This window comes from Miniopterus schreibersii, assembly GCF_964146895.1.
Source record: "Miniopterus schreibersii genome assembly, chromosome: 9".
NCBI classification, from domain to species: Eukaryota; Metazoa; Chordata; class Mammalia; order Chiroptera; family Miniopteridae; genus Miniopterus; species Miniopterus schreibersii.
The window spans coordinates 43103900-43175988 of NC_138118.1; the positions used below are offsets into that span (position 1 = coordinate 43103900).

The window sequence follows — 72089 nt, forward strand, 5'->3', positions numbered from 1 at the left end:
TATTTCATTTAGCTCTTCTTCTGCAGAATTATCTTGTTCCTTAATTTGGGGGCTTTTTCTTTTCTTTTTTTAATTTTTAATTTTTGTTTTTTGTTTTTTGTCCTCCCCTGAGGATATTTTTTACATTGCTTTTCAAAGAGAGTGAAAGGGATAGAGAAAAACATTGATGTGAGACACAGCAATTAGTTACCTCCTGCACACTCCCCGACCAGGGCCGGAGATTGAGTCTGCAAACCAGGCCTGTGCCCTTGGCCGGAATTGAATTTGGGACCCTTCAGTCCACAGGGTAACACTCTAACCACTGAACCAAACTGGCTAGGGCTCAGGCCTTTTTCTTTGTCTCCTCAATTTGGCTTCTTGTTTGTGTTTGTTTCTATTAATTAGGTAAATCTGCTATGACTCCCAGTCTTGGTATGGTGGCCTTATTTAGTAAGTGACCTGTGGGACCCAGTGACACTGTCTTCCTGATCACTTGAGCTGGGTGCTCTAAGCATGTCCTTTGTGCATATTGTGTGGGCCCCTCCTATTGTAATTGAGTCTTGATTGCTATTGGCCCATTTGTGCATGGGCTCAACCCTGAAGCTGAATGACAGTGAGGCTCAACCCCTAACACAGCATGTAGGATGCTGTTCAGGTGCTGATCACACAAAGTACAATTTGCTTCAGCAGCATTTGGAAACTGCCAAGATCTCCCTGTGGATATGCTGCTTGTGAAGCTTATTGCATCCTGCTCTGTCTGCTCTGTTGTTGCTCTGTTGGCTACTAAGTATATTGGTTCTGGACCTCTTCAGAGGGACTCTGGTGCAGCCAATGTCAGATGCTGTCTATGACTGGTCCGGAGCAACCCGCTTGAAGTTATAAGTAATCCACAATTTGCGGCTCCCTTTTCTGGGCCTTGGTACATGTGGAAAGGACCAAGCTGTGCACCAAAGTTTGCTTTTACCAGCCCTAGGCCCAAGAGCAGGTCTGGCAAAGACGCGAAATACCCAGAGATCTCTCTGCCTATAGACTGTCTGTTATGCTCAGTCACTTAATGAGTCTCCAGATGTAGTCTTCAGCAGGGTGTTAAGCCTTGTAAGCTGGGGCAAGAGGGATTCCAATAGGTGTGGTTATTGCTTCTCCCCAAGCTAATGCTTCATGGGTGGGAAAGTTCTGCCTGAGAAAGATGGCTTCTGCAGTACAGGGGAATTATTCAGCACAGGGATCCTGTCATTGTCCTATCAGCTCTCCCCTCAAAGCCACAAGCCCCAGACTCTCCTCATGCAGCTCTAGTCCACTCTGCCTTCTCTCTGCCAGAGCCCAAGATGACTGACTGCAAATGAAATTTTGTGTGTTGGCCTTGTAAGAGGGTGCCTGCGTTTCTAGCTATCTCTCCCTGGCAGACAGAAACCCCATTGCTTTTCACAGCCAGGAGTTATATGAGCACCTTTCCTGGTCTGGTGCTCTGGGCTGGGGAGCCCAGATTAGGGTTCAGACCCCTGACTTCTTGGGGAACTCCCTGTAGGTGAGATATCCCTCCAGAACTTCAGCTGCTGCCTGTGGGAGCCCAGTCAGCCCCCTCACATCTCTGCACTTCCTACCAGTCTCAATGTGGCCTCCTCTGTAAACCCTTGGTTGTAAGGCTTCTCTCCAGCTAGTCTTTAGTTGGTTATTCAGGATGCTTTTCCTATATTTTAGTTGTAATTCCAGTTTACAACTAAACTGGAAGAAGGTCAGTGTAGCTTCCACCTAATCCTCTGCCATCTTGGAATCCTACAATGGGGGTTTTTAGTCTTTAATGTTGAGAGCTACTGATGACTGAATATGAAGTAGAGGGATGAGGGATGGAGGGATGTTATTGTTTGAAAGGGCAGTCCCCTTTCATAAAAATGTCAGGTAGCTGTCCTGGGCTTCTTTCTCTCTTTGATTCACTAGAACTTGCTTCAGGCTCACTGGGCCTCTTTCTCACTAAAAACCTCTCCTTAAATGGAATTTAAAGTATTGTCTTACTCTCTTTCTCTTGATGGCAGAGTACTAGTAGATACTTAAAAAGAGGTGATGGAAGACAGTTTAATGAAAGGATTTTTACATAAATGTGGGCAGTGTTAAGAGAAACAAGTAAGGAGTGATGATTTCTCTCCTCCCAGGGAAGGAGAATTTCCAGGGAAAGTGGTGGCTGAAGGGAAAAGCTGTCCTTCAGGAACAGTGACTTTTATTGAAAAGAAGAGTCATGGCCAAGTGTGCTTTTCTTCTGTATTGTACCAACATCATAACTCCTGAGCCACTCAAAAAAGTATGTTCTGGAGTTAAGATTTTAAGGATTCTCCTTTCTTCCTTTCCATCCATTATTGAAAAGCATTATACATTTTAGATTGTAAATTTGGATCTGGCCTTCTTGTATAGTTTTCGTTTTTTTAGCATTTCTGATTGCTTTGAATTTGCCTTATAGAGAAAAAATACCTCCTTTTTTATCCATGTTATAAATAAATTCCAGCTTCTTACTCATGCTAGCTATTACATAGAAGTCACTCCATTTTTCTTTTTCCTGAAGAACATTGACTCTCCCTTTTAATTTGGATTATTGCTCTCTGAGCTTGCTGAACATTTTGACATTTCTTTTTTTTAATGATTTTAAAAAGTGTAAGTACTTGTGTGACTAGCTTAGTTGTATCTTTTCTTTTATCCCACACTGTCTTTCGCTTAGCTTTTCACCCTTGTTTAGCTGAATAATATTGCTAAGTAATACACCAAAAAAAGGATACAAGAGTGCCATTTTTTTTTTAAGTGCTAAATTTTTCTGTTTAATTCTAGAATGGCTTACTTATCTGATTAATGTGGCCTGGGATATAAACCTTCAGATACAGATTAGCTCATCTTTAGATGTAATATATTTTGAAAACTATGTATTTAATCACCTTGAGGTAAAATAAACTCTTGACTGTCATGTGTATTACTGCTCATATGCTGTTGATTTTTACCATTTGGATCTATGCAGAAAATGCTTCCTGCAGGATAACAGAGAGATATGAGTACTGGTGGTGCCAGATGAGTCAGCAGCAATGATGAGAAGTAAGAACTGCCTGTACCTCATCTTCTCCATTTATCTGTGATCTGAACCAGACTTTAGGCAAAACATTGAATCCCACAAAGGGAGCTAGGGGAGATATAAAACATCAGCAAAGAGTCCTTGATATGAAGGACCTCATGCCCTAAAAAGCACATGCCACAAAATTATTTTAAAAGGAAAAAGGCTGTGTGCATAATGTTAGAATAATGATGTCAAGAGCAAATGACCTAAATGGCTCTGCTCCATTTCATTATCATTCACTGAGCCAAAAACAATAAACAAAAAACAGTCATCAACATACATCCACCTGAATAGTACTCTGCAAACATAACTGTCCCAAGCACTGAGAGGACATGAGACTGTGAGAGGGCAGTGACTCTCCAAGTCTTCCAAGGCTCTCTGAATTCCACACCTGTTTTAGAGGCTTAAGGTTTTTTATTACTTCTTTTCTCTTCAGGTTCTTTAACTTACTGGTCTCTTCTGAATCCTTCTATCCCATTTAACCACACACACTTTTCTTTTATAAAAAGTAAATGAAAGCAAGAAAAGAAAGAAAAAGTAAAGGAAATAAAAGAAAAAAGAAAAAGAAAAATATTTTATAGTCACTTCCATTTGTGGAGACTCTACTACCAAAGAGTTGGTACCATTAGTTACATTTCCAACACAGTTTCCTTATCTGCCACCAATTTCTCAACATATTCCTATGTGGCTTTTTCCCTTACCAAACTATGAAACTTTCATAAAGATTACTAGTAATTTTTTTGCCAAAAGATTCAATAAATATTTTGATCCTCTTCTTGAATCAGCAGCCACAATGATGGCCGAGCCCTTCCTTAAACATGCTTATTCTTTAGCTTCCATGATACTGTGCACTTCTGTGTTCCTCTTTTGTTTGTGGCTGCTATTCATTGTTCTCTTTGTTGGCTCATCCTCTTTCATGCTGCCTTTAAGTTCCTAAAGGCTAAGTTGCAGGCTCTCTAGACAACCTCCTCAGACAATCTCAAACACACACACAGATTAAATACCACATTTCTTAAATGTGCATCTATTCTGGACCTTTCTTTTGAGCTCTGGACCAAAAGAGCTATGTGAAATGTTCATCTGCAAGTATCAGAGGCACTTCCCACTCAAAAATCCCAAGTTGAAACATGATATATCCCCCCAACTTAGTTCATCTGTGGTGGTTTTTTATTTTTTCAGTAACTATTTCAGCACCAAAATCTATTCAAATGAGTAAGCCCAAAGCTTGGGGGTTGTTCTTATCACACGTCACTTGTTCATCCTCCATACCTAAATCATTACCAAGACTTGTTCATGTTACCTTCTGAATATCTCTTTAATCAATCAATTTCTTTTATTTTCTCTCCTACTACCATAGTCGAATCTACCACCAACTCTTACCTGAATTACTGTAATAGCCTTTTAACTGGCCATTTCATATCGTCCATCCAATTTTCTACTCTTTGGCAAATTGATTTTTGTTTAACTTAAATGTGACCATGTCATTTCCCAGCTTAAAAGCTTGTCAATAGATTCCAATTTCACTAAAGATTAAGACCAAAATACACAACATATATATAATGTAAACCCTGTCCCCCTTTTCCAGCCTCATTTTTCAAAACTTTCCCTCATAGGGGAATGTGCCATGTTCAGTACTGCCTCAAGCATTTGCATAAAGTGTTCTTTCTCCTCCAAATAATCTTTTCTTCTCCCCAACTTTACTTAGTTAAATCTTACTTCTACTGCAAATTTTAACTCAAACATTACTTTCTCAGGGAAGCATTCTCAGAACTACCATTCCAGGTCAAGACCACCTTTTAAAAGCTTCATATCTTTCTTTCACACCACTTCCCATGGTTCATAACCCAATATTTGATCAATCTCCATCTCCTTAGATAGACTGTATATTCCATGAGACCAGAAGGAGCATCAGTTTTCCCATCGCCATTGTAGCCCCAGAACCTAGAACAGCAATTGGCACAAGGTAGATGCTGAATAAATAAACATGTCAGTAATAGTGCTTTACTGTGCAAGGCAGGCAATAAGAGGTAAAGAAAGATATTAATTCTATGCCACATGTAATAAATATAAAAAGGCTCAGAGAAGGAAAAAAATCAATATGAATAAAATTTCCAGTGACATATTTATGAACCTTTTAGGAACTGAACCAAAAGGTGGTTGGGAGAGGATATATAATTCTACACCATGTCATTTGCAGTGCTGTCAGATTTAATCTGAAAAAAAAACAAAACAAAATAAAAAAACCATCCCAATAATTCCATAGGAAAACTGAAAAAAGGACCAAAAGAAGGATAGTTTATATTAAAATGCTATATTTTAGAGTGAATTGTCATTAGATTTCTCTATAAAATTAGATCTACCTCTCCTCCTACCCAAAATACCTAGAAAAAAAATTTTTAAAAATAATGAATCACAAAATAAAAAGGTATTATAAAATTGACAGAGATAGCAGAAAGCAGAAAACCATGGTTTATATTATGCACAAGAGAAGACTGCTCCAGAAATACAAACAATTTCAGAAAAATTCTAAGCCAGGGAAATAATTTCTGTTATAAGCCACATAGTAAATGTTTCAGACAGAGTGTAAAGTAGAGTGAGGCTAGTGAGCAAAATTTAAGAAGACACTCATGCCCAGGGTCATGCAAGTACATGGTCAGCCTTAAAAAGGAACACTTCCCTGGTATTGCATCCTAGGTGCCTCTTGTTCCTCACTTTAGTCCTAGTCCTGATTTTAGGCTTTGTGAGTTATGTACTCTGTAGTAATTACTCAACTCTGTCATTTCAGAATAAAAGCAATCATAGATATGTAAATGAATGAACATAGCCATGCTCCAATAAAACTTTATTTACAAAAGCAGGTGGCAGGATGGGTTTTGCCTGAGGGCCATAGTTTTGCTGACCCCTGTGCCAATCTCAGAATCCAAAAATGGAGCATGGTTGGGCAAGAATACAAAAGACAACAATAAAGAGTTAGACCAGAGGAGATCCTCCCATTTTAGCATGGTTTTCCCCACCCAATACTGAGCAGTGGGCAGCAGTGGAATTTCCCAAGTCCTACAGAATCATGACATGTTCAAAACTGTCTTTTTAAAACCCTCTTACATTTTAATGCAGTCACATTTGACTGACTGTAGAATTCTAATATAAACATAACTTCCTCTCAAAACAAGAGATTCTTCTATTGTCTTCCAGTATCCGCTATTGATGATGCAAAGTTCATTGACATTCTGCTCTTTATTCTTTTGTAAATAATCTTTCTTTTTACTCAAGGAAATTTAAGGATTTTCTCTTGATGTTCCGAGAGAAGAGAAAAATCAGCAAGAAAGTATAGTGTATATGAAACATAAAGGAAAATGTCAGGATATGATCTGATCATATGAATGGATTAAATTCCTCCATCAATATATAGGGGGGAAAAACTCTATTTTTTAAAAAATTCAATTATATATGTCAGATGAACTAAAAAATGTCTGGAGGCTATGCCAGAAATAAATGATAAACATTTATTCAAGGGTCTTAGAGTTTGCAGATTGGGAACATAGCTAAGCAGAAACCAAGAAGTGTCCCAAAGAAGAAAGCAAAGTTAAGAGTTTGGTGGTAATATTATTATGCAGCAATAAATAAATGATACATGGACAAAAGACTAATAATCACTCCCATAAGAGAGAGGATGCTGGAAGTGATGGTGTGTGACTTCAAAGGCAAGGATATAAAAGGCAATGTAGCTTTTTACCTTGCTCACTAAAATATTTGCTTTAGAAGCCTTCACTATGTAGGCAGTCTGGCTACCTTAAGTTTCACATGTTGTGAGTAGTCGGCTAACCACATGAAAAGGTCCAGGTACTACAAGAAAAGAGAGAAAAAAGCTGCACCAGGACCCTACTGATACAGCTCCAGCATCTATCTGACTACAACAGAGACACTGAGACAAAAGTACACACAGCTAAGTCTGTGCTGCAGTCCTGACCCACAGAAACTGAGAGAAGTAACTTTTTTTTTACGTTCAGAGTGAGTCTTAAAGTTGACATGGCAGAGTAGGTAAATGTCCTGCTCACATTCTTCAACAACCACATCAAACTTACAGCTGAATTATAGAATAACCCTAGAGAACCACCTGAAGACTAGCTAAACAGAGCTCCTATAACTAAGGATGTAAAAAAGAAGCCACATAGAGACTGGTAGGAGGGGCAGAGACATGAAACAGGCTGGTCCCACATCCATGTCTTGCCATTAAGAATCAGGAGTGAGCCTGGCTGGGTGGCTCAGTTGGTTTAAGTATCATCCCATGCACCAAAAAAGCTTGTGGGTTTGATTCCCAGTCAGGGCACATACCTAAGTTGCAGGGCACATATGGGAGGAAACCCACTGATATTTCTCTAACATCAATGTTCCTCTCTCTTTCTCCCTTCCTTCCTCTATATATCAATAAATGTATCCTCAGGTGAGGATTAAAAAAAAAATCAAAAGTGATATCTTGGCTGCAGAGGTCCTCCTCAGGAGCAAGAGGTCCCGGCTCCACACCAGGGTTCCAGGCTGGACCACCAGTGCTGAAAAGAGGAGTCCTCACATCTGGCTGTGAAAATCAGCAAGGATTCTGTCCAGGTGAGACAGAGTTCTGCTGGAGACCCAGGCATTCTCTTCAAGGGCCCAAGCACAGACTTACTCTCTCACAAACACTCACCCAGGACTCCAGAGAAGGGATAGTAGCTCAAAAAGTGCCAGGAACATATGGGAAGGAACTGAATTGTCTGTCTTGAGGATGAGAGCTGGAGGGGCAGCTCTCTCTGGGATTAAGGTGCTGGCAAGTGCCATTGTTCCTTTGTTGAGTCTTCCCCCCTCCCAGGCTGCAGGCACAGGAGGGCATCAAATCTGAGTCTCCATTAATCTGGCTGAGAACCCACACCCCATCCTGGTGATTTCCTGAGACCCCTATCCCACCCAACACATATGCTTGACCAAACCTCTTTCAGTGGCTGTCCCACATAAGTGGCCACCTTCTGCCCATGCTGCAGATTTTCCTAAAATTTCTCAAAGTTCAACAAACCCCAAATAAGCAGTGGCTAGCCTCAGCATGCCCTATACCTTTTGCTATGTGGTCCCAAGTGTGGCACTAGTGGTAGCCAGCCTCGGTTCACACCATGGTCTCTCCCACATGCCTCCAAACCCAGCACAGGCAGCTACCAACCACAGATCATTTTGTAGCTTCTACCAAGTGGCCCCTGGCTGGACCTGGGCCTGCATGGAGCCCCTCCTAAGATGCCCCAGAACCAACACACCTGGTGGCCAGCTTCAGACAAAACCAGAGCACCACCCAATTAGCTCCACAAACACACCCAAAGGGTGGACTTGTCAGGCACAGAGCACTGCTGAAAAGAATCCCACTCTGTGGGGTCAGCCCCTGCACAATAGCTCATTCACTATAGTCATGATCAGTCCACACAGTCAATCAGACTAAGATTTAATCCCACCCACTGACATGCTAATAGCAATCAAGGTTCAACTACAACAGGAAGGTACACTCAACCCATGCAAAGGCCACACTTGTAGCACCCACCTGAGGTGACCAGAGAGACTATGCCAATAGGCACCTACCACAGAAGGCCACCCTGCCAGTAGCAGCAGACATAGCAGATATGCCAAATTCATAAAAACAAATACAGGCAGACAACCAAAATGATAAAACAAGGAAACAGGTTCCAAATCAAAGAACAAAATCAATAGACTTAGGGGATAAATAGATGAACTCAGTGAGAACTTACATAACAAGGCAGAAATTATAAAAAAGAACCAGTCAAAAATGAAGGCTACAATAACTGAAATGAAGATTACATTAGCTGGAATCAAAATCAGATTAGATGAAGCAGAGAACTGAATCAGTGATTTGGAAGATAAGGTAGCAGAAAACACCCAATCAGAACAGCAAACAAACAAAAAGAATAAAAAATGAGGATAATTTAAGAGATTTCTGGGACAACATCAAGAGTACCTACATTCTATCATAGTGGTACCAGAAAAGAGAGCACAAGGAAATGAAAATCTATTTGAGAAATAATGACTGAAAATTCCTTAACCTGAAAAAGGAAATAGACATACAAGTTCAGAAAATGCAGAGAGTTCCAAACAAGATGAAACCAAAGAGGCCCACACCAAGACACATCAAAATTAAAATGCCAAAGGTTAAAGATACACTTAAAAGCAGCAAGGGAAAGACAGGTAGTTACCTACAACGGCACTCCCATCACAATATCAGCTGATTTCTCAACAGAAACTCTGCAGGCCCGAATGGATTGGCATGAAATCTTCAAAGTAATGAAAAGCAAGGACCTAGAACCAAGACTACTCTACCCAGCAAGGCTATTAATTAGAATAGAAGGAGAGATAAAGAGCTTCCTAAACAAGAAAAAGCTAAAGGAGTCCATCACCCCCAAACCAGTACTATAAGAAATGTTAAAAGGACTACTTGAAGAGGAAGGAGAAGAAAAAGAAGGAGAAAGAGAAGGAGAAGATTAAGAATATGAATAAGAACAGGAGGTCAAAAATATGAATAGGAAAATATCACAAAGAAAATATTTCACTGAAAAAGGCAAACGTATAATAAAAGCAGTGGATCAACCAACTATAAAGCTAATACAAAGGGTTAAAAGGCAAAAATATGAAGATCATGTGTAATTACAACAGTAAGTTAAGGGATACACACAAACACATACACAAAAGAAGTTTATTTATTTATTTATTTATTTATTTATTTATTTATTTATTTATTTTTAAATATATCTTTATTGATTTCAGAGAGAGGAAGGGAGAGGGAGAGGGAGAGATAGAAACATCAATGATGAGAGAGTCATTGATTGGCTGCAGCCCGCAACCCGGGCATGTGCCCTGACCGGGAATCGAAACCCGATCGCCTGGATCCCAGGTCGACGCTCAACCGCTGAGCCACGCCCGGCCGGGCCACAAAAGAAATTTTAAAAAATGACAAAAACATAAAGATGTAGGGGTGAGTAAAAATAGTAGTGATTATAGAATGTGTTCAAACTTAAGCAGCCATCAACTTAACATGAACAGCTATAAACATAGCTCAGTATATATAAAGCATATGGTAACCATAAACGCAAAATCTACAATAGATATACAAGAAATAAAGAGAAAAGAATCTAAATACAACACTACAGAAAGTCATCAACATACAAGAGAATAAAAAAGTAATGGAGAACTACAAAAACAATCAGAAAACAATTAATAAAATGGCAGTAACTAAATACCTATCAATAATTACTTTCAATGTAAATGAAATGCTTCAATAAAAAGGCATAGGGTGGCTGAGTGAATAAGAAAACAAGACTCATGCACATGCTGCCTAAAAGAGACGCACTTCAGATTGAAAGACACACACAGACTGAAAGTAAAGCTATTTCATGCAAATGGTATTGTTTAAAAAGCTGGGGTAGCAATACTTATATCAGACAAAATAGACTTTAAATCAAAGACTATAACAAGAGACAAAAAAGGATATTTCATAGTGATAAACGGATCAATCCAACAAGAGTATTTAACCCTTGTAAACATTTATGCATCCAACAAAGGAGCACCATAAATATATAAAGCAAATATTGACAGACATAAAAGGAGAGATCTACAGTAATACAGTCATAGTAGGAAATTTAGCATTCTATTGACATCAATGGATAGATCATCCAGACAGAAAATTAACAAGGAAACAGTGGCCTTAAATGACACATTAGACCAAATGAAATTAATTTACATTTTTAGAACACGTCACTAAAAAGCAGTAGAATATATATTCTTTTCAAGTACACATGGAACATTTTTCAGGATAGACCACATGTTAGGACACAAAATAAGTCTCATTAAGGTTTAGAAGATTAAAATCATATCAAATATCTTCTCCAATCACAATGATATAAAACTAGAAAACAATTACAAGAAGAAAATTGAAAAACACAAACACATGGGAGCTAAATAACTGTTACTAAACAATGAATGGGTTAACAATGAGATCAAGAAAGAAACCAAAAGATAACTTGAGGAAGGTTAAAATGAAAACACAATAAACCCAAATCTATGGGACACAGCCAAAGTAGTTTTAAGAGAGAAATTCATACCTATACAGGTCTATCTCAAGAACAAGAAAAATCTCAAATAAACAATTTAACTTTCTACCTAAGGGAATAGAAAAAGAAGAAACAAAGCCTAAAGTGAGTAGGAGAAAAGAAACAATAAAGATCAGAGTGGAAATAATGAAATAGAAGCTATAAAAAAAGCAATAAAAAGGTCAGTAAAAAAGAATTCTTTGAAAAAATAAATGAAATTGATAAACCTTTCATCAGACTCATCAAGAAAGCACAAAGGACCCAAATAAATAAAATCAGAATGAAAGCGGAGAAGTGACAATTGATACCACAGAAATACAAAGTTTATAAGCAAATACTATGAACAACTATATGCCAACAAATTGGACAGTCTGGAAGTAATAGATAAATTCCTAGAAACATACAATCTTCCAAGACTAACTCAAGAAGAAAGAGAAAATCTGAACAGAGCAATAACTACTAACAAAATCAAATCAGTAATAACACCCCCATCCCCGCCAAAAAACACAAAAAAATAAAAGATGGCTTCACAGGTGAACTTAACCAAATATTCAACAAATTTACCACTATTCTTCTGAAACTATTCCAAAAAACTGAAGAGGAGTGAAGGCTTCCAGCCTCATATTATGAGGCTGACATTACTGATACCAAAACCAGACAAAGACCTTACAAGAAAAGATTATAGGCCAATATCTTTGATGGATATAGATGCAAAATTTCTCAACAAAACATTAGGAAACTAAATTCAGCAATACATTATAAGATCACACACCATGATCAAGTGGGATTTATTTATTCCTGGGATGCAAGGTTTTGTTCAATATCCACAAATCAATTAATGTGTTATACCACATAAACAAAATTAAAATAATATAATCATATCAATAAATGCAGAAAAAGCATTTCACAAAATCCAGAACCCATTTATGATAAAAACTTTCAGCAAAGTGGTAATAGAGGGATACCTCAACATAACAAAGTCATATATGAAAAACCCACAGCTAGCATCATACTTAATAGGGAAAAGCTAAAAGCCTTTTCCTTAATATCAGGAGCAAAACAAGGATGTCCACTTTCACTTTTGTTCAACACAGTATCAGAAATCTTAGGCAGAGTCATCAGACAAAAAAATAAATAAAAGGCATCCAAATTGGAAAAGAAGAAATAAAACTATCATTATTTGCAGATGATGTGCTATTGTATATAAAGAACCGTAAAAATCCCACCAAAAAACTATTAGAACTGATAAATGAGTTCCGTATACAAAATTAATATTCAGAAATTGGTTGCATTTTATACACCAATAACAAACCATTAGAATGAGAAATTAAGAAAACAATCCCATTTACAATTGCACCTAAAAAATAAAATAACTAAGAATAAATTTAACCAAGGAGGTAAAAAACCTGTACTCAGGAAACTATAAGATATTGAAGAAAGCAATTGAAAAAGGTACAAATAAATGAAATACACCACGCTCATAGATAAGAATAAACATCATTAAAATGTCCATACTACTCAAAGCATTGTGCAGATTCAATCTTTATCAAAATACTAATAGCATTTTTCACGGAATTGGAACAAATAATCTTAATATATATATGGAACCACAAAAGATCCCGAATAGTCAAAGCAATCTTGAGAAAGAAGAACATAGTGAGATGTATCACACTACCTGATATCAAACTATACTACAAAGCTATAGTAATCAAAAGAGCATGGTACCGGCATAAAAACAGACAAGTAGATCAATGGAACAGAACAGAGACCCCAGAAATAAACCCATGCCTATATGGTCAAATTAGTCTATGGCAAAGGAGGCAAAAATACACAATAGGATAAAGACAGTTTCTTCAATAAATGATGTTGAGAAAACTGGAAAGACACATGCCAAAAAATAAAACTAGATCACTTCCTTACACCATATACAAGAACAAACTCAAAATGAATTCAAGACTGAAACCATAAAACTCCTAGAAAAAAAACACGTAGGTAGTAAATTATTTTACATTATTCTTAGTAATATTTTCTTCAGTATGTCTCCTCAGGCAAGGGAAACAAAATAAATAAATAAACAAATGGAACTAAAAAGTTTTTTCACAACAAAGGAAATCATCAACAAAGTGAAAAGAAAATTTACCCATTGAGAAAAGATATTTTCCAATGATATACCTGATTAGAGGTTAATATCCAAAATGTATGAAGAACTCATACAATATAACACCAAAAAAAAGAACAATTCAATTAAAAAATTGGCAGAGGACCTGAATAAGTATTGCTCCAAAGAGGACATACAAGTGGCCAATAGACATATGAAAAGACGCTCAATGCCACTAATCATTAGAGAAATGCAAATTAAAACCACAATGAGATATCAACTCACATATGTCTGAATGGCTATTATCAATAAATCAACAAACAAGCATTGAAGCGGATGTGGAGAAAAGGGATCCCTTGTGCACTGTTGGTGGGATTGCAAATGGGTACAGCTACTTTGGAAAATAACATGGAGTTTCCTCAAAAAATTAAAAAGAACTACATATGACCCAGAAATCCCACTTCTGAGTATTTATCCAAAGAAATCCAAAACGCTAATTAAAAAATATTTGCATCCCTATGTTCATTGCAGCATTATTTATAATAGCCAGGATATGGAAACAACCTAAGTGTACATTGATAGATGAATGGATAAAGTTGTGATATATAAGGCAATATCACTCAGCCACTGAGAAGAATGAAGTTTTACCATTTGTAACAACATGGATGGACCTAGAGTGTATTATGCTAAGTGAAATAAGTCAGAGAAAGACAAATACCATATGATTTGACTTACTTGTGGAATCTAAAAACCTAATTAACAAACAAATAAAACTGATTCATAGATACAGAGAACAACCTGATGGTTGCTAAATGAGAGGGGGGTTGGGGGGCTGGGCAAAAAAAGTTAAGGGATTAAGAAGTACAAATTGGCAGTTACAAAATAGGGGTGTCAAGTACAACATAAGAAATATAGTCAATAATATTGTGATAACTATGTATGGTGCCAGGTGAGTTCTAGGCTTATCAGGAAATCACCTTGCAAATTATATAAATGTTCAACCACTTTGTTGTATACCTAAAACTAATACTAATATACTATTAAATGTCAACTGCAATTAAATTTTTTTTTAATTTTTAAATAAAAATAAAGTTTATGGTGATTTTTTACGCAGCAATGGATAATCAGAACAGGAAATAATAAAACTTACTAAATTGGAGTATATTAGAAAGTTAAGTAATTATTTTGAAAAGTAGCACATAAAAAGAAAGAATTGAGAATTTTTTCTGCTTTCCTTGTGTGATTTTGAAATTGGTGTCTAGATACCCAAATAATTCATGATGGGAAGTTTCTCCTTATAGACATATTTCTGCTAATAGATGAAAATAGTGATAGAGTGTTACCATTGTATAACATCAAATGAATTAATAGATCTAAACATTAAGCATCAATGACTGCCAGCACCACAGGAGTGACAAGTAAACATGTGCCTCCTGCTGCTTTTTCACATACCACCTATGAGGTAATCTTGAAAAAATAAAAAATAAATCATCTAAGGATCAAGTCTCTAAATTTATAGGAACTATTCATCTACAGGAAATAGTCTGGAGAAAGATGTAAAACTATACCACAGGATTGCATTCAGCAGAATCCAGACCTACAGTATCCATTACTGTAACCACTAGCCATATGTGGTAATTGGGCACCTGAAATGTGGCTAGTCAAAATTAAGAAGTATATATGTGTAAAATAAATACACATTGGATTCATATCCAAAAAAGAAATGTAAAATATCTCATTAATAATTTTTATATTGATTACTTGTTAAAGTGATAATATTTTGAATATATTAGGTTAAATAAAATATATTATTTAAGTAAATTGTACCTGTTTCTTCTTTTTATATATATATATCTTTATTGATTTCAGAGAGAGGAAAGGGGAGGGAGAGAGAGAGACAGAAACATCAATGATGAGAGAGTCATTGATTGAGCCCGCAGCCCGGGCATGTGCCCTGACCGGGAATCAAACCCCGATCGCCTGGATCCCAGGTTGACGCTGAACCTCTGAGCCATGCCCGGCCGGGCTACCTGTTTCTTCTTACATTTTTTATTGTGGCTACTAGAAAATTTAAAGTTATACATGTAGCTCTCAGTTAATTTCTGTTGTATAACATGGATTCAGACCATAGGAAACTACAAAAAAAACTAATTTTTCCAACAAGTAAACTGCAAATAAAGAAAATATATAAAAGAAAAACCCATATATTAAAACATATTTTAAAATATATCAGCCAATTACAATATGTGGACCTTATTTGTGCTTCAAACAAACTGTAAAAGATGATTTATGAAGCAATTAAAAATGTGAGCACAGATTTAAGGAATTATTGATATATTTTTGTTTGATAATGATATTGTGGATATGTTTTTTTAAAAAGAGTAATTATCTCTTAGAGATCCATGTTGAAATATTTACAGTTGAAGTGGTATAGTATGTAGGATTTGCTTCAAAATAATATTAAAATAACAGACTTAACAAGATTGACCTTGAGTTGACAATTATTGAAGCTCTGTGATGGGTGCATCAAGTTTCATTATGTTATACTTCTTTTGTATATGTTTGAAATTCTCAATAATAAAAAAGTTACATAAAAGAAAAAAACAAATAAAAGAAGGCACCAAGGCAAGTTCTTTTACATAAGAATTCTAACAAGGAACTGTTATGTTGTATAAACTTTCCCAAAAGATAAGAAAAGATGCTAAACTTCTCAACTCATTCTTTAAGAATAGTATAACACTAATATTAAAACCAGACAAAGATATAGCTTAAGATAAAGAAAAGAAAACTGTAGGCTAACGTCACTCCTGAACATATCTGTGAAAGTTCTAAGTATAATATTAACAAATTGAATATAGCAATATATTAAAGAACTTATATGTGTATATGCATAGCCCATGGACAAACAATAGTTTGGGGAAGGCCTGGGGAAGAGGCCAGAGTGGGTCGAGGGGGCTAGCGGGGAAAACGAGGACATCTCTCATACTTTCAACAATAAAGACGTTTAAAAAAGAATAATACAACATCAAGAAGTGGAGTTTACTTCAGGTAAACAAAGTCCATTCAATATTGGGAAATCATTCAATATAATTTTTTTGCACTGAAAGATTAAAGGATAAAAGCCATGTGATTATTTCAATAGATAACCAAAATAGTATTTTAATATCTTTTTAATATTTTATTTTTTTAAATATATCTTTATTGATTTCAGAGAGAGGAAAGGAGATGGAGAGAGAGAGATAAAAACATCAATGATGAGAGTCATTGATTGGCTGCAGCCCGAAACCCAGGCATGTGCCCTGACCGGGAATCAAACCCCGATCGCTTGGATCCTAGGTCAATGCTCAACCGCTGAGCCACACCCAGTCAGGCCAAAATAGTATTTTAAAAAGTCAACACCCATTCCTGTTTAAAAAACAGAAATTCAAAGCAAGCCAGAAAGTACAAATCAACTTATACTTTTAACCCTATATATATATATATTTCTGAATTCTGTAAGTATTCAAGATAACTTATGTGTTCATGCGTGTTTAATTAAAAAAATAGCAAGTCATGCACAAATTGCCAACAAGTTATATAATCAAATTTATTGCATAATTTTCCAGCTCTTCACTTTTATATCTCTTTCAGCACAGACTTTGTCACAAGATCAAAAATAATACAAACTTCTAAATGTGTAAAAATAATTAGAATGAATAAGCATGATCTGTATAAGCTTATTATTTCCATTATATCCATTACTAATTAGAATTCAGGGCCCATGGAGCAATTATGCCCTCCCAAATTATGTAAGTCATCACATTTCACTATATTCACACACATGAATAATTAGTTTGAATAATTTCATTGTGAAGAAACTTGTGAATTCTTAGTAAATGTGACGGTTCTGGCACACAGCTTTAAAGTCATTCTTAAAACTTGAATATTGTTGGCACATGAAGGGCTACTCTATCCCCAGAATGTGGGGATAGAATAAGGAAAAGGTCATCTGAAAGTGAAAACAGAAAGCAATGTAATTACAACACCAAAAGCTGAAGATACAGCTTACAAATGTGCTGTTGGAAGACTTGGAAGACAACCAATGGCATGTCAAGAACATGACTCAAATGTCACTAATGTAAATTGAAATTGCACTGTAACTTGCCTGACACACTGAAATGGTACTTGTGGAATCCACTGTTTTCTGATACTATCCAAGAAGAGGGTGCATTGATTCTAGAAGGCCAACAGCCCAAACCTTGACAAAAATATCCCCAGAATAAAAAAGCAAATTGTCAAGACTTAGATGGCTTAATGGAGATATTTTTTGAGAGAATCTAACAATGTCTTATTCTGTATCTGCCAAACAAATTCTTGATATATAAACTGTTTTTCAGAAGGAAACTACTGTACAGATAACAGGATCCCATTGTCAAGTCAGGTTTATTTTACATTGCTATTACATAAATTTTCCCTCGAAGAGACCAATGTATTGCTTGTCAGTTTAGTTAGTGTTTCTCAGTCCTCTATAATTTGATCACCTTTGAGCGATCTGATGAAACTATTTCTGGAACAGTATCTGTGGGGCATCCGGTACACATGCCCAACTCGAGAATTCTGAATTTCAGAGCATGCTACAGGGATTCCTCTTTGCATGAGGAGCCCCTCAGCCTCATATGAAAAATGGGGAAAACTTTTTGGGATTGATAGTATGATTAACACCTTTGGACAAAGATGGGATCCAAAATGTTCCCTTGCCTCTGATTAACAGGGGAACAGAAAATTCACCACCGGGAAAGAAAGATGCCTAGCCCCAGACCAAGATAAATTTTAAGGTAGATAACAGGTGGTTTACTCTGGGACCTACAGCCAAGTTCCATGGCAGATGGACTGTGGTTAGACTTTCTTTGAGGAAAACACTCTTTCACCCTGTTGTCAGAGGGAAAAACAAGAGGAATAATGATTCAATGAAGGAAAGAAAAGAAACATCTTTTTCTTTCATTGGTGTTACTAGCCAATATCTCTGAACCACAAACATTGAGCGTGCCAGCTTATACAGCCACACAGGTTGGTAAGATGAAGAAAGAAAGTAGTAGAGATGGGAGTCAGAGACCTCTTTTACTGGAGAAGGAAAAAAATACTGTGATAACTGGGAAAAGGAGGAGTTTTTTTTTGTTTTGTTCTTTAAGATGGGAGAGATTCAAATATGTTTCTATGCCAAGAAGTCAAGAGAAAGGGGGTGTTTGAAGGTTCAGAAGAGAGAAGGGGTGATGACTAATGCACAGGACCTAAGCAGATAGGTGTGTGTGTTCGGGGGCGGGTGTGTGTGTGAATCCAGAGCACAGGTGAGAGAGATTAACCAGGGACAGAAGGAGGGATACCACTTTCCCTTAGCCTAGAGAAAAAAAGAAAACATGTGGGTGTCTATATCTGTCAGGATAAACCTTGTCATGTTGTGGTAACAACCTCCAAAATCTCCATGGCTTACAAGAAAGGTTTATTTCTCACTCACACTATATGGCCAGTGCAAGTTGGCGCTGATTCGGTTTTGTGTTGTCCACATTTCAGGATTTAGGCATGTGGATCAACCCCTACCTGGAATACTGCAGTCTTTGAGGCAGAAAGAAAAGAGAGAACAGCAAACCATGCATGAGCTCTTAAAGCTTCTGCTGGGAAGTGATGCACATTTCAGGGCTAAAGCAATCCCATGATCATGCCTGAGTTCAATAAAACGGGGGCATAGGAGAGGAATGAGGAACAAGGCTGAACAGTACAATTGAGAGGGACTTTGAATATGGGCAAACAATGAAATCTATCACAAGGGCCATCCTGCTTTTGTTGGTTGTAGAAGTTGATCCTTCATTCATTCAATAAATATTTACGAAGCACTCCTGCTTCCCTTAACCCCAGCCTCTGACAGTCATTGATCTGCTTCCTTTAATTGTAAAATTTCTAGAATTTTATATAAATGAAAACACAGTATGTAGCCTTTCATGTTTCTCTTCTTCAAGAAAACCAGTTTTATGTTGAGGTTATGAAAAGAATGTACAGGTTTAAAAAGGCAAGGAAAGTAGTAAGGTTCACTAGTCTGAGTGCCCACCTACTTTGGCTTCATCTTAAGTAGTAATTCCCAAGAAAAATTGAGTTTTATGTGTTAGTTATACTTTTCTAAAACTCATTAAAAGCATTAAAGTTAAAAATGTTAATTTGAGCTTGTCTCAGAAAAGCAAGCCTCATTTAGGGAAAACACTTCATTAAAAGATCTTGACAAACTTATATACTTCTGACACTCGCATTCTCTCAGTCACTAATTTTGGCCATTGAGTCTTAAATAAAGAGGTCATCGGCAAAACTCATAAGTAATTATTGTTACCGGGAAACCCCAGTGGGGCTCGGGCTGCCTGTCACTGTATCCAATTCAGCACAGCCTGGGTTGAATCATACAAGGCATTTATTGAGAAGGCCGGCCAACCAAGAATACGGGGAGCATACGAGCATCCAAACCCTGGCTTCAGGAGTGGCCTGAGGGATCGGGTTATATGGGGTAAACAGAGGCCGGGAATGGAATGCAGCTACAGCAGTACCTTGGTTTTCTAATGTAATCCATTCCAGAAGACCGTTCGAGTTCTGAAACGTTCGAAAACCAAGGGATCAACAGACAACAGTTCGGCCTAAGGATCTTGTGCTCAGCCAAAGCCGTGTGGCATGTTCAACTTCCGAGGCGAGTTTGAAAACCAAAGCATTTACTTCCGGGTTTAGGGCATTCGTAAACCAAAATGTTGGTCAATGGAGACATTTGAAAACCAAGGTACCACTGTATGTGCAGTCCTGGAAGTCATTTTTTTGATCTTGGTCGCCTGGCGATGTCTTGATAAGCTGATATCTTGACTCACTGTTAGGTCAGCCTGGCCATGCATCTTCGACTCGATAAGGTGATATCTTAACCCATTGTTCACAGCTGCGCCACCTCCTTAATAGCTTCAGTCCGGGATAAAGGGGAGTGCAGGGTGCAAAGGCCTAGGAGAAAGAAGCCTAAGGAAAAAAAAAACTTAAATCCCTGCTCACATAAGTATATGTGTTCTACAATTTAATAAGTAATATAGTTACATTTCAGATTAATTCAGGTGCTCAATCTTTAGACATTATAAATGCCCCTATCATAACACCCAAATCTCCACACATAGCATCATAACATGTATGTCCACATTTACTTTACTTTTAAAAACAAACTCAAATCTTTTCTTTTTGCTTTCTACCTTTATTTCCCATTTTATTTGGTTGGGATTTTAAAAAATTATGTTTGGATATAATGGAAAGCAAAAACACAACTAATAAAGGTGGGAAGATTGAGACTTGCCATGCAGCACAGATTGGGAAGACTTCCTGCAGGATATGAGATTTGTAGAGAGTTGAACATCATACAGATGATGCAGTCAGTATTGCCCAGGCAAATAGCTGGTTAGAGAGCATAGCACAGTGAGACCACAGGATACCATAAAAAAGTGTACAGTGATAAAGACTAACTGTAACTTGAAGAAAACATAATCAGTCAGGAGGGTCTATGGGAGGAGCTAGGGTTTATGTAAGTTCTCATACTCTAGAATTTCGAGAACCCTATAGGAAGAGCTCTATGGTTGTAATTTCACCTTCCCTTAACTCCTTTTCCCTTAAATAAATACTTGTCTATCTTGGCACACAGGCCAGAGTGTTCATGTGGCTTGCTATGACTGCAAGTACTGGATTGCAACCCCTTTCTTTTTCCCAAATAAATCCTTTTTGGTGATGAAACACCTGGTTGATATTTTCAGTTGACAACAGAAACATTTTGCAACACAATGCCTGTAAACAATCCAAGTATGTGCACTAATTCTTCCTGTATATGGGTTACAGTTACTATGTCACTTCCATACTCTTAGGCTAAGACTCAGCAGTTTTCCCTGTCTCTGTGTGGTTATAAAGGACCCAGAAGACTGAGTCATTAAAGAGTGCTTCAGGGATGGTTAGCATTGATAATCAGATCCATGAAGACCCATGTATTTCTGTAGATAAGGCCTTTTCCTTAGGAAATTAGAACTCTGGAAGGTTCCCCAAAAACAATGGAAGTTTCAATAAGAAAAAGGTTTAACTTTAATTAAAACATTCCTTCGTTATGTTTGTCTTTGTGACAATTGTTACTACTTGGTAAGGCTAGAGGAAATTTTGAAGGGTGATGGATAGGAACGTTGTCATGACTTGCAGGTGGGTGAGCCTCATAGCTATTTCTCCAGTGTTTTTTACTGAGGTGAAACCAGGTCAGGCTGGAATTCTGACGCAACTTAGAAAAACAAAATTGTACCAAAGGCTATCTGGAAGGTGTGTGGAAACAGGAATGGTGTAGTAACACCCACTTTGCCTGATCAAATGTACATGTTTAGACCTTTCATAGCACTCTGGGATATAAACAAGGAGCTGGATGCCTAATTCACCCTGCTTGACTGGCTCTTCGATAGGAATGATAGAATAATGCAGGGCTTTAAATAAAGGGATGGGGTCTGAGTCTTTGTACTAGTCCAGTTTTGTCATGTTGTGGGGACCTATGAAAAACAGTTTCTCAGATTTTTTTTACATGCTACTAGGTATGCTAGCTGTTAAACTCCTTCAAGAAAGATCATTTCAAAATGAAATCTTTACTTTGTATTTGGTGATAACTTCATAGTTCTAGTTCTAACCCTGATTCATTCAAAATTGGTCCAGCTTAAGCATGTAGTTGCATACAGGGTGTGCCTAATTCTATCATAGGCAAATGGTGATTTTCCATTGGTAACATGACTGCATTTTCCTCTTTTCTTCTGGAGATTGCTGTGAGGGTTTAAGTCACTAATACGTCTCCAGGCCTTATGACTGTTCCTACATTTAACATGTCAATGTAATATTAACATTTTTAACTGCACTGATATTAAACTTTCTCACCTTAAAACTTTAAATTCAGCTTAAGTACTGCAAGAACAATTTATTTTGCTTTTTTAAAACAAAAATACTGCAATAAACAGAGCCCACTTTGTAATCAGAATCCCCCCGCCTATAAGGCAGCATAGAACAATGGTCAGTTATACAAAAATGGATTCCGGGAAGCTAAGCAAAAAGAATTTGTCATTTAAGTAAAGTAGGTTATGAAAATTTTAAATGACTAAAGAAAAAAAAAATTGAAAGGGGGAAAAGGGATCATTTTCCTTCTCTTGAAGGAAAATGCATTGCTTTAACTAAATTAACAAAATCTCCCCAAATAATTTTTAAAAATAATTTAATTATTTGAATATTTTTAAAAGTAATTTTCCCTAGTAAATACAGGGTCAACCAAAAAAAAAACCCCAAAAAAACCACCAACAAACTTCTTTTGCTTTAAACCTTGCTGATGAAAATAGTTTGAAATGTATCAGTATTATTTACTACTTTAGTGAGTTTCTAGAGCTATTTCCCCACTTCTGTGAATTTTGATTATATGGAATCTAGCTATAGATGGAGGCAATTGCTAAGAATCTGTATGGACTCCAGAACATAGTCTGTACCAGAGTTACTTTTAATTGAAGAGGTCTCAGTTTTCTTATGATGAATCTCCCTGAAGTCACACTCCCCTTCTTCCCCCATAAGACTTCTAACTTGAAGGAGTCTATAAAGTCCTTGTAACCGTTTTCATTAAACCATTTCCCCCCCAGCTACTTATAAAACCCAAATCTTAAAATTAAAAATAGCAGCTATTGACCAGTAGACAAAGGGAATCTTAGCTTTATGCAAAAATGCAACCACACAAGAGAACTGCGTAAATGGATGGGCTGCATTTGGTGAAGTCATGTGACGTCGTTTATTTGGAGGTGTCCAACCCGGTTCCCAATATTTAACAATTTGAACCATGGTCGGTTTCGCACCCTGTCGAAAACTTGGCCCGTTGCCGTTTACTTCTAGGCAATATTTGATTCAATTAGGTCTCGTCATCTCATCTGTGAGAACTGAATTCATGCCCCGCCTTTCGCCGCAGGCGCTTTTTCCGTGAAAGTCAAAACATCCCTCAAAGGATCACAGAGCTCACAAGAGAGCCAGAGGCAAGCGGGGTCGAAGTGTCAGATTAAAGGGGCCCCTCAGACCTTATTCCTCACCTCAGGTCTTCAGATTTTAAAGCGCAGGTTAGGAGGATCAGGAGGGTTAAGAGGGATGGAGGCGAAAGGCTCGATCCTCAGGCCTAGCCTGAGACACAGACGAGTACCTGCGGGATGGGGATGGGGATGGGGACGGGGAGACCGGCGGAGGCTCCACGGCCCCCAGCTGGGTGGGGTGACTTCAGGAGGACTCCGAAAACGGGCCAGGACTGGGTAGAACAGGAAGGTGTCCGCGAGGCCGGCGAACCCGTGATTACAGGAGTGGCGAGGCCAGGGACTGCCCCCTCTCCGCCCAGCTCAGCTCAGTTCAGCTCAGCCCAGCCGCCCGGCCGGAAAATGAAGCCTAAGCGGGGGCCCGGGTCAAAGGCCGGAACAGCCCCACCGTTCCAGCTTCCCCCGGGTGGGCGTCTCCGAGAAAGAGCGCGTGCCTCACGTCCTCCCTGCCGCCCCGCCCATGCGCGCTGCGCACGCGCGGCCGCGCCCCGCCCCTCGCGTCCCTGACCCGGTAGTGGGGTGGGGCGGGGCGGGGCGGGACTGGACGGGGGCGGGGGCGGGGGCGGGGAGCCTAAGTGAGGGGGCTATTCGAGTCCCCGACTGCGTGCGCGCTAGCCGCCACCACCCCCGCTGCGTCACGGCTCCCGGGCCCGCCCTCCTCAGGCCCCTCCTCCCCGCTCCGTTCCCCCCCTCTTCTCCCCCTGCGACCGAGCGGTGACTTAAGCAACGGAGCGCGGTGAAGCCCATTCTTCTCCTTCCTAGCAGAGGCGCCGGGCAGCCCCTGGTACGCGGCCCCCACTCCGGCCCGAGATGAATGCTGCGGCAGAAGCCGAATTCAACATCCTTCTGGCCACAGACTCCTACAAGGTAGAGGCTCGGGGCGGGGGCAGGTGAGGGAGAGGAGACGGCGCACTGGGGCGAGCGCGAGGTTGGGGGGCCGCGGGGGGCCGGTCTGGCAGTCCCGAGGGAAGGCGCGGGCAGCGGCGCGGGGCAGGTGAAGCTGGCGCCGCAGTGGGAAGGAGGTGGATGGAGGAGGGATGGAGGGATGGACGGCAGGAGGCGGGGCCTGGCGGTGCGTGGTGGGGGGCGCGGCGAGGGGCTGAGGCGGGCCCAGCTTGCGCCGCCTGCCTGCGCGTTCGCCCGCCGCCCGGGGCCAGGCCGGCTTGGGAGTCACCGGCCGAGCCCGAGACCTACGGTGGACCCGGCCTTTTGGCCCCGGGCGGGGCGGGGCTGGACTGGCCCTCGTGAGGGCTCGCCCTAGGAGTGGGTCAGTTAAGTAACAGCCCCTGGGGCTTGACGGTGGAGAGGGAACGGGGTTTGAGAAGTGGGATTTTCCCCGCGGAGCTGAGTCGGACGCGGTCAGCTCTTGCTAAGCAGTTAATGTCCCTTCTCGAAGAAGGTGTGGGCGAGGTCCTAGTAGGGGCACCTGAGCAGCCTGCCACGTTCCTCTGCCTGTGGCCCCGTATGGAGGACACTTATCTGTCCTCGGTAACCGTGCTGGATTTCCTCGTCCTACTCCACTGGGCTCCGTTTCAAACTCCTTTGCTCCTGCTGATCACTCATGATCTTTAACCCCTATTGCAAGAAAAGGCCGATCTGCCCTTACTCCACTAGGGCCACAGGATTTCTGTGAAAAGGAAAGTGAAACACGAAGAGTTAAAGGAACTGTAGTTTTAATCCTGGAGAATTTATATGAGTGTTGGACTGTTGCATGTATAGCTGCCTCATTAATTTTATTTGAAACCAACGCATTAGTAAAGAATTATTAGAAAAAATGTGGCAGATGTTTACTCCCCTACTTTCTGAGTGCCCTTAGATATTATGTAGGTAACGTAACTTTGTGACCTTGGGTATGTGTTACCCCATGTGCTCTTTTATGTACATGGTATTGTTAAAATGTTGGCTTGTGATTATTTGCTAGAGGTTAAAAATAAAATAATATATGGAAAAGTAGGTTAGTAGTAGTTGCCTTTGGTCTTGTGATCCGTTGTGGCAGGGAAGCTCTTGGAAAGATAATAGATCAACCTTAGGGAAAATCTAGAGCTCAGGAGGAAGTTAGACTTTGCTCTCACAGAAGTATTTTTATACAACTTAAATATTTCTCATACTTCTCTTTAAATGTCATGCTTGGGATTACAATTTTTAGAAGCTTATCTTTTCATCAAGTTAATCAATTACATAACTGAAATTATGTTTTATTAAAAGAGCTACATTTTCCTGTGTGCCTGTTTTTTTACCACACACGTATTTATGTACTGGTAGTGCTCTTTGAGCTGCAGGAAGGCCATACCAGTTTAGGAAACATTTTTAGGAAAAAGGCTCGCTGAGGGTATTGTGAGAGATTTGTTATTTTCTCTTCATCTGTAAATGAATTTATTGTGGAGCCATTTTCTCTAGTGATCTAAGTCAAAACAGAGCTTAAAAAAATATGATTTGAGCTCCCTTTTTGTAATTCACTTTAATTTTTGAATACTGTGAAACTTTGTGTTACTATTTCTTAACATTTTTAAAACCAAGTTCTCACTTTTCCTACCCATTCCTTCCAAGGCCTTCCCCATCTCAGTAAATGGCAGCATTATTTACTCAGTTGCTTAAGCCAAAAATTTAGGAGACATCCTTAATTCCTCCCCCTCCTTACCATCAGTCTAATCCCTCCCCCCTTTAAATTTACTTTTATTGATTTCAGAGAGAGGAAGGGAGAGGGAAAGAGAGATAGAAACATTAATGATGTGTGTCACTGATCGGCATCCTCCTGCACGCCCCCCACTGGGGATCCAGATGCAAGCCGGGCATGTGCCCTGACTGGGAATCAAACCTCCATCTCCTGGTTCAGGGGTCACTGCTCAACCTCAGCCTGCCGGGCCTAATTCCCCTTACTTCCAAAGATACTGAGCCAATTCTCTCACCTAACCTAGTTTTTGACAGTAGCCTACCTGATACTCCTGCTTCCTCTCTGGTCACCCTGTAATCCTTTCTCCATCTCACTGCCAGGCTGAGCCTTGTAAAGTGTAAATCACTCTAGCTTGAAACATACTAATGGCTTCCCGTTGCACTTGACATAAATTCAAGCTCCTTGTAGCCTGTAAGCCTTACCTGCTCTTGTCTCTGCATCACTCTCTGACATGTACCATGTACCTCCTCCTCCTCCCCATTCTCTAAGCACCAACAACTCTAACCTTCATTCTTTTTTGTTCCTTGAGTCAAGTTATTTCCTATTTCCTTGTCATTTAAGTCTTGCTCACATGTCACCATCTCCAGAAGCCTTTCTGGCTTCCTGTTTAAAGTAGTCTCCTAGGCCCCCTCTAGCCCACCATTTTCTTTTAGTTTTTCATAGCATCCATCTAGATCTGGCATTATTTTGTTTTATTATTTTCTGACTTTTCAGCCTTCATTAGCCCTATGAAATAGAAACCACTTTATTTATTTCTCTGTCCTCATCATCTGAAACAGTGCCTGATACATAGTAGGTACAGCTTAATAGGGTGGGGCAAAAGTAGGTTTATAGTTGTGAGTATGGGAAACAGTTTATTCTTTTGTTATATATTAATTATTGCATTATTTCCCATATGAACAACTGTAAACCTACCTTGCCCCACGCTGTATATTTGTGGGTGAATGAACTATTTATAAAATAATCTGTTGATTTCAATTCCTGCTATATCATCTTAATTTCTGGTGGAGGTTTCAAGGGGTTCAGAGTGACCAGTTTAACAGAAAGTAAAATGAAGAGGACAGGAAACCTAGCAAAACTAGAATTACTATAAATCATCTATTGGCTGTAATTTTATAACAATATTTACTAAGAAGTTCTGTATAAAATGTTTTCCCTTAAAGCAGTGTTATATGCTAATATAAATAGATCTGAACATACTCTTTTATTCTTCTGTGAAAGTATTGGGTGTTAATAGGTGATTAGTAGTAAATCATGTTTCTGGTTAATTGCCTGAGAGTTTAACTAGACAACTTAGATTCTTTAGCTAAATTCTAAAACTGTTCTCTTCAGTTTCTCCAAAGGAGAGTTTAGAAGTTATACTTTATTTCTAATTTAGCACAATTTTGTGTTTTTACTGATACTTGTTTTCAGAGGAAGCATTCTGAATATTTATGCACAGCTTTTAAGTACCATAATTAAAGAACACAGCTAAAGTAAAGCTTTAAAATTATACCATATTTAATTATTGTCCAGAAGTAGAACTGTATTTGTAAGATCAAAAAATGTTACTAAACTTTTAGACCAGGATGGATTGACGTGGTCTAGGGGCATTTCCATTTAGACTTTGACTGCTTGATCTACTCAGAAGATGAAAATAATTCATTTGCATTTTAATACTTTTAAATATGATACAGAAAGAGTAAATTTATAAAGATGCACCATTAAGTATCTGAACTGTAAAGAAGGTCAGCCTAACTACTGAGAGTCACAACTATGAATCTGACTTTTATAAACTTGCGTGATACAATCCAAATCCTTATTCATATTTTACTTCATCATAATTACTTTTCTTCTGCCCTGCTTATTCCCATTAAAGTAGTTGAAGTTATTTAAATTGTAAACTGGACATTTTCATTTTTATATACATCTTAGGTATGTTTTTAGGTAGTGATATCTTTTCCTAATCAGTTTCTTAAGTAGTTGAAATAGTAATCATTTATTACTAAGGTATCCAGATAGGATGGATGGGTGGGTGGGAAGATGGATAGATGATAGATAGGTAGGTAGGTAGGTAGGTAGATAGATAGATGATAGATAAGATAGATGGATAGGTAGATAGATGATAGATAGATAGATAGATAGATAGATAGATAGATAGATAATAGATACGTTGTATTTGCATTTAAGTGAATTGCTTAATAGATTTAATTGCTCTGGACTTACAGTGGTATCAGTCCCTGGGTTCAGAGAAACTGGCAAACATGTCTAGGTATTGATGAGGTTTCCCTATACCTTGTAGTTTATAGATAATCTATTGTACCTGAGCAGTACAGAAAGTTCTGTTGCCTGACTTAGGCAGTCAGACCACATATTAATATAAAGATTCACCTCTAAGGTTGCCTCTAAGCAACATGAGCGTGTTGTTTTTATTTTTTAATTTTTTTTTAAATTTATCTTTATTGTTGAAAGTATTACAGATATCACTCGTTTTTTCCCCTCCACTCTGCATCCCCCCCACCCCACACTGAGATTCATCAGTCTGTTCCATGCTTCTATGTCTCTGGATCTGTCTTGTTCCTCAGTCTATTTTGTTTATTAGATTCCACATATGAGTGAGATCATGTAAAACTAAATCAGGAAGAATCAGAAAATCTGAATAGGCTAATAACAACTGATTAAATTGAAGCAACAATCAAAAAACTCCCAGCAAACAAAAGTTCTGGTCTGGAGGGCATCACAGGGGAACTGAGGGTGCTGTTTTTAAAGAGTTGTAAGTTGCTTCTATTGTAAAGGAAACTAAATTTTTTTAAAAAATTGTGGGGTTTTTTGCTCTCTGTATAGAGTTTATTCGTTTTAGAATTTTTGTGCTAAGCTGCAAAGATTCTTTAGGTTAAAACCAAGTTTTACTGGGATTAAGATTGTGCAGCCAAACAAGGAAAATGTTTTTCCTAAACTTGAGAGCAGAGCTAAACAGGAAAAATGGTTAATGTTCACAGTGATCATCCATGAAACTTGGTCTGTAAAGATTTATTCCATTACCCTTATTCACAACCCCATTAAGGCATTATTCCTACTCTTTCAACTGAGCAAATAAATACACATTATTCTTCCAGTTATTTTTTTATTGGTAAAATGTTTTAACCACATTAAAATATAATAAAATTCAAATTATGAGCACTCATTTTTCTTGAAACAAAAACAGGTAAATTTTCAACAGTGACTCTTAGCCCAAATTAATGGAAATTTGCAGTAATGCCTCTTTACATTTTTTAACTTACAAGGGTTTAACGTTGCGTTGTATAGTCATTTATTTACCAACTCAGAGGTAATTTGAGCAAAAAGAAAGGTTACAAAACAAATTTTTTTTTGCTGCTGCTTTTGCTTTCATTCAGGTTTTCAGTGTCACTATGAAGATTAAAAGAGATCATACTCACTACCTCATTTTCCAGATGAAGTGGTAGAATCCTGGGAAGTCATGACTACTGACTTTTCAAACAGCACATTTAGATAGTAACAGTAGCAAATTCTGCTTTTTTATCCAGTATGTGCGTCTCCCACCCCCCAGGCAGTTGCATCTCTCTTCCCCTGAATGAAGACTGTTCTCCAAGAACGAATAAGATACCTGTCTTTGTACTTTTCCAGTTGTGCAGTTTAGAGACCTTGTACTTCCTTAAGTTCAGTCTGCTTGTTTATAAAATTTAATACTATCCTTTAGTTTCGAGTTTAAAATATTGAACTATTAAAAGTATCTTAATGTTTCTTATTTTTTGTATTTTATAGCTGGGAAAAGGAGCTGATCAATTGCAAATAAGTAATAAGTGTAGTTTCTCTGGTTGTTAAATAATTTCAAGCCCTTTCTGTTGTGATTTATAGTCTATTCTCATGTTTTCTAACTCAACTATTTCTATTTCTCTTTTATATAGGTTACTCACTATAAACAGTACCCACCCAACACAAGCAAAGTTTATTCCTACTTTGAATGCCGTGGAAAGAAGACAGAAAACTCCAAAATAAGGAAGGTGAAATACGAGGAAACAGTATTTTATGGGTTGCAGTACATTCTTAATAAGTACTTAAAAGGTATTATTTTGTCTTATAAATTTAAAACTTTGCTTTTACATAAAACTTCATAATTTTTCTCCTCTATTGTTATATTCTATTATCTGAAGTAACTTTTTGAATAGTGTATTTGTGATATTTATTTAATTACTTTGACTTCTCTAGGAGTTCTTTTGGAATTAAAAAAATCTTAATTTGAATACATTAAATCTTATTTTGTTTGTGTGCTGCCGTTCTCAATATGAGGAAGATTTTCTGAAACTAATAAGTTTGGGAATAAGTTTAGAAAAGCCACTAAATGGGGGCTGGGTGGGGACGGGCAAAGGGGGGAATGGGGACATCTGTAATAGCGTCAACAATAAATATAAAGTTAAAAAAATCTTTAAAAACATGTCACTTATTTTCTGAGGCTATTCTGGTTTGTTAGTAGACTTTAGTCATTAATTCAAAATAAAGGATTTGTTATTGACCTGGGAACTCATTTTGGATTGTGGTAGCAGTTATAATTAGATATTTTTATGCTAGTCAGTTTTATGTTAAAGGCCTATTTTTCAAAACTACCTCTAACTATGAGCTTAGCCTTAAATGCATATTAAAGCAGAAAAATTTCCAAAATAATTTTTTTGCCTTTTTACTTGAAAGTTCATTTCTAATTTGTTTTGTAATGTTATTTCTAGGAGGCGAAACAGTTCCCAAAGGTTTTATGTATTTTGGAAAATCTCATTTCTAGCCTTTTCAGATAAAAATAATCTTAGAATTGAATACAGGTTAAATTGAATTTTATTTAATAACCTTTTTCCATAATCTTGGCAATTTTAACATTAGACAGTTTGGATATGTTATACTACTGAAGACCTACTTGGTATCAAAAGTACTTCTTTGCCTCGACCAGTGTGGCTCAGAGGTTGGAGTGTCAGCCCGTGGACCTAAGGTTTGATTCCTGGTCAAGGGCGCATGCCTGGGTTACAGGTTCGATCCCTGGCCCAGCAGTCAGGGCATGTGCGGGAGACAACTAGTTGATGTGTCTCTCTCACATCGATGTTTCTCTTTCTCTCTCTCCCTCTCTTCCACTCTCCCTAAAAATCAATCAGTGGAAAAAATATCCTCAAGTGAGGATTAACAAAAAAAAAAAAGTACTTCTTTACAGCAACACTACCAAAGATATTTTAAATGAGTTTACTAGTGATCTTATATTGAGAAAGTTACCAAAGACTGATGTCACACTTTAATTCTACAGCTTAAACACTTAAGATATTAGTTATTGATTATAGCAAAAATATGTTGATTACCTTTTATAAGCCAGCTTTATTCTAAGTGTTTTGTATATTATAACTCAATCCTCAAAATCACTTAAAAGTAGCTACTCTACTATTTTTATCCTCATTTTACAGATAAAATTAAAAGTATATTTGGGGGACAAAAATGTAGTAATTATGAAAATTATTGGATTATCAGCCCTGAAGATATCTTTTATGAATAAAGTGAGAAGGTTCATCTGGAAAATCATCTGTATCAAAGGCTTATTCTCTCAAATTTGAAGGGTATGGAAATTAATACAGATAGAAAGGACATCTTCTTAGAAGCTAATTACTGTCATTTAAAAAAATACTAACCATGTTATATTTTTTTCTACACATTTTCTTTTCAAGTAAGAAAATAATATGCTTAGACTGAGTGATTAAAAGTGTAAATTCATTTGCTGTTGACTCTGGATGAGTTATTTGACCTCTCAATTCTTGTTTTTTAATCCATAGAATGGGTGAAATATCTAGAGACATTAATCCTGTGACAGCTCAACAGTTCACAGAATGCCTTTCAAAATGTAAACAGGAGATATTTATCTTATTAGGTAAAGTAGTGACCAAAGAGAAGATCCAGGAAGCCAAAGAGGTGTACAAAGAGCATTTCCAAGATGATGTCTTTAATGAAAAGGGATGGAACTATATTCTTGAGGTAAAAACTGGTTTCATGTTTTGGTCTACTATTTTGGTTTTGTTTTTACGTCAAAATTTTTTGCAAAGGAATTTGAATAGATTAGACTATAATTACAACTCTTCTGTCTGTGACCTAAGTGTGATGGCTATTTTAGACATGCTTGTGAAAAGTTAAGGGTAACGTTTAAACTTTTTTTCTGGTGGTAAATCATCAATGTCTAGAATCCATAGCAGGTCTAATTTGTTATAATATAAATGAATTTTCATGTAAATAACTAGGTGTTTTTTTTAAGAAAGGTTGTTTAACCCTTTCTTTGAAAATACACCATAATTAAGAAAGGGCATGGTTCTTTGGCAATTTCAAAATTTAGGTCTATTTTCTTGACTAGGTTATCTAAGAAAATAGATGCTGTGTGTCTATCACTACACAGTAATTCTAGGAACTTTTCCTTACTGAATAGTTAGAATGGTTTGGTTTAGATCTATGAAGTTGACTTTTATTCTTTGTTTGTGCTGTAATATTCATATCTAGCATGTTTGGAACCATTGCTTAAACTTTGGCATCAGGAGACATGGGAATTAAGTTACAGGAGTTGAACGCCCTTTGGTGGTTTTTTTTTATTACAAAGATAGGTTGGGAATGGTACCTGTTGGCATTTTGTCATGTTAAGTATTAGTTAATTAATTTACATCTTAAAAACGAATATATTTTCCATCGTAGACTATTAAACACAAAATAATTAGAAATACTTTAACTTTCATGCCTTATCTGGTAATAATTGAGTTTTACTTTTTGTTACCTATGGGTCTTTGAAGAAGCCAGGTAAGCACTCTGTATTGTAGTTTTTCCATATCTTAAGTAAAATCTGTTGGGTAACGCCTATACTTACCCCATTTGATTTTTTGTGAGGGTAATATTAATAAATAAGTTAGGTGCAATGCTTATTAATATAATTTCTAGTGGCCAGGGTGATAAATCTTTTGATTTTATGTTGAGAAAATCTTAGGGATTCATAGGTTCTCTAGAGATAATCTTATCTAACCCCATTTTACAAGCAGAGTCTGAAACCTAGAATCTTAAATGACTTGCCCAAGGTTTCCTACCTGCTTTGGAGTTCAAGCCAGAACTTCTAAGGCAGTATTCTTTGCTATATCATGAGGCCTTCAGTGCTTCTTATTTTCTTAAAAATTCTAGATACCTTGTCCCAAATCACGTAAATGAACTATTATGATTTCTGAAACAACTTGCCTTCCTAGCCAAAAGTTAGCCCAGCTTTTTGCTTTAAAAGTTGGGAGGCATAATTAAATATCTAGTAACATACCATGTAGCAAATATATTCTCAGATCTACACCAGAATAAAGAGAAAACCTATTTAAGGTTCTTCTACTGGCAGGGATCTCTCTTCTTGTTTTCGTGTGTGTGTGTGTGTGATTTTGCTGCTTTGTTTATTTTATTTTGCTCTTTAATAGCAGTCCCTTATTTTATCTTTAGTCTTTAGCCCTTTTATGAAAATCACCTACTTGGAAGAAAGATAGTATGCTTGGAATACTTTTGGAATATATTGGAATAAACTCGTTTTTGTTTTTTTAAAGAATGGGGGAAGACAACCTCTTTTTGATAAGTTTGAAATTACCTGTATCTTTTAATGATAAATGTTTGTAGCAGAAGTACTTTGACAACATGAAATTTAAAAATTGATATCAGTGCATAAGCTGTTAGCGAATTTTATTTCAGGAGGATAAGGATATTCCGACTATATTCTAACATTATAATATCTACAATAAGTTTAGCTTCTATTAAATGTAAATAACTTTATAAAAATAGGTAACTGCACATCATCAGTTGAATGAAATAAATTCATTATTGTCTTTTACCAGAAATATGATGGGCATCTTCCAATAGAAATAAAAGCTGTTCCTGAGGGTTCTGTCATTCCCAGAGGAAATGTTCTCTTCACAGTGGAAAACACAGATCCAGAGTGTTATTGGCTTACAAATTGGATTGAGGTGAATTTTGTTTTTATTTCTTATCTAGCATTAATTGAAGATGTAAAAATCATTCAATTGGGATTCTAATTTTAAAATTGCCACTAATAAAGAGATGTTATCTCCTACAATTGAATAAACCTTTCCAGTCCTCAATTTCCTCACTATGAAATGACAGTTGGGCTAAATAATCTTTAAGGTTCCTTTCAGTGAATCTAATGTTCTGAGATTTTATCTAAATCAAATTATTCAGAATTATTACTGTTGAAGCTCAGTTGGTTTCCATCTTATTTGTTGCAATCCTAAATGTATTTTATCATAGAGAAAAATTAGAAAAACACAGGTACATCTTTAGTAACTTAAGGCATTTTTTTGGATATTCTATTCCAGTTAGACTAAAGGAATTTTGTTCAAATTTTTAATAACTTTTATTATTTTTTTTTTAAATCTTCACCCGAGGATATTTTTCCCATTTACAGAGAGAGTGGAAGGGAGAGAGAGAGAGAAACATCGATGTGAGAGAAACATCGATTGGTTGCCTCCCACGTGTGCCCCAACGGGAGCTGGGGATTGCCTTCACCCGAGGTACGTGCCCTGGGTCGGAATCGAACCTGGGACCCTTCAGTCCTTGGGCTGATGTCTAACCACTGAGCAAAACTGACTAGGGGTGCTTTTTTTATTCTTATCTGATTAGTTAAGTGTCTAAGCTCTACCTCCTGATATTTCTCATCTAACTACATTCAAGATTCACTGATTATTTTGTTTAGTTTCTAAGCCTAAAAGGAGGCTACATTATAGACTCTGAGTTTATATTACAGAGCTTTTTGTTTGTTTTCCTTGCATCTATACCTAAGCAATCATATGTTTTCACATGCTTATAGTTTTGGCATTAATAATCTACTTAGCTTCTCAACAGCTTAATTTTCACTTGATCTTAGCCAAAAGGCCAAGAAGCGATACCAGCTTAATTTATATTTTATCTATAAGAGGAAATAATTTGGAAAGTGACTATAGTAATACCACATTTCTTTTTGAGAGTGCTTAGAACTGACTATATTATTAGTTTATTGGTTAAACTAATTTGTTGTTATATTGTAAAATAGTACATGTGAGGTTCATTTATAAAGACTAGAGAAGATTTAGAAAAAGTAAGAGATCCAAGAATATGTCTGAAATTCATTTTTGCTAAGTTGATAGGAAATTTAAAACTTTTATATCAGACTCTTAATGGGCCATCAACTAATAATAGGCTCAGAAAAAATGTACAATTAACTAAAGTTCAGATTTTAGTAGTTTATTGCTATGTCTTAAAACTTTGAATGAACTAAACTCAAAGGAAATGTATCTTATTACTAGTTTTTATATAATTGTTATGGTACTTGTACTGGCAAAAATTTTAATTTGAGGGGATGTTATAAAAACAAGAGTAGAGTTCTCTTTTTTTAAATATTTTTTTAATGATTTCAGAGAGAGGAAGGGAGAGGGATACAGACAGAGAGAGAAACATCAGTGATGAGAAAGAGTCATTGATTGGCTGCTCTCCAGCACAACCACTGCTGGGGATCAAGCCTCCTACCCAGCCATGTGCCCTGACCCGGAATCAAACCTTGATCTCCTGGATCATAGGTCACTCTCAACTGCTGAGCCATGCAAGCCTGGTGAGAGTAGAGGAGTTCTTAATCACATCATCTAGTCTATCATTTTACCTTTAATACCAAAAGATCCTAAATAGATAAGTCTAATTGTGAAAATCATCATCTTTTTTTAAAATTTATCTTTATTGTTGAAAGTATTACAAATGTTCTCTTTTTTCTCCATTGATCCCCTCCCCCCAGTACCCCTCCCCCCAGGCCTTCACCACACTGTTGTCTATATCCATGGCTTATGCATGTATACATATAAGTTTTTAGGTTAATCTCTCCCCACCCACCCCTGCCTTCCCTCTGGGATTCATCAGTCTGATCCATGCTTCTGTGTCTCTGGATCTATTTTGTTCATTGGTTTATTTTCTTCATTAGATTCCACATATGAGTAAGATCATATGATACTTGTCATTCTCTGACTGGCTTATTTCACTTAGCATAATACTCTGTAGGTCCCACCATGCTGTCTCAAAGATTAAGGGGTCCTTCTCTTTTACAGCTGCATAGTAGTCCATGGTGTAAATGTCTGAGAAGATGTTTGACATGATTTCATCCTTCTTAAATTAAATTTGCAGGTTTATACTTTAGTCTTAGTTTTCAGCTAAAAATTTTAATCTTCATTTGTGTGGGCAAATTGCTGTTTTGGAAAAGTTTCCAACAAGGCCTACTTAATTAGACCTTGGGTTAACCCAAACTAACATACCTTTTTTTCCCCTTGCTTATACCTACAGTGATCTTTTTTAAAGGGGACTGATTTTATTAAGAGTATAATTTAAGCCAATTTTGTTGGACTATGGAAAGGAAATGGTGATGTGAAGGGTCACTGTGTGATAGTTATTTCCTTACTTCCCTGGCATTTTTCTAGGGGTAAGGTCAGTCTTCTACCTTTATAACTCAGAGTTGTTCACATTGTTTTGTCTTTCTCATACTCCTAGATAATATCAATCTTAGTTAAATTAAAATGTGAGTTGATTGAATTAAATGAACAAATGAAAATTGAGTACCAGCTCTGTACAAAAAAACGGTGGGCACAGGAATTAGAGTAAGATATGCCTTATTTAAGGACCTTTGGGGGAGAAGCAGTTCATTCTTAACTAACCGCTAACATAAGTAAGAATACTAAACTGGTAGCAGAAAAATAGGTAATTATATCTAGGGAATCTGAAATGGAAAAAATAAATAAGCTTCAATAAGGGAGAGGAAGAGCTGAGAAAATGGCACAATATTCTTAGAATGGCCAATAGCTACAGCATAAAAGTGGGAGATACAGTAGATCAACCTTTAGATGGTAAACAAGACAAGATTATAGGAAGCTTCAAGTTTCTCTAGGAATTGGTGTTTTTCCCTTATGGAAAATAGGTCATCATTAAAGGATTTTAAGGAATGGCAAAACCCAAATAAAATGTTTGTTTCGGAGTGATAACCAGTGGTATGAAGAGTAAGTCAGAGAAGCTGAAGATTAGAGGTAGGGTAATCATGGGCACTGGTGATGGAATCAAAAGAGTAATTTCAGAAACAGTGGGTAGAGATTAGAGGCAATTGGTTATACAGTTTTAGGTTAGTAGTTGCTTTAGTTTTCTAACATTATTTACAAACTACCACAAAATAAAGTAATTATTATTTCTCATGATTCTGTGGTTGACTAGATGGTTCTCTGCCGCTCTTGCTTGGACTTTTGTGTTTGTTCGAGGGTTTACTTAGGACAGGACAGTCTAAAATGTCCTCATTCCCATGTCAGGGGCCTCACTGAGATAGCAGGGACTGTTGAGCCTCTCTCAATAACTTCATCTCCTTCACAACATTGTAGTCTCAAGGATCTAGGAGAACGAGAGCTGTAAAACCTCTTGAAATAGTACCTTGAAAGTCACAGAATGTCTTCCGCCACATTGGTTAAAGCAAATCATAAGGACAACCCAGAATCAGGAGATGAAGAAACAGATTCCATCTTTTGATAAGAGGAGCTACAAAGATTTGGGACCATATTAATCAGTCGTAGGAGTCTAATTCTACAGTTTTCTTCTTCTTTTTAGGTGACAGAGTTGGGAAGTCCAAGGTTAAATAATCTTTTGTTTTTACTTATTTTATTTGTTGATCATTTAACTGATATCAGTAAAAGCTAGTTTTTAAAATTTAATTCATACAGTAAATAGCTTTTTGATTGAGCTCAGACATTGTTGTCATCTTACGTCTTTCTAAAACAAAGTTGAGGCTACTTCTAATAATGGACTCTCTGGTTTATAAAATAAAAATGGAAAATTATGATCCTATTATGGAGCAGGAATGAATTCTCAAGCCATAATAATTAATATGGTTGCTATGATTAAGCATCAGACTTACTTTGAAGTTTCCTGGCAGCCAAGAAAAAATAAGAAACCAAAGTACAGTTCTTATCAGAAATTAGGAACCTAGCAATTCTTCCATGTCCTCATTTGGAAATTTATATAATAGGTACTAAGTTATAAAAGACATTGGCCTCACAGTTTTACAACTTACGTAAAACATTACAACAAGAAATGTTTCATGTGGCTTTCTTATGACTTTTGATAAAAGCCAAGGACATAACCCGGCCTGGCGTGGCTCAGTGGTTGAGCATCAACCTAGGATCCAGGAGATCGCAGTTCGATTCCCTGTCAGGGCACATGCCCGGGTTGCAGGCTCAATCTCCAGTCGGGGTGCAGGAGGCAGCCTATCAGTGACTCTCATCATTGATGTTTCTGTCTCTCTCTCCCTCTCCATTCCTCTCTCTGAAATCAATAAAGATATGTCTTTTAAAAAAAAAAAGCCAAGGACATAAAGCATAACTCAGTGAATAAGAATTTCTAGTGCTAGTCATATTAGATCCATGGAAAAATTAGGTCCAAGTCTACCTAGAGGAGTAAATGACCCATACTGTTCAAGGTGTAGTCTGTGGACCAGTGCTGGTCCATGAACTATTTGATGCAGGTTCACATTAAATACAGAAATCAAGGATAAGCATTTAGAAACTTTTATGGTAATTGCCCCACCATCCAAGTGTGTGTGTATTTTATAAAACAATTGCTTCATGACAGATTGAAAATCTTTTTAAAAGTTGGTCCTTCATCACAGATAGCCTTACTATTATTTGCTTCCTTGGAGCATTGGATAGAAATGTGACTTTCTCAGTTGTTACGGGCCCAGTGTGCTTTCTCTCATGTTGCTGATTTGAGAGCTAAGCTATGCACTGTATTTGGAATGCTCGTGTTGGCATCCTGTTATACAGTTGAAATGTCTAAATGGTATTTCCAGAAGTATGGCAGTCCAGACCATACCTCCAGAGAAAGTTAGGATTTTCTTCAGAAAGAACCCAATATTTTATGTATTAATACTTGTGGTTAATTTTATTACTACAGACTATTCTTGTTCAGTCCTGGTATCCAATCACTGTGGCCACAAATTCTAGAGAGCAGAAGAAAATATTGGCCAAATATTTGTTAGAAACATCTGGTAACTTAGATGGTCTGGAATACAAGTTGCATGATTTTGGCTACAGAGGAGTCTCTTCCCAAGAGGTAAGAAACTGAAATGAACCTCATTGAATAAAGTGTATATTGTCCATAGATTACCAGTTTAAACTTTCTGAGAAGTTAGGGGATCAGTGTTGGTTCCACATAGGCCACATTTTGAAATTTCAGAGATTTATCAACAGATTAAATACTTACTGCGTGTTAGCCTCTGTTCAAAGTACTTGGAATATAGCCTTCAACAAATATTTTTATCCTTTATATATTAAATGGATGGGTGGGTGGACTGATAGATAGACTGACATAATAAATATAGAAGATGCCAGATAATGCTGCAGAGAAGCATTAGGCAGAGTAAGGGAAAAGAGAGTGATGGGAGATAGGAGTGGGCCCTATTAAATAGTTCTCTAAGGAGGTAAGAGTTGAATCCTTAAATACTTAAGAAAAACTGGATCTTTGTCATAAGAGCTATTATTTCTGATAATAGTTAAATACCTCTCTAAGAATAATGGAAGACAATAATTCTTTGGGAGCTGTGCTCTATACCTCAAGTATGGGTCTTTTTCTTTTTTGGATTTTGGTTTATGGTTTATTTTCCAGACTGCTGGTATAGGAGCATCTGCTCATTTGGTTAACTTCAAAGGAACGGATACAGTAGCAGGAATTGCTTTAATTAAAAAATACTATGGAACGAAAGATCCTGTTCCAGGCTATTCTGTTCCAGCAGCAGAACACAGGTAAACTTGTTTTCATTCTCTTGTTATCTAAACATTTGTTTTCTATAATTACTGTTTTTTCTCTCTTGTATTTGTAATTTAGTGATGTTTTGCTTAAATACAGAGCCATATACTCCAGTAAATCATCATGAACTTAAGCAATATAAATTCATTACTTATACTTTGTATAAACGCTAGTATCAGGGATGGAGGAAACTTTTAACCATCCTAATAGAAACAATTTAACAACTTTTTTTCAACTAGTATATTGCCATATAGTTGTTGTTCTTTTAAAGACTTTTTACCTGCTCTGTTGCCATATGCAGATAGATTTTATGTGTTAAATTACATCCGGAAGCACTCATTATAAAACTTGATCACTTTTTTCCCTCTCCCTGCTCTTCTACATGACCTCCTTTATGTTTGTTTTGGAAATTGTCATCTGGACCCAGTACCCTCAATCGTAGATGAGTGAGTAAGCTCTTTGGATGAAAGGAAGAGAGTTCAGATTCTTCTTATGCTTCCTTATCTGATCTTACTAAACCATTTCAAGTTGAACTAGATAGAAGGCAGTTATAATTGAGGCAGCAGCTGCTCTGATCCTAGAGTTAACTTGTTTTTAAAACATATGCCAAACCTTATTTCTGGTTCATAAAATTTATTTACTGTTTGAGGGGGTTTATTAAGTCCTACTTATACTTGAATATTGCAGGGTGCCTAAACCAGTATGAGTGTAGAATAAAGCTGAGCTTTAAAAAAAAAAAGTTTATATTTATTCAGCACTTGTTTTATATGATGCAAAAGCTAAGCTTTTATTCAAGGCAATCTGCTGAGTGCTACAAGGGATATAAACATAAAATACTGACTGTCTTCAGGGTAAAATAGTATACTAGCAACGTTGTGCTCTCTCGATTAAGTACTTTTAAAGGGGTACAATTAAAGTGTTCTAGTGGTGCAAGGGAAGGAAAGGAAGGATTGTATTCCACTGGCAGGATCAAGAAAGGTTTTATAGAGATGGTATGTGAACTCTTGACTTTTTGAAGGAATGGTAAAATTTAATGGCAGCCATGGGAATCATTCATTCTCTAAGTGAATATTTACTGCATGCCTATCATGTGTCAGGCAGTGTCCTGAAAGAACAGGAATGAAAGAGGAGACGATGTGTTTAGGGAATTGGGTAAAACATGGAGACTGTAGGGAACATAGAGTAAACTGGGAAGACAGGTTATTGAGCGCCCTCAAATTTATGCTAGGTTATTCTAATTTCACTTCTAATGGGAGTGGGCATTGAAGTTTTTGAGCAAAGAAGCAATGTCAGAGAAATATTTTAGGAACATTATTTAGATAGCAGGATATCTTCTGAATTGGAAAAGAGAAACGAGAAGGTGGGAGGCTTTATTGGAAAGCTATTGCAGTAGTTTTGAGAGATGACAAGGTTAAAAATCAAGTGTGTAAATGAATGGAAAGAAGCAAATGAACATGAGCAATGGCTTAGGAGATAAAATTGCTAGAACTTGATGATTGGAATTGGGGCTCAGTAGAGAGTAGATTCAGCTAACATGCGGCTTGCTGTATTAGTAGGACCTTACTGAATACCATATTTAAGACTGGTAAAACTGGGAAAATTTATCAACAGATAATGGTTTTAGGGTTACAGTATTTTTATTTAGGACTTCGATGTATGTACATTTTTTAAAACTTAATGTAGTATCCATGTATTATTAGACTCTTGACTAATGGTTGTGTTTTAAAGTAATAACATGAGTATGGTACCATAAATCTGAGAATAAAGATAGTATCTTCTTTAGGGCCTTCATGATAAAATGGTGAAAATCCATTTTACTTTTAGAGTCACATAATACTACATTTGTAAGTGTTCTACTCCTTAATATAGAAGAATATTTCAGATGTCCTTAAATAGAAAAGTCTTTTAAACAACAGCATAGTATAATGAATAGAACTTTACAGCTGACACACTGAGTGGCCTTGGGCAAGTCACTTATCTCTCTGTTTTTCAGTTCATCCAACCAAACAAAAGGAGGAGCTAACATTTTACGTCTTTAACATCAGAAGGTCATTGAGAAGAAATGAGTTAACATCTAAAATAACTTGAGAATAAGAGAACTCAAGTTTTATAGCATTGCCATTATTATTATAAATATTTTCTTAAGGAATATATGAACCTAGATTTAGAAATATTCAGTTACATAACTTTTTCCTTAAATTAGAAAGGCATCTAATTTGGTACTGGAAATTGGATGGAATAGAATTCATTAAATATATACTTATGATCTCCATATACCAAATACTACAGTAGAAGAATAGGTATAACAAATAGATTATATAGAGGGTGCTATAGGAAATATCTGTGGGATCATGAGATGAAGATATTTGTCTTCCTATCTAACAGTGCATCTGGAGAACAGAAGCAAAACCTGGGCTAGGGTACAGATTTTGGAAACCTTCACCACAAGGGTATTTTTCACACATGGAGGTGTATAAAGGGAGACAGTGCCTAGATCAGAGCTTTGGGTCAAATCGAAGAAAGGAGAGAGCATAGAACCTACGGGGGAGACAGAAAAGAAGTCATAGAAATAGAGAAAACATCAGGAAGTGTCATTAAAGTCATGGGAAGGAAAGCTTCAGGAAAGTTCACATGCCACAGAGAAGGCAAGTAAGATACAGGCTAAAAGTGAACAGTTGCATTTGCTAGACATGATAAACACAAATAGCAGAGTTAGATGACTTTATTGATACAATGCTAGTAAAGCATAATTGCATAAGCAGTGACCTCTAGGATTTTTTCCTCAGTTACAAAGCTCTTCAGTACTGGTATTCTTTGCTCTTAATTGTCTCCTTTATGTAGAGGACAGTAGCAATTCTTGATATGAAGGGACTTCTTTTCATGTCTTAATTTTCCCATAGCCTGCAGATGCTTTCATGAGTTAGAGAGTTGGCATCATAGCTATTGGAAGCCTCTGTAGTAGTTTAAAAGAGTGTTCACTACATAAATAGACTGGCTATCTTTCCATTTCAGACAAGAATAGTCTATCTGGGTAGGTAATTCTTTATAACCCTGAATTGTACATGCTTTGCTATCCCTGGCATACCACTGACAGCATGGGAAGTTGTTTATTCAATCTTAAGAAAAAAGTAAAAATAAAATGACAATGTCAAACCTAAATTAGTATGACTCTTCAAAGAGTTTTGAGATAAACTTATACCTACACAGTGTTCTATAGTAAATTGAATGCGTTGTCTTTTCATTATTTTACTTATAAAAATGCAGTAGAGGCAAAGACTAAAAAATTGGGGAAGAAAGAAATTTCTTGACATGAGAAAATGGCAATTTTCAAATTCATTATTCTGTTTAAGAATTTTCAAAATTGTATACAGGAGTGGGCAAAAGTAGGTTTACAGTTGTGAGTACACTAAACACAGTTTGTTCTTGTATTATTACTTATTTATTGTGGTATTATCTTTTATTATTTTTAACCTACTTTTGCCCACACCTGTATTAGTAAACCAGCAAGTACTTAAGTTACATAATACTAATCTATTCATTAAGAAGAACCATTATTGGGGACATTGTAAAAATTACTCATAGAAACTCACACTTTATTTCCCATCTAAATTATATTTTGCTCAAACTAAATTTTAAAATTCTTATTCCCTGGACATACAGTAATTAGTAGTGGAAAATCTAAAAATGAAATAAATGACTATTACTGGCCATTTGAAGATACAACAGGTGAAGAGTTAGTTGACTATATGTATCTATGGTATAGTTTCAGTAATTGATTTTAAGTGTGAGATTTTGAAAGGTAAAAAAGATCAAATATATGCCTACTATTATTAGTACTTGGTTCTGAAAATTCACAGGAGGGAACCAAGTGCTTGCATTACCTAGCAAATAATGGGAGCATGTGTTCATTCTTTCTAACATCTTGGCATAATGAATAGAGTGCATTCAGTAAGTGCTTTATAGTTTAAATACCCCCAAAAAAGTTGAATATGACTTAAAAGCTAAAATAATTATTGGAGAGGAGTAGTATTACTTTTAGTCTTTAAAAAAATTATACAAGGGGTGGTTTGGCTCAGCTGTTCAACTAACCTTCTGATGTACATTCATTAAACTAAATCACTCACTTTCTCTGCAGTGTCGATGTTACAGTGTAGTAAACATGAGATATAATTCAGGAACAGATGATGTGTCTGCCTGAGTAAATCTGTATTTTCATTTTGTTTTCTAGTACCATAACAGCTTGGGGGAAAGACCATGAAAAAGATGCTTTTGAACATATAGTAACACAGTTTTCATCAGTGCCTGTATCTGTGGTCAGCGATAGCTATGACATTTATAATGCGTGTGAGAAAATATGGGGTGAAGATCTAAGACATTTAATAGTATCAAGAAGTACAGAGGCACCACTAATAATCAGACCTGATTCTGGAAATCCTCTTGACACTGTATTAAAGGTAAATTTTAATACATAAGTTGATTATTAAAATGCCTATGGACTAGCTACATCAACACTACTTTTAATTTAATTTATACAAGTACCATTTCAGAGCTATTTTATTTTAGAGTTGCAGCCCAGAGAGAGTAATAGATCTGCCCAAGGTCACACGTTAATAACAGAATGGATACCCTGAGTTATGGGTTATTTATAAATACTGTCAAATAGACATTTAAGTACTGTAGAATATTTCTGCTTACTTTCAAAATCAATAGCATTACCATTTTAACAAATCCTGTGATTTGGTTACCAAGTTTATGGTTTGTTTCTTTTCCTTTGTCACAAGTCATTTCTATACCTTTGAAGTTCTAAGTGCAAAAGAAATATGTGCAAGGTGATGTGGTAAAAAAAAAAATTTGGAAATACTTTTCAAGTAGTGATTCTTTAAAGATACTTCAATCTTCAACATAGCAGTGTTGTCTAATTTTAGTGTTCAGGACTTGGTGTGCTTTCTTTGAAAAGCACTAAATAAGAGCAGGTTATTTGATTCTTACTACTAGAAAAATATTGTATTAGGTGCTTTACTTAAGGTGTGTCATTTAACCTCTTTGAAAACCCAATGATAAATATTACATTCTCTTTTTTATAGACAAAGAAACAGACTAAGAGAGGTTAAAGTAACTTGCTCAAGGTCACACAACATGTAAAATAAGCCAAGTATCCATTGTCACATTCTCACTCTACCATAGTTACCCAGTTAATGATTAGATGATAGGTTACCCCTTAAGAAAGGGGGAGTCTTTTCCTATCCTATTAATAATAATAGGCCAATCTTAAAGTCTTATCTTAGCCTGAAATATTTACAGATTTGGTGTTAGCAAAACTTAACAGGTTTCATGTTTTACCTGTTAACCTAGTAAAAAATGTGTAGATCTAGTTTTAGGAATAAACTAAGTCATCAATATGGAATTTTCTCATTGTTAGAATCTTAAATCAATTTATTTAGGAAAAGAGAGTGATTGTTGGGGGGAAAAATGATCTGATAGCTCTTTCAAATCTCTGACCAAGCTTTCTGAGAAATTTTAAAGCAATGTTTAGGTATTTCAGCTGCTAAAATAATTTAGTAGTTAATGAATGAGTGGTATGATTTGCATATTATGCAATTTGGCTTAATATATGGGTGTCATCTTTAAGTGAGGAGAACTTCAGAGAAATGGGGGTTATATTAGCTTCATTTCCAGCTTTGCCTGCATATCATATTTCTCTGAACTTTGTAATTCAAATGGATTTATGTTTGTTTTATCAAACCAAATAAAATTTAACCAAATAAAATTATTGGACACAAGCAAAGTGAATGCAAATCAAAAGTATAATCATGATAAATGGTGCTTTATATACCTTTTAAAACTATTACTGTATTTACTGTTTTAAGCTTTTAATGTTAAAGGTGTGTGTTTTTTCCTGAATCTGTGTTAGAGATGTAAGGGGAAAATCTTATGGTTTGAGCCACTTTACTGTATAAAATGAATTGATAGAAAATATGATGCCTGATTCTAACATAACAGGAATTGAGACTAGGTTTTAGAAGGTTTATACATAATGTTGTAAAATTGATTATATTCTCAAGATTGTCTAGCAAAGCAAAGTCACTTTTTAACTTTGGAAAGCGTTTACACTTTTTTTTCACTTTTAGTTATCTTGTGTTGGGTGTGTATTTTTCTGTACAGGTTTTGGATATTTTAGGTAAGAAATTCCCTATTACTGAGAACTCAAAGGGCTACAAGTTGCTGCCACCTTATCTTCGAGTTATTCAAGGGGATGGAGTAGATATTAATACTTTACAAGAGGTATGTGTTTATATTAAATGTTCCAATAAGATAATCATAATTAAGCTCCTTTTTATTTTGATAAATAACATAGTTATAATTTCAACACAATTGTGATTCTTTTCATAAGTGTTTATAATGGTATAAGTCTTTTCTGTTAATTGTTTAAATTTTATAAATAATAGTAACTTAAATTATAGAAATACCAACCAAACCACATTTGCTATTCCCATTCCTCACTGGCCACCCTGGTGAGGAGCCTAAAGAAAGATCAGTCTGAAACATGAAAATGCCAGTCAAGGAATGTTTCTTGTATATGAAACAGAAGTCTTGATACTGCTCATATAATTCCCAGTTTTAATAGCACGGAGCTTCACATTCTCTAGCAATGAGAAACTCAAATGGTATTAATGTGTGCTTTTTCAAAATTATGCAATGGTTTGTCAGCTCTTCTAAAGCTTCAGCTGTCATCACTATTATTGTTAGGTTTAGCCAAATAGTGTAAGTATTCTGTTAAAATTTTTGCCTCTTTTATTCTCAAGCTCCTGAAGAGCTATAATTTCATGAAGTGTACTCCATAAAAGTTAAGGATATCACCGATTTAATAATGTGGACTGTCTGCCATTGTAAACCACTGACATTTTAATGTATACCAGTCTCCAACAGCATCCACTTCTCTAACACAAGTTATCAAAGATTTTTTCTGTTTGAAAGAGTTTGGTGTGGTTAGAGTGAGATCAGTACCCAAATTATAGTTTGTTTTCCAAAGATTCACTTAAAAGTAGGAACTACTGAATATAACAAACAATATTTCTTTGGTGATGTGTATTTAGAGTTCCAAAAGGAGGTATCCGGAATAGATTTCTTGCAATAACAGAAATGAGGTTTCTTCCACCAACTCTCCCAAACTGCTTTGCCTGCCTAAGAAAAGTGGAAGCTCCCCCAAACTCCTCTAAGACATTTGGTGTTGGGACATTAGGGGCTTTCATGGAAAGAGAAAGAAGAAATAGAAGAAAAGGCTGCAGTGAGGAGGAGGAGGACCTGATAATAGAAATCCCAGCTAGCATGTGTAATTGCTGTTGTCTCTTTAGCTCCACTGAATTAAAGGTTTCTTATCTGGGTGTCAGTTAAGAACTATTACCCATCCCTACATTTTAGGTAGGTTAGGTACCCTTTTTTTCCCCCCTTTCAGATGAAGAAACATGGGCAGGGTACTGTGCCAATTTCAGAAAACCCATTAGTCCCGTGCTCTTCCGACTGCTTATATCTGCTCCTCCTTATTCCAGCAGTGAGCTCTTTACGTTGGGTTGTTCAGTCAGGTATTTCAACTTCCCTCTAAAAAACAGAAGTGCTTGGCTTTCCTTTTTTTTCTTTTCAACTACAACAAGAAGTCAAATATTGAGACAAATACTCTGGCATTGGTGAAACCTTAAACAGAATAATTAGAGAAGGAATAGTTTGTGTAATGCAAATGTACTCAGGTTTTGATTTGCCTAAAGGGTGGTAGCTGCTTTCTTCATATTGGAGGTGGGTCAAAATAAATTTTAGAAGAGAATAGAAGAACTCATATAGTGGTTTTGCTTTGTACATATATTAGATGCCTTAATTTTGACAAAATGAATAATCTGTTTAATTTCAAACTGACTTTCATTGACTGTCAGCCTCACTTTTTGGACTGCTATTTTCACAGTCAGTCTTCCCTGTGAAATCACCATGAGGCACAGTGTAAGCCTGCCCTAGTTTGTGTGTGCCAAAATCAATCTGCTTTTTTATTAAAAGAAGCAAAAATCTTTTTTGTGTTGGACAAAACACAGATTGCTTTCGCTTTCTGTTTGTATCTCATTTAGGGATTCAGTCATCTTGATTATCATGGAGATCTCTCCATTGGCGTGGTTCATTAATGACATTAAAATGATACCAAATTCTCAAAATTTTAAACACTTTTCTTTCTTTTTAGCTATCCTATTGTTCTTTCCCTAGAACCCTTTTCTCTACCCTTCTAGAAAATTTCCCCTGACCCTCACAACTTTGGTCCAGATACTAAATAGAAGATTTATATAAATCTTAATGAGAGGAACGCAATTTTTTTTATCTAAATATAGTGTATTGTGAAAATACTTACAGATCGTAGTGCATGATTCAGGTGTATGATTATAACAAATATGTTATTTAAATGCTAATGGCATAATGACTCTTCTCATTTCAGTTAGATACCTTTGGCTTAACATAGGAAAGTGAAGAGTAGTGTCTAACAGTAAAATTTTGTCAACTTATGTCCAGTCAGATTTCCTCCTGATTGTATGTGTAAATATTTTTAAGTAGTCAATTTTTCCCTAATTTTCTAATTTCTTGTACTCTTAGCAGAACAATTCACTTAAACTTTAACTCTAAATTTTCTAAATTTTATAACTTCTAGTGCAGCTATATGGGAAGAATATCTTAAAGAAACTGGGCCAGAAATACAGAGATGTGATATTAGGTGATTAGTGTTCTTTGTAATTTCCTCATTCTTACGCTTCTGGGGCACATCTAAAATCACGTGACAGGTCTGAACTGATTTTCTCTGCTTTTTTGTTTTGTTTTTAACTAAACCACCTACCCTCCCATCTATCTCTTTTCCCTTTCTTTTCCTCCATTTTTCTTTTCTACTCTTGTCATTTCTTCCATATGGAAATTCACTCTTTTGGAATGTGCCTTAATTTTGTATTATTTTGTAAGGCTTTTTATTGTTGTTTTAGTTATACTTTGTTCACAGTTACTTCAGTGAAAAATAAATCTGAATCCAGGACCTTTGGATACTTTTGGGTTCTGGTATAATAATAAAGATGGGAGACTGAGCTTATATACAGCCTAAGGAATCACTTTAAAATAAATTTTGTGTATGTTTTCATCTTGATTCCTCACCTGTAGCAGTAGAATTAGATGGTTGGGATTTAAGAAGAAACTTGCCTTTTTAAATGTGCAATGGTTAAAAGGTAAAGGTCCTTGGAGATTATATATTTTTATCCTTCAGTGTTGAAAGTAATAGATGTCGGGTCAAGACTTAGTATTTGAGGGGAATATGGTGAATTTATATTAATGATTTACATAAAACTTAAATGTGCTTATGGTTTTCTAATCATTTCTGCAAGTTTTGTTTCAATAAAATGGTACCAGACTTTCCAATACTTTTAACTCTTCCCATGAAATTAAAGGAATGGTTACTAAATTTCACTTGCAACCTTCGGTCATAAGATAGAATATGTTATAAGACATGCTAGGTAAGTAATTCCTACTTAGGAAAAAGAAATATAAATTACATTAATAATAATGTAGCTTAATAAATTAATGTAAATTTTAAATTATGTGTCCCTTGAAAAAACTATTTTAGCTGCCAGAACTATATGTTTATTCAGGTCTTTCTAGCTGGCTTGTAGATAATCATTCTGCCAAAAGTGACCCAATGATAAATGTTAATGCCCAGTCTATTCATAGTTTTGCTTATGGCACTGAAGTTCTACCCAGAGTAAAATGACTCTGCCAATGTCTGAACAATATATAGGAGAGAGTAGTTTATATTGTTTGCCACCAATATCTGTTGATTTGTTTAAATGCCCCATTATATGTGACATGCATTATGACATGTGATAACATGTATTGAGATTTATTAGGAGTGATCAGTCATTCCTAGAATGTAGAAATTCTAGGCAAATGTCTCGATCCCATTGCTTGTGCTACTGGCATCTGGGCAACAACTACAGGAGGCAGATAAGTTTATTCAAATAACCTTATTTATAGCCAGTTTTCTCTCTCATTTCCTTCATTCCCCCAACCCAAATCACAATTACAGTAACACAAATTCAAGGACTATGAGTGAAATCCCTTCTACACGTATCCCTCAGTTTGTCCTTTTGGGGGTGGGTGGGTCTTTTAAAGAAAATGTGGGATATAGTTTTGTATAGGCCTTATCTTACCTCATCATTTACTATGTTATAAGACAACAATAAAGATGCTTTATTCATCAATATGACCCATGGAAAATGACAACCTTTCTTTTCCAGTTTACTTAGTTTTTGTTTTTGTTTCTGTTTTGTTTTTTTAATATTCTAGATTGTAGAAGGCATGAAGCAAAAAAAATGGAGTATTGAAAATGTTTCCTTCGGTTCTGGTGGAGCTTTGCTACAAAAATTAACAAGAGATCTCTTGAATTGTTCCTTCAAGTGTAGTTATGTTGTAACCAATGGCCTTGGGGTATGTCCTTTAATTTACTTCTCTGTTAGTATCTTCTCTATGAATCTAGGTAGAATGCAGTTATTGAATCCAATAACCAAAGGATAATATGGTCCAGAAGTATTAATATATTGTCAGGTATCACTGACCTTGGCTCAGGAAAAAGGGAAAGAAAGAGACATTAGGTAATAACGTGGTTTAGGAGAGTAAAGGAGAGTAGGAAAAATGAGATGAGAGATTAAGAGACAATGCAGGTCAGTCATTTTCCACTACTTCAGTATATAACTTTGAATCAAAAAGTTGACCATATTTGATCGAGAACATCAGCTAACCTAGCCATCATATATTAAAGATAAGCAAGCATGTAAACACTGTCAAAACAGTGTTTTAGGAAGGTGGAGTATGACATTGGAGTTGTGATATCAGAATTATGTTCTAGTAGCCTTAGCATAGGGAAACCCAAGCTGCTAGGCAACTGAACAGCAATCGCCCTAGCTCTTCATACGCTCTTGAGAGTCTGGGTCAAAGGCTGGGGTGGGGAATACCCTCCTAAGAATGTTGGTTTGGTCCCCTGCTTTTTATTCACTTCCATCTTTCTTTGAGGAGTTCCAGTATTAACCCATCTGCTTCTCCTTCAAAGCCATCTCTAGTTGTTTCTTGTGTTTTGCCTCCCTACATTTCTGATCCTGAAACAAACATTCTGCTCTTTAGGTTCTCCAGATCTTTTTTTGCTTCTGACAGTAACAATTTAATGGAGTAAAAGTAACAAAATGCAAAGGTTATGAAGTAGGAAAGCCTTTACTTTAGTAAAATTCTAGTCTGGAGCCACAGATTATATAATTGAATTGACATAGATTTGTTTTTCAATAGCATGCCTGTGCTATACTTAGATCAGTCTAAAGACAATGTGTGATATAAAAGGAGATACCTTAAGGATCACATGTTAACCTCAAAGACTTTTACAAAAGGAGTATTAAGTATTCTGCAGTGGTAAGAAAAGATAGCCAAAATTTGGATTTTGTTTTTTCTTAACAAAGGACTCACTCTGTCCTCCAAAACAGGCTAGAATTATGTTCCTAAAAGCCCGGTATGGATTGGTTTCATTATACTTATAAATTGTCTTAAAATTTATATGTAAATTATATACGTAGTTTTGTTCTTATTCTTTAATGGGAGTTGAGTGACCATTTTTGACAATTAGTCTTTCTCTCTTTCTGAATTTGGATTCAAGGTTAACGTCTTCAAGGACCCAGTTGCTGATCCCAACAAAAGGTCCAAAAAGGGCCGATTATCTTTACATAGGACACCAGCAGGAAATTTTGTTACACTTGAGGAAGGAAAAGGAGACCTTGAGGAATATGGTCATGTATGTATCTATGCTGATTGGGTTTGTTTTGCCTCTTTTTTTTTTTTCCTTTTAACTAGCAGCTTGGCTCTCCAAATTAAAAAAGGAGGCTTTTATGTTGTATTTTAATTTTAAATTATTTTCAGAACAGTTTTTTTTTTTGGAGAACAAAATAGTTTTATTATAAAATATACAATAGCAGACATAGCCTACCAAAACATGATGAAAAACAAAAAGTGTCTAGATCATAAATATGAGACTTGTACATATTGGGTGAAATATTTTATAACATTTTAAAAAAAAAGTGTTTCCAAATAGTGACCAGCAGGGTAGTTACTGCTGAGCTTCAACAAGCTGTGTATTTGATCTTACTCTTACTGCCAATTAGCAGTCAGTTTTTTCTGAAGAAAGATGGTTATGAATACTTAAAAGATGCTATTCTTACACTTCTCATAGCTATTTATATTATAGTCAACTTTGGTACTTTTAATAGATAAAAGAAGAGCTTTTATTATCCAAATTCTAAAATGCTGTTAAAGATAATTCCATTTTTAAAAACAAAATAATCCAGTTTATACAGTTTCCTTTAGTTTCACTTGATTCTCACAGCAACTCTATGGGCTAAAAAGGCAAATTATGTTATCTTAGTAGTGTAAGACGTGAAAACTACATGACTTGATTCAGATTACATAATGAATAAATGGTGAAACCTAGACTTACCCAAGTTTTCTGATTCAAGTCAACTAAATTGGAAAAATTTATGGTATGGTCCATGTGAAAACCTCATTTTTTGAGGGAAACTACTTTATAAAGAAAAGTTGATATTAAAGATAAACACTAATTTATTACTTTAGATTTGTTACACTGTATCAAATATTCTGCTTGTTACTATTATTATATTCTTTTTAAGATTTTGAACCAGAATAAAATAACATTTTTTGTTACCTTTAATTTAAAAAATGTTTCTAAACAAACTTTTAGAATTAGATCACTTTATATAGCTTGTTAATGCTGTTGTTTTAGTAGCCTTCACTTAACTCTTATAGGTACCAGGACTTTGTTGAATTTCTTTAGACATAGTCATAACTATTACTTTAAAAAAAAAGCATTGATTTTTAAGACTATGCGAATGATATTCTAGAATATTTAAGCAGTAATTAACTTATAATTATCTAATTACTTTGCTTTAAGAATAGGAACCACCATTCCTTGATAGTTTTATTTTATGAAAGATACAACTAGAGCAGTGTGATTTGAAACAACACAATGACAAAAATAATAGATAATGTCATATGTATAACAGTCTTCAGACTAGATGGAAAACAGGCATGGTAGATTGCTTACGGATTTTCCAAAGAGAAATTAGAGGCAGATAATTCCTTAGTGAGACAGGAGTGGCTTTATCAGACCCAAAAGAGAATTTAGTCCTAATTTCTTAATATATCTTTGCTACCCTTGTTGAGATCAAATAAATTACATGTATCAGTGACTTTTGGATATACACAAAGTAAAAATCAGTCCCTTCATTAGTTAAGAAATCAATAATTATTTTTGTTTCTGTTTGGGTTTGGTTTCTTCCTTTTCAGGGTTTTTTGTTTATTTGTTTATTTTGAGGCAAAAACTAGGTAACTAACAAATGTATTAAATTCCAGGCTTATGAGTTTAACCTGGTGTTGAGCCTATTGGCTAGGAACAAGGGAAGGTCTGGCAGGTTTTCCTTGTTGCACTGTCAGTGGTGATTATCAGCAACAGCCATATTTTGGGCACCACATCTTCCACCTGAAAAAAAAGATAAGGTTTATTCTTTAAGGAAAACTGTCTTAAGAATGTAATATTTAGATCATTCCTGTTCATAAAAGTTAAATATTTCTACGTAGCCATTTTAGATAGTGCCATGCTCTCTGCCTGCTCCACCAGCATTCTTTGTGTATAAAATGATTTCATAATTTGAACACCATCAACATGTCTGTGTATTTGACAAGTCAGTCTAATTCATGAGTATTGCTTAAGTATTTTGCTTGATAGTCTAATCATTAAACTTTAGTATTGTTAACTTTGTGCAGGATCTCCTCCATACTGTCTTCAAGAATGGCAAGGTGACAAAAAGCTATTCATTTGATGAAGTAAGAAAAAATGCAAAGCTGAATATTGAACTGGAAGCAGCACCTCATTAGGCTTTGTTTTATGACTGGGTGTGTGTCCTGGCTTGTCTGTGTGTGTATGTGTGTGTGCACGCACACACATAGATACCTGTGTGTGAGTGTGTGATACATAATGTTCACTGTACAGATGTGTAGGGTTTCTTTGTTTTATGATACATTACAGCCAAATTATTTGTTGGTTTATGGACATAATGCCCTTTTTTCCCCCCAGTGTTTAGGTGATCTCAAATTAGGACATGCATTTGACCATGAAAAAGATTAATGCTAAAGTAAGTTTTTTAGGCCCCTTTGCCAATAGGTAGTAATTTAATCTGTTATTGATCTTTCCTCAAATAATAGAACTGAGAAACTTTTATATATAACTAAAGATCACATAAAACAGATTTGCATAAAATTATCATGATTGCTTTATGTTTATATTTAACTTGTATTTTTGTACAAACAAGATTGTGTACGATATATTTAAAGTTTCAGTGATTTAACGGTCTTTCCAACTTTTCATGATTTTTATGAGCACAGATTTTCAAGAAAATACTTGAAAATAAATTACATTGCCTTTTGTCCATTAATCAGCAAATAAAACATGGCCTTAACAAAATTGTTTGTGTTATTGTACAATCTGAAAATTATGTTGGGACACACCCTATAGCATTACTAACCTCACTGCCCCTTGTAGAATATGTATTAATCATTCTACATTAAAGAAAATAATGGTTCTTACTGGAATGTCTAGGCACTGTACAGTGATTATATGCGTTGGTCATTGTATTGTACCAGTGAAATGCCAAATTTGACAGGCCTGTACTGCAGTTTTGTATGTCAGATATTGCCTGTGGCTATGATATGCACCTCAAGATTTTAAGGAGATACTGTTTTTAGAAAGAATTTCTGCTTCCACTATAGAATATATACATAAATGTAAAATACTGACAAAAGTGGAAGTAGTGTATTTTAAAGTAATTACACTTCTGAATTTATTTTTCCTATTCTATAGTTGATATGACTTAATACTGGAATGGGTAGTGAGTGTACTTATTTTAAATTTTTTGATTCTGTTATATTTTCATTAAGTTTTTTAAAAATTAAATTGAATATTAAATTGTATGGACATCATTTATTAATTTTAAACTGAATCACTAAAAAGAAATAATATTCCAGCAAGTTCTTAAATGAAGATGAATTGTCCCCAGTCAAAAGCATGATGACATGAGTTTGAATAGAAGAATCTTAACCAAAAGCAGAAAGTTGGCTAAATTCAAAGTGTTCAACATCAAAATGTTCTAGAGTGATTAACTGCTAGATTCTAAGTCAGTCATCACATCTGACAGGAGATATTTTGTTTTTTGGGTTTTGTAGATGATTCTTTTATATTTAGGTATGTTCTTCTAAGGCAGGGGTGGGGAACCTTTTTTCTGCCAGGGGCCATTCGGATATTTATAAAATCATTCATGATCCATACAAAATTACCAACTTAAAAATGAGCTGTGAAAAAAGCGCCTAGATTTATTGAATTTTTAGTCCCACCTGCGGTTGCCTTGGCAGGGCCAGACATTTCCCACCCCTGTTCTAAGACAAGGGTTGGACAACTATGGCCCACAGGCCAAATTTGTACTGACTTTTTTTTTTCTTTTCTTTTTTGATAAGTGACATCTTGTCTGTGGCTAGTTTCTCAGACAGCAGCAGAAATTGAGTAGTTGTAGTAGTGACCACATGGCCCAGAAAGCCTGAAATGTTTATCTGGCCCTTTAGGAATGTGCCTTGAATTTTAAGAGAAATGTTGATTTTCAGGGAAGGGAGGAGGCTTGATACAGTAGTCTCTTGATACAGTTTGTCTGTCTCTCATCCTTTCTTTTCTCATTTAAGAATCTGATATTGGAAGACTAATTTAGGAAAGCTTTAACAACATGACATTAAATGTGAAATTTTAAAAATTGAAATGCCATATATCATCTGTCCTGAACAATTAATGAGAAAGTATTTTATCAGAATAATGAGAGGTGATTACCTTTATTAAACATCTTGTATAAGCATTACAAAGAATATAGGTTTTTGCAGATGATTCTAAACACTTGTCTAATGAGAATAAGTATTATTTACTTTCAGTAAAAGTCTTCATCCTGTAATTTAGGGTGACTTTTTAAAAATGTATCTAAATGAAGGTTAATAGTATTAAAAAGAACACATCTTTTCACAAAATGTGCTAAGGGGCTTATAGAGAATTTTAAAAAACTATTTTTATTACCAATAATAACTGTGATACCACCCATAAGTTTAGTTTAATTTGCTTAAACACTGGAATTATACTACAGACAGTATTCTTTTTGTACTGTGAATTTCAGCAGTTTTAGAGTATCAGGGAGTTTTATTTTAAAACTTCCAGTGAATGCTAAAATTTGTACATTTGGACGTGGCGATAGATTGAAGGGTGAAATGATTCTCTTTGCTTTTAGCCACTTGGAACTGATTAACCCTGAATTTCCATCACTAAGCTCTTAGTATTAGGCCATCACCATTCTGAGTAGCAATGGTTAACATAGATACCAAATAGAACTCTGCTATTTCACCCTTTAAATCAGCCTAACTGTTCCAGACAAAGGCAATGGCATGTGTGGGTTTGCTTAAGTCATTTGATGTGCAGCTGACGTCAGTTAATCCCCCTCAGTTCATAATATGAAGTATTTGTATTTTAAATAGGAGATAGGAGTTCTGTGTTAGGAGACTATTTGTACTCTAAAGTAAAATGGTTTTGGTGGTTATCCCTTATTTCCTTTCTTGAAATAAATTGTTATGAAAAATATTTTATCATTTGGAAAACTAGGAAGAGAAAAATGGCAAGGCATTGTTCCTTTGCCATAATTAGAATTCAACCCTTAAATAAGTATTTGTAGTTTTACATTCCTTTTTAGCCCGTTAGTGGAGAATGTCAGTTTTTCTCCAAAGTAGTATGTTAAACCAGTTCTAATATGTATTCAGCATCAAAGAGTAACACTTAATAAACATGGAAATAAAGCTTAGCTCTTTTAGTGAAATGTTAAACTTGACCGTGTGCTTCTAATAATGGCATATTTCCAGACTTGCTTTTTTAAGGTATTTCTTCGGTTCAAAGAATTAGAGAATGAGAGGGAGAAGCATCAAAGATGACTCCTATTTTTTACTTTGTGCAGCTATATGAATGGCAGTGCCTCTTACTAAGAGAGAACACTGGAAGGACAGGAGCTTTGAGGGGGAGAGAAAGAGCACAACTCCTATATTAAGATTTGAGTTGCCTTTGAGACATTTAATGAGGCTATGAGGTAACTGGATATATAGATTTGGGGACAGAAAGGTCTCAAGATATGAATTTGATGTGTAGATGGCCATGGAGACACAGGAAAAGATACTCCTCTAAGGAGAAATATAGAGCATGGCCTGGCAAACCACAGGCCAGATCTAGTCCATCTATTTTTGAAAAGAAAGTTTTATTGGAACACAGCTCTGCCCATAGTTTAATTATTGTCTATGGCTGCTTTCATGCTAGAATGGCAGAATTGTAGCTTGCAAAACCTAAAATAATTTACTATATGGTCCTTTAAAGAAAAAAATGTGCCAATTTCTGCTTTAGAGTAAAGAAAAGAGGACCTAGGGCAAAACCATAGGATCTCTAAAAGTTAGGTGGCAAAAGATGAGCAGGCAAAGGATATTGACAAGCAGCAGCTAAAGAGGTGGAAGAAAAGCCAAAGGAAGGGAGTTTTTCTGTACAGGTGTTGACTGCTGCTAAGAGATAAAATAGAGTGAAGAATTAAAAGCATCTATTGGATTTAACTTCCTGGAAATAATTGATTTCCTTCCAGGTAATATAGGAGGCAGATGTCAGAAATAAGCTACCTTACATAATTCTGGATTTGGGGTGTGAAAAGGAGAGTGAAGCAATAGTGTATCCTTTCCCTTTTTAGCTATTGCTTTAGCTCTGAAAAGGACCCAGGAAAGAGGAAGAAGTTGAAGATAAAAGAGCCACAAGGCATCAGCGATGGTATTGGGTTCCAGAGAAGGTGGAGGATGGGCCCAGAATGCTGATGGAGGGATTGGCTCTAAGATGGAAGGGGTGCTTTTATTCTATAAGAAAGGAGGAGGGGACAGGTACATATGCAGGTTTTCTCTGTGAAGTCAGACCATAGGGGATTTTTTAAATTGAGGTTTTAAAACAGTTATTTTGGAGAATAAAGTGATCAGAGGTATAGCAGGGCTATAGAATAGTGTGGAGGACCCAACTCTTTGGTGATTGAGAATTTATAGTGAAAATTTGCCTATTTTTTTTTTCTTTCCCTTTCTCATAGCACTGTGATGCTTGGCTACAGGCACAAAGAAAATGGAGACACTTAGAGTTTTACTAGATAAGTTTGAAAGAAAATGAACAATAATTGAATATATGAGTCGTTGAAGTAATGGTCCCACAATAATATCTAAACTGGATAGGTAAGGACGTGAAGGCAACACAAAGCATTGGGAAGTTGGAATCTGATGACAGCTCTGATCTGTTGGGAGTTGAATAAGCAGGTTTAGGAGGACAAGAAACAGCCTGACCTTACACAACTGGTGAAGGCCACGGATGCTTGGATTTAATGATCTGAGAGGATCAGGTTCATTGTGTAATACCATCCAAGGTGTGACATTGCAGTGGCTAAATAAAGTCACTGGAGACAAGACAAGATCTAGACACCTTAAAAGACGAGTTGTGAGGGTAGACAATAAAATCTAACAGGAAGTGGCAGGAGTTGTAGTGGAGAGGAAAACAATAATCAGGTGCCAGTGTTCAGAGAATGAAGGGACGGGACCAGGAGGCAGCAACAGGGAGGGATGCAAACCTCAAAGGGATCCGGCAATGGAGAGTACTGACACTGGCAGACCTGCAAAAGGAGCTCAGCCTCTTGGAAGAGTCCAAGCATACGTGACAAGTACAAGCTGATTAAACAGTGCTTGTGAACAGTTGCCAATGGTTTAATATCCTTCACCAGGCACTCGAGCAATATTTGATGACTGAATCGATGGAGGGAAGAAATCAAGATAAAAAAGTTCTTGGTTTCATTAGCTTGCTACAAATACTCCTTTTACTGATACAGGCACAAATGTTCAAGCCTTTAAATACATTTTTAAATATTTCTTTTGTTTTGAGTGTTTTAAGATTTACATTTTATTTTTTAGAGACCAGCCAAAGCATTCTGCAGCCAATTAAAATCACTCACCTCTCCCATGTATTCAGATTCTTCCCACCTCATTTTAATTAACCGTTTATTTTATTCAAAAGTTTTTCTAATTGTTCCCTTTCCCAGAGACAACTCTATCTTTATTTGGTTCACAGTTTTTTATTCCATTAAAACTTATTAAAATATTTAAGTTATTCCAGCAAAGAGAAATATGTTCTTAGGAATTTAGAATCATTCGAATTACCAACTTCACCAAAATTTTTTTAATTAACATGAAAAAGGGTCCTGATGAAAATCAGGAATTTTCCTGCATACTGTCACATGGGCTGTTAAGGCCTCACCTCTTTGGTATGCAGGACTTGGCGACTTAATTGGTATATTCACAAGGGACCTGAGGCTTTTACTTCTTTTCAGAGCTCATGTAGTGTAGCCTGCCAATTGAGTTTTCTACCAGTTTATAGCATATTCTCTGCAGATAAAAACAATTTTGGTTTATATTTATTTATGTTCATCCCAGAGAAAAGCAGCATTCTTTGGTTGGAAACAAAATTCAATTTAAAATATAGTTATCCTGACCCATTATTTTAAAATTTTTCATTTTGTGATTGCCTACTGAGCTGTTACTTATTTGACTTAAACTAGGGAGGAGGGTCTGTAGTTTTTATTAAAATGAATTAGCTCTTGTGTTTATGAGCTCTCCTGATACATTGGCCAAAAGTTTAATTTTGATTAGGCCTTCCTGAGTAGCCTGAAGATTTCAACCAGATTTCTGAGCCTGAGAAAAACCAACTCTTAACCTTCAACTTCTCCCTTTGTATTCCTTCCTCAGCCAATAAACAAACATGTTCCTGTTTCTTCCATCCTTTAAAAAAAAAAAAAAAGGTGCCTTTCTTGATAACACCAGCTTTGGGTCTCCCCTCTCTCTCATTCATATTCAGACTTCTTGAGTTGTACACATTTCCTCTCCATTTACTGCCTCATTTCCTGTTCAGTTCCAATCTGGCTCTCATCCTGCATTAAACAAAACTGACCTCTCAATTGCCAAATGAATATGCTGAGTTCTCAACAAGAGGAACTTTCCTGTATTTGCTACTTTTTGTTTTCTTTGTTGTAGCATCTTGAATCCCTTCTCTAGGGCTCTTCACACACCTTTTAAACATTGGCAGGTCCCATTTATCTCCGTATTTACCTTGTTGATCTCAGCCATTCATGTGGTCTCGGCTCTCACCTATCTATCTACTAAAGCTTCCATGCATTCATATCTCTAGCCTAAACCTTGAATTTCCTACCTGTATATGACACATTTCCATCCAGATACTTACTCAAATGCAACAAGTCCAAACTTAATCATATTCCTCCTGATTGTCTCATTTGGGGGGGTGGGGAGTCGGTCAGCCACTGAAGTGAGATCCCTCTCCATTACCCACAAGTGTAATCAACCTCACAGTTCTATTGATTTACCCACTGAATAATGTTACACTCTATCTTCTCTCCAACTCCCATTTCAGGCTCATTAATCTCTTAATGAAACAATGTTTAAAATACCTAAGTAGATTTCCTATCCTCAGGCCCTTCTCCCTCCCACTCTGCTACCAGAGTATTATAACAAAATCTAATGGTTTCAGTCCTCTGCTTAAAGCATTTGGTGCTCCTCTTTTTAGCCTACTGGCTAATTCTCAGAAACCAGGCTAACCCACACACCCTCCCTTATCTGGCCCATGCAGCACATAGAGCCTCATGTCTTGTCCTTCATTTGCTATGCCAGCATCACTGACTTGCTCTGCCTCATCCACACACATGCACACAGACACATTACACTGTTTCCTCTGTTTCTCTGCCTTACACTGAACCCCTCAGCTAGGATGCCTGACTTCAGCAGCTTGTAGGTATTAAGTGATGACACCTCCAAGATGCACTCTTTGGACTCACTCTGCTATCCCCACCCCACATGCCCTTCCTCTGGTCTCCATAGGTACTGAGTGTATTTATAAAACAGCACTCAAATCCATGGGTCTGTATCCTTTACAAGGCAGCAAAGGATGGTGTTCTAATCATCTGTGCCTCCTAAATTCAGCACAGAGTAGACGGTCGTATGTTTGTTGAATAAATATCAAGATAAACACTTTTGGACAGTGTTTTGATACCCCCTACAATGTACCCTGAACATTTTAGTAAGTATTTCAAAAGGGTGGAACATTTACTTGTTTTTTTTAAGAAATAACTTTCAAAGCATGTTCACATACTCTTGAAAAATCCTACAATAAATTCATGAAGTAAGGTGGTTTCTTCAAAATATAGATTAGAAAGACAATAAATGATTTGCCTAAGATTGCCTTCGTTGTATGTAATTCAGTAGTTCGTAACATTCCTTGGGTCTTAGATCTCTGATAATTTGCTTAAATCTATGTACTCTCTTCACAGATAAATTCTCGTTCACAAATAAAACAATTTGCATATAACTTAAAATGGTTCTGCAGACCACAATGAGAACTCTAGGTAACTGCAGAGCAGAGATTAGAATTCAGGGTGCATGCTTCCAAATGCCCTTCTCTCTCTATTTGAATGAACTTCTAGTGGTGCTCTTGGAAATTTTAATATTTTAATCACCTTAAATTGTTTTTGAAATAAGGCAAAGTAAATAAATATAATTTTAATTAAACTGTCAAGGGGTTCTATGGATTTCATTGATGTGGATTCCAAATTTGGTGGCTTTTTTAAATGACCTGTTTTACAGATGGAGACACAAAAGCTTAGAAGGTAAAATTAAGAAATCTGACCATGAATGTGGGGGTTAAGAAGAAATTCTAGGAATCTTATGTGCAATCCAGTAATACCAAACTTGACAGAAGCTTTCTTTGTATTTTTATAACAAGAAGATTCTATTTTCAGATATGTAAGCAGTCAAGGTAATTCTGACCACGTTCCCACTGACAACAACAAAAACTAAATTGAAAAAGTATTGAACTAGCAGGACAGTAAGAAATTGCTGTCAAAATCCAAGTGAAAATGGGACTCTGAAGTGAGAACCAATCACTGAAGATGGGACCTTTACCAAACCTGGGGACTCTGACCTTCCCATTTTTAAGACCTGACAAGACATGGTAAACAGATCAAAAATCCTCCTGCTATAAAGCAGACCCCTCAAAAGGCTACTTTCATGATGAGGATGAACCAGTAGTAAATAGTAAACCCATCCCCATACCACTATGGCACTGCAAGCCAAATAGCTTTGGGCAGACCAAATTAGAAACCAAGATGCCTTGTAACCTTGGCCTGGCCAGTGTTGCTCAGTTGGTTGGAGTGTCATCCCCTGCACCAGAAGGTCTCAGGTTCAATTCTTGGTCAGGGCACGTACCTAGGTTGCAAGTTCGACCCTCTGTCAGGGCGCATATGGGAGGCAACTGAGCAGTATGTCTCACATCTGTATTTCTCTCCCTCTCTAAAATCAATTTTTTTAAAAAGTTGTCATTGCAAACAAACCCTTATACCTATTTGCAGTCCAAATTCACACCCCTATAAATTTTAAGTGGACTGGTAGAATTCCCGAAATGGCTGACAGAATGTACATCCTCCCTGAAGGGATACTCATCCTGAGCCTCAAAGAATTTCCAAAATAATTTCCCAAGGAAAATTGGCAACTCACAAAGTAGTAACTAATCATGCAAGGAAAGAAAACACCATGAATGATGCACCAGAAATAGTTCATAAAAGGTTGATACTGAAATTATGAGTATGCTTAATATGTTTTTTAAACAATAAAATAGCTTGAAAATATCAGCAAGGAATAGGAAACTTTTTAAATGGCCTAACAGATTTGAAAAGGGGATTGATAGAATCTGTGGAAATAAAAAATACAGAAACTGAAATTAACAATAAGACTACACGGTCATAGAGGGAAGACAGGTCAGAAGAAAGTATTCAGAATGCAGCACAAAACAAATGGATGAAATAAAAAAGTAGCAACATGGATGAGTGAAAAGGCCTAATGTAAGTCTAATCAGAGCCATAGAAGAGGAAAGAGAAAATGGGGTAGAGGCTTATCAAGAGATAAGGGTTCAGGATTTACCTGAATGATAAGCAATAACCAAAAGATTAAAGAAACTCAGTCCCAAGCAAAATAAATTTAAAAATATACACCTAGACACATTATAGTAAGACTGCAAATCAACAATAGTAAAGAAAGTGTCTAAAAAGCAGCCAGAAGAAAAAAGATTGCATTCTAAAGAGACTGGCAGCTGAATTCTCAACAATGGTAGCCAGAAGGCAGTGCTACATCCTAAAAGGAAATGACTGCCAATGTAGAATCCTATTCCCACTTAAAATATTTTCAAGAATGAGGATAAAATACATTTTCAGGTGACCAAACACAGGAAGTTTGTCATTAGCATACCTACACTACAGGAAGTTCTAGAGATGGAGTGAGGAGCGATTAAAGTAGTAAATACATATCAGGAAATAAAATTGACTATGAAACAATATCTTATGAACTTAATATTTAAAATCTGCATGTATAGCACGTCAGGAATAAGGTAAATGTAATTAAAAGTGTTCTAGCCCTGGCTGGTGTGGCTTGGTTGAGGATTGTCCTGTGGACCAAAGGTCACCATTTCTGTTACCAGTCAGAACACATGCCCAGGTTGCAGGTTGGTCTTTGGTCAGGATACAAGGGAGGCAACCCATTGATGTTCCTCTTACATCAGTGTTTCTCTGTCTCTGTCCCTCCTTCTAATAAACACTTTTTTAAAAAAAAGTGTAAGTCACTTGAATTGTAAGGAGAAGGTTAAACTTGATCAATTTTAGACTGGTAAGTATGTATGTTGAACTAATAGGAATAGGAACAAAGTATGTTACTTTCAAACTAACAGGAAAAGGTTAGAATTTTTCAAAAGAAGGCCAAAGTTGGGGAGGGAGGGGGGCAGTGGGACAAATACCCAAAAAATGAATGATTCTATATACATAATGTGAATAATACCTACATCCTATATGCACACATAAAAAAAAAAAGTTGGTTTTTTTTTGTTTTAATATGTTTTTATTGACGTAATAGGGAGGGAAAGAGATAGAAACATCAATGATGAGTCATTGATCAGCTACTTCCTGCATGTCCCCCACTGGGGATCAAGCCCAAAACCTGGTCATGTGCCCTGACTGGGAATCAAATCATCACCTGGTTCATAGGTTGACGCTCAATCACTGAGCCATGCTGGCTGGGTTGCATCTTTTTTAATCCAACTATTTGGTACTTATACGAGACATGTCTAAAACATAAGATGCAAAAGGTTGAAAAAATTTTTTAATGAACAACTTACTTGAAGCTACACTGACACTCTCCCAGGACCAATCTGGAATTACAACTAAATATAGAAAAACCATCCTGAATAATCAACTGAAGACTAGATGGAGAGCACCCTCATAACCAAGGCCTAAAGTAGAGATTGCATAGAGACTTGTAGGAAGTATGGAGGCGTGAAAGGGCTGGCTGGGCTCCCACAGGAAGCACCTGAAGGTCCAGAGGGATATCTCAGCTGTGGGGGGGTTCCCACTGAGAACTCCGGGGTCTAAACCCCAAGGTAGGCTCCCCAGCCAAGAGCACCAGAACTGAGAAAGGTGTCCATGTAACATCTGGCTGTAAAAAGCAGGGTTTCTGTCTGCCAGGGAGGGATGGCTGAAAATGCAGGCACACTCTTAAAGGTACAACACACAAAGTTTTGTGTACAGCCACTCACCTTGGGCTCTAGCAGAGGCAGAGCAGAGTGAACCAGAGCTATGTGAGGAGAATCCAGGGTTGAGAGCTCTTAGGCTAGAGCTTGGAGGACAGCACTGGATTCCTGTGCTGAGTCATTCCCCCATAGTGCAGAGGACATCTTTCTCAGACACACCTTTACCATCTAGGCAGCTTTGCATGGGGGTGGGGGAGAAGCAACTGCCCCACCCATTGCAAACCTCTCGTCCCATGCTGTGGAGTTTATGCCTTGCTGTAGCCTATAGCCTGAGGTTCATTAAGAGACTAACAATCAGCCTGAAGGCAAAGGCAGATCTCTGGGTTCTCTGAGTCTTTGCCTGATCTGCTTTGGAAACCAGGGTTTGGAAAAGCAGATCTTTGTGCACATCTTGGTCCTTTCCAAACACACTCAGCCCTAGCAGAGGGAGCCACAAGCTGTGGACTGCTGATAGCTCCAAACAGGGTACTCAAGGCCAGACACAAACAGCATCTGACACAGGCCTGCACCAGAGATCATCCAAAAGACTGGGAGTCCTAGCAGATCCACCTAATACATAGAAACAAATCCAAACAGGCAGCCAAAATAACAAGCTCCAAATGAAAGAACTAGAGAATTCCCCAGAAGAAGAGATAAATGAAATGGAGATAAGCTATCTCTTAGATATAGAGTTCAGAATACTGATTGTAAGGATGCTCAACAGTATGAGAAAAGATATGGAAACTATGAAGGAAATTAAGAATAACAGCGGAAATAAAAACACATTGGAAGGAACAAACAGCAGATTAGAGGAAGCTGAGGATTGGATCAGTGAATTAGCCAGGGTAGAAAAAATAAGCAAAAAGAAAAACAATTTTCAAAAAGGAGGACAGTTTAAGGGAGCTGTGGGTCAACATGATACAGAACAATATTCACATAATAGGGATACCAGAAGGCTAAGAAAGTGAGCAAGGGATAGAGAACCTGTTTGAAGACATAATGGCAGAAAAGTTCCCTAACCTGGTCAAGGAAAAAGTCACACAAGTTCAGGAGGCACAGAGAGTCCCAAGCAAGGAGAATCCAAAGAGGCCCATGCCCAGACACATCATAATTAAAATGTTAAAAATTCAAGATGAGAGAATCTTGAAGGCAGCAAGAGAAAAGCAATCTGTTACCTACAAAGGAGCTCCCATAAGGCTGTCAGCTGATTTCTCATCAGAAACTATAGTCCAGAAGGGAATGGCATGAAATATTCAAGGTAATGAAAAGCAAGGAACTGAAACCAAGACTACTCTATCCAGCAAGGCTATCATTCAAAATAGATGGTGAAATAGTTTCCCAGACAAAAAGGGCTAAAAGAATTTATCACTACCAAACCAGCATCATAAGAAATGTTAAAGGGACTGCTGTATTAAAAGGTAGAAATAGAGAAACATAGGGGTAAAGAATTAAAATGGCAGTAGGTAAGTACCTATCGATAATCACCTTAAATATAAATGGATTAAATGCTCCAATCACAGGACATAGGGTAGCTGAGTGGATACGAAAACAAGACCCAAATATATGCTGCCTACAATAGACCCACCTCAGAACAAAAGACTCACACACACAGGATAAGACTTAAGGGTTGGGAAAAAAATTTCCATGAAAATGGAAATGAGAAAAACCTGGGGTACCAATACTCATATTTAACAAAATAGACTTCAAAATGAAGGTCATATCAAGAGACAAGAAACGTCACTACATAATACTAAAGGAATTGATCCAAAAAGGGGATATAACCCTGTTTAACATATATGCACCCAGTATAGGAGCACCTAAATATAATTTTTTAAAAACTGGAGGACTTTAAGGGAGAAACTGACAGTAAAACAATCATAGTAGGGGCCTTTAACACCCCACTGACTTCACTGGATCTTCCAGACAAAAATCATCAAGGAGACAGTGCCTCTAAATGACACACTAGATCTGATGGATTTAGTTGACATTTACAGAACATTTCACCCCAAAGTGGCAGAATATACATTCTTCTCAAGTGCACATGGGACATTCTCAAAGATACCACCTGTTAAGACACCAAACAAGTCTCTAAAAGTTGAAGAAGATTGAAATCATACCAAGCATCTTCTAGGATACGCTACTCTTGGGAATGCAGATTGGTGTAGCCACTATGGAAAACAGTATGGAATTTCCTCAAAAAAGTAATTATGGTACTGCCATTTCACCCAGTGATTCCACTACTAGGAACAGGTCCTAAGAAACCTGAAACAACAATCAGAGAGAATTTATGAATCCCTATGTTCATAGCAGCGCAATTTACGAGAGCTAAGATCTGGAAACAGCCCAAGTACCCATTAGTAGACAAATGGACTAAAAAACAGTGGTACATTTACACCATGCAGCTGTAAGAAAAGAAGGATTTCTTACCCTTTGGGACAGCGTGGTAGGACCTGGAGAGTATTATGCTAAGCAAAATAAGCCAGTCAGAGAAAGTCAAGTATCACATGATCTCACTCATATGTGGAATCTAATGAACAAAACAAACCGATGAACAAAATAGATCCAGGTACACAGAAGCATGTAACAGACTGATGAACCTCAAAGGGAAAGCGGGGGTGGGGGTGGAGGTGGGAAAGATTAACCTAAGAACTTATATGTATATATGTGTAACCCATTGACACAGATCATAGTGTGATGAAGGCCAGGAGGGGGCAGTGGGTGCAAGATGTAAGGGACTGATGGGAAAAAAGAGGGACATCTGTAATACTTTAAACATTAAATATTTTTAAGAAGTTTACTGAAAATAATTGCTGCTGTTTTCCTTTAAATTAGATGACTTGTTTGCTCATGGTTTCCAACCAAGGCAGCCTGAAACCACACATTGCATCACTGGGCTCCAGAATGGTGCCAACAAAGTGTGGCACCCACAAGGAGCAATGCATTTCAGCTACGTGCTCAGAGTTCTGTTGACCAAACTTTGGGATAATATGTGCCTTAATAAAGAGATTTCTCTGTCTCCCCTTACGTCATGGTGATGTCCAGAAAGCCATATTTAGGAATGTCGGAGGACACTTTAGGGCAGGAAGGATGCATTTTGAGAAATAATTTCTGCTGCCCATTCTTTTCTGGACTCTAGCTTCCAATATTTTTATTTTTCACACCCATTCTCTGTATCTCTGAGCAGGGTTTAGGTTCATTCCTCTGCATCAGTAGGTGGAGCAGGAGAGGGACAGGATAAGAATTATACAGGGAGCTTTTCTCAACCACATACATTTATTTACTCCTATACATCTCATATGTGCCAGGATATGACAGCTGGAAAATCACCAGATCATTCTTAAATACCCATTATCCCTGGTTGAAAATCACTGCTTTGTATAAACCACTACCCAAATACTGATGCAGACAGGACTTTGTCCCTAAGTATTACCTCCATTCAAGATTATCAGCAGTGTTCTCCCTGATGCTGAGAGAGCACAGCAAAAGATGGCCAAAGTTGGTTCTGTGATGGTTCTATGAGGTTACTACCACTTGTCATCACCCTAGCCTGCCCGAGGGAGGAAAGGTCACTTCCTACAGTGACTGAACAAAGAGGAGAATGACTTAGCTCTGGGAAAAGGATACATTTAATATCATTTCCAGGCTCTGCAAATCTATTAACATGTCAAAACATATCCTTTTGACTAATGATAACCTGGAAAAACAAACCTCCAAGGAGGCTCCTAGCAACAATTTTCATGTACACACACAAAAAAATAGCTCTAGGTGTATACTTTTCTGTGTACAAAGGGCAAGTATTACTGTTACCAAGAAATAAGCATTTTTGGTCAATGGAATTACAAGTGCTGGCTTCATCAGTCAAAACAGTCCAGTGCCCAGAAATCTCAGGAAATAAGTTCTGCCATCTTTGGAGGTGAGTGAGGAGAGCTTTATTGAGCCCTGGCCCATTGAAAAAACTGAGAGACACGTAACTAAAATGCAACTTACTTTAGCACTGTGTGTGTGAGTGTGTGTGTGTGTGTGTGTGTGTGTGTGTGTGTATACACATAAACACATAGAAAAAAATACCTCATTCCTTTCCTTCTTGGCTAGTTTTAAAACTAGGAACAGAAAAAAAGAATATATGTATCACAAATCATTTAATAAGCCATTTCAATCCCATATTATGCCCAGGGACACTTTAAATCTTGGTAGGTAAAAAAATATATAACTCATTGGACAAAACTATTTCTTTGGGTTTTTTTTGTGTTTTTTTAGGTTGTTTTTTTTTTAATTTATTGGAGTGACAATGGTTAATATGAACATATAGGCTTCAGTTGTGGGTTTCTGTGTTACAAGATTTGTATATTGTACTGTGTGCCCATCACCCAAAGTCATATCTTCTCTCCTCACTATATATTAGCACCCCCTTCACTTCCCACCCCCTTCCCTCCCTCTTCCCTCCCCCTTCCCACTACACTACTGTTTATGTCCAAGAGTTTCAGTTTTATATCCCACATATGAGTGAAGTTATATGGTTCTTGACTTTTTCTGACTGATTTCACTTAGCATAATTCTCATGGTCCATGCATGTTGTTGCAAATGTCTGTATTTTATCCTTTCTTATGGCTCAGGAGTATTCCACTGGGCACATGTACCGCATCTTTTTTATCCAGTCTATCACAGGACATTTTGGTTGTTTCCATGTCTTGGCCACTGTGAACAATGCTGTAGTGAACAAAGAGGTGCATGTATCTTTGTAAATACATATTTTCAAGTTTGGGGGATATATACCCAGGAGAGGGATTGCTGGGTTGTATGGTAGCTCTAGTCTTAATTTTTTGAGGAATTGCCAGACTGCTTTCCATAGTGTTTGTACTAGCCCGCATTCCCACCAGCAGTGAATGAGGGTTCCCTTTTCTCCACAACCTCTCCAACACGTGTTATTGCTTGTCTTGTTGATAATACCCACTCTAACAGGTGTGAGGTGGTATCTCATTGTAGTTCTGATTTGCATTTCTCTAATTGCTAGTGAGGTTGAACATGTTTTCATATATCTATTGGCTGTTCATATGTCTTCTTGGGAGAGCTGCCTATTCAGGTCCTCTGCCCACTTTTTGAGGGGGTTGTTTGGTGCTGAGTTTTATGAATTCTTTATATACTTTGGAAATTAAGACTTTGTCAGAGCTACTGTTTGCAAATATCATCTCCCATCTGGTTGGCTGCCTCTTTGTTTTGTTGTCAGTTTCTTTTGCTGTGCATAAAGGATTTTAGTTTGATATAGTCACATTTATTTTTGCCTTTACTTCCCTTTCATTTCTTTTTCTGAAGTTTTGTTGTTAGTGTACAGGAAAGCAATGGATTTTTGTACATTGATTTTGTATACTGCAACTTTACTGTATTTGTTTATTGTTTCTAATAGTTTTTTGGTGGGGACTTTAGGGTTTTTTATATACAGAATCATGTCATCTGCAAAAAGTGACAGTTTTACTTCTTCCTTCCCTATTTGGATGCCTTATATTTCTTTCTCTTGCCTTATTGCTCTGGCTAGGACTTCCAGAACTATGTTGAATAAGAGTGGTGAGAGTGGGCGTCCTTGTCTTGTTCCTGATCTTAGAGGAAAAGTTTTTGGTTTTTCACCATTGAGTATGATATTAGTTGAGGATTTATGATATATAGCCTTTATTATGTTGAGGTAGTTTCCTTCTATTTCTATTTTATTTAGTGTTTTAATCATAAATGGATGTTGTATCTTATCAAATGCTTTTTCTGCATTTATTGATAAGATCATATGATTTTTATCCTTTCTTTTGTTAATGTGGTTTATTACATTGATTGATTTATGTATGTTGAACCATCCTTGTGCCCCTGGAGTAAATCCCACTTGATCATGATGTATTATTTTTTTGGTGTACTAGTGTATTCAATTTGCTAGTATTTTGTTTAGAATTTTTGTGTCTGTATCCATCAGAGATATTGGTCTGTAGCGTTCTTTTTTGTGTTGTCCTTGCCAGGTTTTGGTATCAGGGTTATACTGACCACATAAAATGTGTTAGGAAGTATTGCCTCTTCTTCAATTTTTTGGAAGAGTTTGGGAAGGATAGGTTTTAAATCTTCTTTGAACATTTAGTAGAATTCACTAGTAAAGCCTACTGTTCCTGGCCTTTTATTTTTTGGGAGGTTTTGATGGTTGTTTCAATTTCCTCCCTGCTGATCAGTCTATTTAGATTTTCCAGTTCTTCATAATTTGGTCTAGGAAGGTTATATATTTCTAGAAACTTATCCATTTCTTCTAGGTTATTGAATTTGGTGGCATATAGTCTTTCATAATATTCTAGCATGATCCTTTATATATCTGTGTTGTCTGTGGTGACTTCTCCTCTCTCATTTCTGATTTTGTTTATATGGGTCTTTTCCCTTTTTTCCTGAGTCTACCCAGGGGGTTGTAAATTTTATTAATCTTTTTAACTTTTCAATGAACCATTTCTTTATTTTATTAATTTTTGTATAGTCTTTTTGTTCTCTATTTCATTCAATTCTGCTCTAATTTTTATGATTTCTTTTCTTCTGCTGACTTTGGGTTGCTTTTGTTCTTTTTCTAGTTCTTTAAGATGTGATGTTAGGTTGTTTACTTGGGATTTCTCTTATTCCTTGAGATAGGCCTGTAATGACATAAACTTCCCTCTTATTACTTCATTTGCTGCATTCCAGAAGTTTTGATATGTTGTATTGTCATTCTCATTTGTCTCTATATATCTTTTGATCTCATCTTTTATTTCTTCTTTACCAGTCATTTTTTAGTAGTATGCAGTTTAATCTTCTTGTGTTTGTGGGTTTCTTCCTTTTTGCAGTTGATTTCTAATTTCAAGGCATCATGGTCAGAGAATATGCTTGGTATAATTTCAATCTTCTTGAAGTTGTTGATGCTACTTCTGTGACCCAACCTATGGTCTATCCTTGAGAATGTTCCATGTGCACTGGAGAAGAATGTGTAATCTGATGTTCTGGGATGAAATGCTCTGTAATTGTCAATTGTGTCCATTTGGTCTAGCGTTTCATTTAAGGCTGATGTTTTATTGATTTTCTGTTTGGTTGATCTGTCTAGAGCTGTCAATGTAGTATTAAGGTCCACAACCATGATTGTGTTTTGATCTGTTTCTCCCTTTAGTTCTGTGAGAAGGTGCGTTATATATTTCAGTGCTCTGTGGTTGGGTGCATATATATTAATAAGTGTTATGTTTTCTTCATGTAGTGTTCCCTTTATCATTATAAAATGTCTATCTTTGTCTCTTGGTATCTTTGTTGTCTTGAAATCTATTTTGTCAGATATAAGCATGACTACTACTGCTTTTCAGTGGATGTTATTTGCTTGGAGAA

At 36.6% G+C, this 72089-nt stretch overlaps 1 protein-coding gene across 1 annotated transcript; it reads left to right on the forward strand.

Annotated features, from left to right (window-relative positions):
• Nucleotides 1-23910: 23910 nt before the first annotated feature.
• On the forward strand, nt 23911-54956 carry NAMPT (nicotinamide phosphoribosyltransferase). The gene is made up of 11 exons (XM_081146409.1): nt 23911-24246; nt 29956-30112; nt 31941-32044; nt 33904-34032; nt 39026-39184; nt 39737-39873; nt 44106-44331; nt 46040-46159; nt 50228-50368; nt 51579-51713; nt 53756-54956. Exons 1-11 carry the CDS (start codon nt 24190-24192, stop codon nt 53864-53866), a joined length of 1476 nt encoding a protein of 491 aa, XP_081002535.1. The 5' UTR covers nt 23911-24189; the 3' UTR covers nt 53867-54956.
• Nucleotides 54957-72089: the final 17133 nt, after the last annotated feature.

What these genes read in the sequence shown, in the direction of transcription:
- NAMPT (XM_081146409.1), top strand. Translation starts at nt 24,190, where the DNA reads ATGAATGCTGCGGCAGAAGCCGAATTCAACATCCTTCTGGCCACAGAC. An exon ending in TCTTAATAAGTACTTAAAAG is followed by an intron (nt 30,113 to 31,940) that starts GTATTATTTTGT and finishes TTATCTTATTAG; the next exon opens with GTAAAGTAGTGACCAAAGAG. An exon ending in ATATTAATACTTTACAAGAG is followed by an intron (nt 46,160 to 50,227) that starts GTATGTGTTTAT and finishes TTAATATTCTAG; the next exon opens with ATTGTAGAAGGCATGAAGCA.